The 56,118-nt window shown below is 42.9% G+C and overlaps 4 protein-coding genes across 5 annotated transcripts in view; 2 read left to right on the top strand and 2 right to left on the bottom strand.

Annotated features, from left to right (window-relative positions):
- LOC143122389 (putative flavin-containing monoamine oxidase A) overlaps nucleotides 1–8,677 on the bottom strand; it is a 59,994-nt gene extending 51,317 nt beyond the window's left edge. Inside the window, exons 1-5 of the mRNA XM_076283196.1 lie at nucleotides 8,370–8,677; nucleotides 8,174–8,261; nucleotides 7,248–7,428; nucleotides 4,954–5,068; nucleotides 157–314 (exon numbers count right to left, since the gene is read on the bottom strand). Coding sequence (XP_076139311.1) covers nucleotides 157–314; nucleotides 4,954–5,068; nucleotides 7,248–7,428; nucleotides 8,174–8,261; nucleotides 8,370–8,475 — 648 coding nt within the window. The 5' untranslated portion in view covers nucleotides 8,476–8,677. The remainder of the gene's footprint in view (nucleotides 1–156; nucleotides 315–4,953; nucleotides 5,069–7,247; nucleotides 7,429–8,173; nucleotides 8,262–8,369) is intronic.
- A 3,013-nt stretch (nucleotides 8,678–11,690) lies between these two features.
- ess2 (ess-2 spliceosome associated protein) lies at nucleotides 11,691–20,515 on the top strand. Its single transcript, XM_076283848.1, has 10 exons — nucleotides 11,691–12,012; nucleotides 12,464–12,632; nucleotides 12,887–12,985; nucleotides 13,452–13,624; nucleotides 15,400–15,517; nucleotides 15,807–15,940; nucleotides 16,222–16,324; nucleotides 16,551–16,663; nucleotides 19,127–19,242; nucleotides 19,627–20,515. Exons 1-10 carry the CDS (start codon nucleotides 11,887–11,889, stop codon nucleotides 19,895–19,897), a joined length of 1,422 nt encoding a protein of 473 aa, XP_076139963.1. The 5' UTR covers nucleotides 11,691–11,886; the 3' UTR covers nucleotides 19,898–20,515.
- A 47-nt stretch (nucleotides 20,516–20,562) lies between these two features.
- On the bottom strand, nucleotides 20,563–21,558 carry LOC143123515 (testis-specific serine/threonine-protein kinase 1-like). Its single transcript, XM_076284968.1, has one exon. It carries the CDS (start codon nucleotides 21,556–21,558, stop codon nucleotides 20,563–20,565), a length of 996 nt encoding a protein of 331 aa, XP_076141083.1.
- A 10,372-nt stretch (nucleotides 21,559–31,930) lies between these two features.
- On the top strand, nucleotides 31,931–51,879 carry dgcr2 (DiGeorge syndrome critical region gene 2). Of its 2 annotated transcripts, XM_076283846.1 has the most exons (11): nucleotides 31,931–32,256; nucleotides 35,510–35,542; nucleotides 37,860–37,982; nucleotides 40,924–41,010; nucleotides 42,922–43,132; nucleotides 43,408–43,484; nucleotides 44,070–44,255; nucleotides 45,447–45,650; nucleotides 46,929–47,081; nucleotides 47,198–47,434; nucleotides 48,447–51,879. In XM_076283846.1, exons 1-11 carry the CDS (start codon nucleotides 32,172–32,174, stop codon nucleotides 48,674–48,676), a joined length of 1,626 nt encoding a protein of 541 aa, XP_076139961.1. In that variant the 5' UTR covers nucleotides 31,931–32,171; the 3' UTR covers nucleotides 48,677–51,879. The 2 variants fall into 2 exon arrangements, with proteins under 2 accessions (XP_076139961.1, XP_076139962.1); XM_076283847.1 differs by lacking the exon at nucleotides 35,510–35,542.
- The last annotated feature ends 4,239 nt before the right edge of the window (nucleotides 51,880–56,118 follow it).

The raw sequence follows: 56,118 nt of genomic DNA, 5'->3' as shown, positions 1-56,118 counted from the left end.
TGTGTGTGTGTGTGTGTGTGTCTGTGTGTGTGTGTGTGTGTGTGTGTCTGTGTGTGTGTCTGTGTCTGAGTTTGTGTGAATGTGTGTGTGGTGTGTGTGTCTGTGTGTGTGTGAGTGTGTGTGTGTCTGTGTAAGTGTGTGTGTGTGTGTGGTCACCTTGACCCTAAACTCCTGCGCGGCCCCAGGTGTGGTCTCCAGGAGCCTCATGACGCCCCCTGCGGCGGCCGAGTACATCAGGAAGAACAGCAGGCTCATCTGGGACGGCTCCACTCCAAACACCGTGCGACTGCACAAGGCCATCTCCTCCTTCAACTCTGCACACACACACACACACACACACACACACAACACACACGGTCATAAACACACACACACACACACACACACACACACACACACACACACACAACACACACACAGGCACACGGTCATAAATACACACACACACGACACACACACAACACACGCAGTCATAAAAACACACACAGGCACACGGTCATAAACACACACACACACACACACACACACACACACAGGCACACAGGCACACGGGCACAGACACACACACACTCAACACACAGGCACACGGTCACAGACACACACACACACACATACAGGCACACACACACACACAGGCACACAGGCACAGACACACACACACACAGATACACAGACAGACACACACACACACACACACACACACACAAAGGACATTAAAATACCATACAAAACTTTACGCAATACAGTAACAGACTGATAATCAGTTTATCTATTCATTCTACTCATTAAGGGGGCAGTCGTGGCCTACTGGTTAGGGCTTCGGCCTTGTAACTGAAGGGTTACCGGTTTGATCCCCGACCAGTAGGAAAAATGGGGGGGGGGAACAATCAGTTTTACCTAACTCAAGCAGTTAAAGCAGCCGGACATGTTTGTGAGCCCCCATGTTCATGCCCCCAGAGCATACATGGGCAACATACGGCCCGCGGGCCACATCCGGCCCGTGGGCTTTCCCTGACCGGCCCGCGTAAGGTCCGTGAAAGAACAATAGTCAAGAGCCTAGCATAGAGATAATGCATGCAAATCAATATCGTTGTTTTTATTTTGAAAGCGACTGCTATTTGTACGCCCATACATTTGTGCGTGGACGCGGCGACGTAAAAACCTTCACTGATGTGCTGGTGAATAGAAAAATGCTTCTGCGTCGACACAATGCAGTTGCCTTTACGTCGGCGTAAACCTTTCAAAGTTTTGTGTCTCTTATGTCTGCGTCGCTCACCACCGCAAAGGTTGTTAGAACGAACTCCTACTGCTGCTCGTTGGCGATACGAAGTGTTCATTTCAAAACGTTACTGGCAGATAGACAGTTTACAATCGGAAAACCCCGTAATTGCAAAGCTTATGTTAGCGAACTAGTATGATGCTACTACCCACAGGTTGCTTGAAGCAGCCGGCTCAACACACAGAGCGAGTTCACCAATCACAGTTATGTGCATAAAGTTAAAGCAAAAACATAGCCTACATTTTTAAAATAGTTTTCTTTGTGCATGTTGATTAACTAATGACAGCCTACTCTTGTCTGCTCCACATTTTCGTAGTCTAATTCTGCATAGAGTTAATTTAATGATGGTAATGATTTAATGATGAAATATTGCTGAGTGTTGATGAAATGGTGGCACGGCCTATCGGTTGTACTGACTCCTTCACATTTTCATGACCTAGCCTAATTATATAGATATTGTAGTACTTTTTTATATCAGTCTTTGAAAACTGAAAAAAATGTCAATGTCAAAAAATCATTTTGAGGAATGAGGATTAAATACTGGACATAGATTAAATAGGCCTATTGCTGTTTTTCCTTTGTCTCCCTCACATTTTCATCTGTTCTTACGACTAGTAAACAAAACCATATGATTTACTTAATGTTATACAAGAACAGAATAGAATTGAACAGAATTGAGTTCAGACTTGAGTTCGGTATTTTGAGTCCGGCCCTCCTCAACAGTCCCAGTTTGTCATGTGGCCCCTGGGGAAATTAGTTGCCCACCCCTGCCCCAGAGTGTAGCACTGTAGCAGCCTAGCAGCTGTAGTGGCTGGCTGCAGCAACTCGTCTTTGTAAAGTGAAGAGTTTTGGAAAAAGTGAACACTCAAATGTAAAAAAATGATGTGTGTATAATATCGATTTGGACTCCACATACTCACACACAAAAAGACTGCAATATTTCAGGCCTACTGTTATTCAAAAATCAATTTTTAATGCATCTCCCACACTTACGTTTCCTCTACCTCTTTTCAGAGAATAAGTGCACACTAGCTAAAGAGAAAAAAGAAAATTGGGAGTGCTTTAATGCCGATGTGTCGCAATAATTATGAGAGAGATGAAGACGCTGCCTTTTAAAGTACAGTAAATCATAAGGAAACTGCCTTCTCCTGGAACATTGATGAGAAAAAGCCTTTTCGTTGGACAGGAGAAATTGCTGGTTTAGTACAAAAGAAGAAAAAGAAGAAAAATAAAAAAAGAGATCTATTTCTGTGAGCTGAGACAAAAGCAGAGGCTTCAGTACCTAGTGCTGGTGTGTGTGTGTGGGGTGTGTGTGTGTGTGCCGTGTGTCTGTGTGTGTGTGAGTGTGTCTGTGTGTGTAAGTGTCTGTGTGTGTGAGTGTGTCTGTGTGTGTGAGTGTGTGTGTCTGTGTGTGTAGCCCACAGATACAACGGACATGTCAGGTCAGTTTAATTACTGCACCGCCCAAGGCCTTTTCACATGTATGACCAGCAGTAGGCTTTTCATCTGGCTCAAGCATCACATTTCACATTTCCTGCCTCAGCGTTAAAGGAGAATTACGGCGAATTCTCCTTTAAGGCTGTACAATTAATCGATTTTTAATCAAACTCGCAATCTGAACTAAATGCAAAAGCTGCAATTACTCATGCAGTTTGCAACTCTGTCCAAATAACATATGAATTTTATATTCATACCATCCTCCATGTGTGACAGGCCTCACCAATCAGAAGTGGCTCAACTTAAAGCAACATTTGGAATATTGAACTGAAGCCTGACTTTCAAATATTACATCGCAAATCAAATCACCAAATCCCAATTGGACGTTTTCCCCAAATTGTACAGCCCTACTCTGGGTCACGTTATGGCTGTGTGGCCAGTTGATTTTAATTTTGGCCGACCATTTCAACAGGTTAGAGCCTTTACAATGCCTACATGAGACGTACGTCTCTTTTATTTAGAGTTTCCATGTGGAGCCTATTTTTCATTTGTGAGAAAAGCGGTATGTCAGTGGGTCAAACATTGCAATATAAAGGCTGGGCAGAGGTACAGTAGTGCCGCAGCAGTGATGCTGGCCATGAGAATACACACACACACACACACACACGCACAATGCAGCCATCACACACACATGTACCAAACACTTAGTGGCCTAGTAGGTGTACGCTAGGTGCTCTACCACTTCAGTAAGATATAGAGGGTGGTGCAGTTATGCAGTAAACAAATTCTTTAGGCTGATTCTCAGGCTAATCTGTTATGTAGTAAACTAATTCTTTAGACTGCTTTCTCGGGTTAATCTCGTGTAGTGAAATTCTTTAGGCTGCTTCTCAGGCTAAGGTCTTTAACAGTACAAGCTACCAGCAATGGTCACTGCATTTCGTACTGTATGTGTGCCCAGCAAAGTAATCCTCCTGTAACATGTCGCAGGACTGAATGGAGAGCCATCAGGCCTCCTGGGGTTCCTCATGGGGGTGACGGGAGTTGACGACCATTAGTCCAAAAGTGCCACAATGCATCACCCCCATCCAGGGATGTAGTGGTAAAATAAGAGGTGGGTAAACTATGATTTCTGTGATCACGGTGAAGTGGACTGCGCCATGCGGTATCAGATTTTTTAAAAAGGCACTCAGAACATGTTTGATGATGGTGGAAGTTATTGTCCAATGTTTATAACAATACCAATGATATTAAATGGTTCCAAGAGTGTTGATTAGTGTACATATTGTGGATGTGGATGATACAGTGTGATTAGTGAATGTTAAAAGTTGCAATTGGAGAATAAAATCTTTTGACAGGTGGATAAACTCTAATAAGAGGTGGATAAACTCTATTTATGAAATTTCAGAGGTGGATAAACTGCATTTACTCGCGTTTAGCCTCCACTACATCCCTGCTGAGGTGTGTGTGTGTGTGTGTGTGTGTGTGTGTGTGTGTGTGTGTGTGTGTGTGTGTTTACTTGCGTTTAGCCTCAACTACATCCCTGACCCCGTCACCACCATCCTTTCAAAGAGCGAGAAGAGCTTTACTTATGCCTCCTCAGTTAGACCTTCAATTCTCTGAATGGCTTTTGATAATAGCCAGCACCCCCCCATCTATGCTGAGGTAAATCAATATGATTTCCCCCCCCCCCCCTGATGGAGCCCCTCTCCTCCCCTCGCATAGCCCACATGAGGCTGCACAGTCGTTGAGCGTCCCCACTGCCAGCCAGCAGCTCCTCGGGCAGCCTGACGTGACATGCTTAATGGCACCAAGTGTTCTGCAGTGGGCACTGTTCACAGAGCACGGTCGTGAATCATCGGGCCAGTTCTATGCAAATATCCACTTTTTTTTATGCCACATCCATAACGCCAGGCTATGTGTAGTAGTTTGATATGTAAATTAATGACTAGGACTTTTGAAGATTTGTCAGCGAGAGGTTACAGCAGACGGTTGCCATCTGACATTCCTTCACAGCCCCCAGACAAACACAGCAATATATCCTGCTGAGGAGGGCTCATAGTACACACACAGCCATATATCCTGCTGAGGAGGGCTCATAGTACACACGCAGCCATATATCCTGCTGAGGAGGGCTCATAGTACACACGCAGCCATATATCCTGCTGAGGAGGGCTCATAGTACACACGCAGCCATATATCCTGCTGAGGAGGGCACGTAAAACACACTTGCTCCGTACCTGTGGTCCACACGTGCTGCTCAATGTAGGTGGAGAGGGTCATGGCGTCACAGCGAAGGGCGTCGGGGGTCCTCCAAGGCTCCTGCACATCCACCGACTTGCACAGCCTGCCAATCTGACATCATATCCTGTCACTCAGACATCAGCCCTTTCAATCAATTTGACACCAAAATCTGTCAATCTGACATCACATCCTGTCACTCCAATATCAAAGCCTGTTAATCTCACAATGTGGTCAGTTCAATCTGATATTACACATCCTTTCAATCTAACACCATGTCCTGTCTAATACCATGCCCTATCTAATACCATGACCTGTCTAATACCATATCCACACAATTAAGTCTTCTTACAAATGTAAGATGCTTAGAACAGCTCCAAGATAAAGTCTGCACATTACAGGCTATCACCTGTATGTATTTGTGAAATATAGAAAGGGAGTAGGAGAAAATAAGGGAGAAATGGGAGAGGACGCAAGCAAGCGAGTACGGAATGATTAAACAATTATGGGAAAATCTTTTGTGCACCACTGCTCATCAAATAAGGCCTTGGGCTATGTTTCAAAGGCTGAAACCCTTTTATATTTGTGTTGCCTGCTGTGACTCCATCTCTTCACCCAAATTGCGATAAACAAAAAGAGATATGGCTCAATCAAACATAAGTGGAACTGTGCTCGGCTGACAGCTATTCATTCTGATAGCTATCCTTCATTTTAATGAATGTTCAGAAATATATAACGTATATATTTTTGCATTCCTGAAACTGCAGTTGGGTCATTTTGATGTGATTTATTTGATAAAAACAACCCACTTGCTGTGTCACTGACATTAGCCTACCTGGAATACACAATCTAACAGACATGATTCATGAATATTCATTCAAAATGTACAATCTGTGTTTGTGTCTGCATATGTAATTGCATCTGAACATTTACTGTGTTACTATTCCTGTCTTAATCGATTAGTAAATATGTATGTCATCATACAGTGTACATCATTACAGTACAAATATGTCTAACATTTGAGTATAGATCCTTTCAAGTACAGTACATGAACAAAGTGTGTTAAGGCATGTCCATTGGCACAGAAAAAAAACAATGAGTTAACAGTAGCTCAAGGATAAACAAAAATGAGAGAGAAAAAAATCACATTTTTTAGAGCACTACACTAACGTCCAAAACATTTTTATTACAACTTATCTGCATTGATTTTTAACGTTTAAACTGTAAACATTCTGGGAACAGAAAGTGTCTACGGGATAGGTATTCTCTATATTCTGAGTTTGAGCACATTGTCTACTTTATTGAGATAACTATTCCCTTTGAAGATTTGATGGTGGAAGCCTTTGAAGACACAAGAATGGAGATAGGTGTTAGAGGCTAGGAAGGTCAGCCGTAACACTTCTGTTAGATTTTGGTTTTCGGGGACGGTAAGTGAAAAGAGTTGTGAGGACTTGTCTGAGGCTGCTGAAATGGCAAGAAAATAGCTACGGCTGAGGTGCTTACAGAATACTTGGGCCACTGTTTAGCCTTCTGGAGGTGTTGTGGGCCTAATTCAACGAAACACAAAAACAAAGAAGTGCCTACTTGAAAACCCCCCGTGAAATGCTCATGAAGGCTGCTGTGGTGGTGATATTGATTATGTTTATGTTTATGTTTATTCCTGCTTTGGTTCCTTCTCTGACCAATTAGGCTACTGGTTTTGAGAGTCCGCATCAATGAGGGATACGCCCTTACTGCACAAAGCAGTCTGTTTTATTAATGATTTTGTGTTTACTTGTTGGTTTGTAGTCCATTTAGTTGTTGTTGTTGTTGTTGTATCCCACATCACGTTATGTAATGTTAATTAGGGTTAGCTGTTGATTGGACACTGTGGAAAATCCCCTGTCTAAGGATCCTGACACCTCTTCTGTGTACCGTATATCTGAAATTACACACAGAGCTATTTCATAGTCATCTCAGGCCCAGGGTGTGGAATGCATTACACTAATTCAGTCGTGTAGGTGGCCTAACTAATGTATTAAAAGGAAAGAAATGAAAACATATGACTGATTCTCGGAAGAGATTGTTAGATAGCGCTAGAAAGTTAGATAGCAAGGTAAGTAAGTAAGCTTTACTTTACTTTAATAAGGTTTTTTTTACATAGCCTGGCACATTTCTCATGCGCAAGCTTGTTATTTTACTGATTTCTGAGAGGCACAGCACCTACTGTAAGATTAATCACTGTTCATTTGTTATTTTCATTCACAGATCTGGTCCAGATGTGCTGCGTTAGCAGGGGTGTCTGTACACCTACCTTCCATATGAACTGCAGGAAGTCTAACAGGACCAGGGGTGAATATGATGGGATGCTGGTCGTGTAGGTGCTGATCCTAGCATTGGGACCCCCCATATGATGCACCTTCTTGCCTTCGGTGTATTGTGGATATACCACCAAACCAAGTTCCTCTATGAGTTGCATTACATGGGTCTGAGAACTGGAGATGGAGGAAGTCTTTCAAGCTGAGTGCAAATATTTCAGAAATCATATGGAGATAAGGATAATGGAGATATTGCTGTCTTATCTAGCTTATGTCACAGTTATTGCCTGTGTCTAAGACAAGCCTGGGCCCTCTACCCGAACTCCTACCCGCATACACACACAACATTTTTTATTACAACTTATCTGCATTGATTTTTAAAGTTTAAACTGTAAACTCTCTGGGAACAGATAGTGTCTACGGGATAATAAAGTGATTAATTACAAACTTATAAGTTCAGAGGTCAGGGGTAATAAATAGCTACATGAATTTAAATGTGGAACAAAAATATTTTTTAATTTGGATTATACAGAATTTTGATTATCCAATTGGGTGTGTTATTGGGATTGTATACATTTAATGTGCGCAAAAATAATTTTGGTAACCTTACAACCTCAGCCCAGGCAACATTGTGCGGACCCCTGCAATCTCTGGCGACCCCTAGTGGGGTCCGCGGACCCCGGATTGGGACTTATCCCATAGGCCTACGGTAGGCTACTCTTATCTTCCAATGGAATTCTAAATGTTTTAAGAGACATCTTCTAAAACGGTAGGCCTAGCCAACCATTCTAGCTGCCTATGACTGCTTTTGATTCCTGATACACTGTAGACTACCATGTTATCAGACACTTCTTTCCTGACAGACAGCCTGTTGGGTGTAAATGCGAGTCGGCCTGACAACAGAACATGCTATGTAGCTTACCTGGCTACCCACTGTCCTCCAAGATCCCAGCGATCAAGTCCACCAGCAGCCGGCACGTCCTGTGTGACAGTGCGCCCTCCTACCCTATCTACGATCAAAAAACAAATGTATCAAATGCAGACCTATTATATCAATACGAGAAAAAAAATGGCACCTAGGCTACGGGACCACAACAACAAAACAACAAATAACCAACCTTTTCCTTCCAAGATCAAAAGTTTTAACTTTGCCTCTCTCTGAAGTAAGAGATGTGCTGCGCTTAATCCAGACAGCCCAGCACCGACAATAACAATGTCATACATGTTTGAACAGCTTTAAAATCTTCAAATAATGGCTACTGTACTAACACGCAGGTTAGTTACAGAGTCAGGTAAACAACTTCGACTACAATAGACAACGATAGGCCTACACCAATGATAATTTATCTGGCACGTATCGGACTTTGGAGTATCGCGTAAGGGGGACCCGGAAGAGTCGGAAAGTGGGATGTGAACAGTGAACTGAACTCTCCACTCCACTACACGACTGCCCATTTGGGTCACGGACGGACGAAGTGTAATGTTATACAAGTGTTATGTAGGCCTAAGGTGCGGCTAATGGGTGATTCTCCAACTACAGGCACTTTTGTGTCCTTGTGGTTGTTTTTGTGGAAAAATATAATATTTTGATTTCAATCATGTCAATTTGCAAAGGCCAGATCACCAGCATCCTATAAAAAATTAATCATGCCTATATATTCTGATTTACTGCTCTTAGAGGGGCTTTTATCAGTGGATTTGGCTGTTTTGAGCTTGTCCCCAACCCAGACTTGTAACCTTTAACTGTTAAAATACACTAAAAACAAATTAAACCTATATGATGTTGTACCATGTTTGTTGCAAGAAAGAGTTAAATAAACACATACCATACCATAATTTCTAATGCAAATAATATATTTATACTATTTTTTAGGGAAAACGTCAGTGTCCCCAGGTTTTCCGTCATTTCCACCACACAACCTATTTCCAGTAATATATACTTTTTTACCTAAAAATGTTTATTTGTTTACCAGGGCAAAACATAGTGTTACTAAAGAGGAAGGTTGATGGCAAATATCAGAGACATATGGTGATCAGAAACTGAAGAAAAATCATTGTAACCATCACTTGCAGTAGTACTTTTACTTGCAAGAGTATTTTTATTCGACATAATTTCCACCACAGCTGTAACTTTGTCAAAATATGCTAAATAAGTGGGGGAAAAAGCATAGTTGTGTGTATTCTGGATACATTGTGCCCTATCTCCAAAAGTATCTGGGTATGCCAATGGAATGTGATTATATATGGCTGAAAACTGTGAGAATGTCATTTCCATCACAGTCATTTCCACCACAAATTGAGGTCATTTCCACCACAAAGTCAGCAAGACAGTGATGCAATGTCATTTCCACCACAGTCCCCACAGTCATTTCCACCACAAAATGACCATCACAACATATGTTTTAAGGGAAAAAAACATAATTCCAGGTGGCATAGACTTATACTATTTTCAGAAACTATAATCCATACTTCATTATTAATAGAATGAAAAACATAATTCATTGTACCGAGCAACTTCAAGCAATATACATTTAGTTCACAAAGTCTTAGGATTTGTTATGTGGTATGATTAGGTAGTCATAGACATGGTAACTGATATATAATGTAACATAATGAATTATATTGTATAATCTGCAAATAAAGGACATAATTTGAGGTGTGGTGGAAATTACATTTTTCCCTTACGCTTTAGAAAACTGATAAAAAAAATAACAATATTCCATGTCATGCAATTGTGCCCAGTATCACACTTTGTTTGAAGACATATTAATGAGTGTATCAATGATTTTGAATGTGTGTTTGAAGATAATTAATTTTCTAAAAGTTGAAAGGCCAAAAGTGCCTGTAGTTGGAGAATCACCCATTGTGTGCAGTATTGACCTGTGACTATGGAGAGCATAGGCTGAACTTTTGCGTGACACATAAACTTTTATTTTATTTAATTATATTTTATTTGTTTTAATAATGTTGTTGTGCCACTTCATGTTGATTAAATTATTTTATTTGCATTTTTTCTCAAATCCATATTTGATCAGCCTTTAATATTCTAGACCTTAAGGCTATTATTGTAATTCAAATATGTTTTTCCTTTTACATAGGCTATTTTTTAGATATAATGATTTATTTCTTCATTCGACCATATTTATTTCTTCATTCGACCACATAATCAAGCCCATTCAAAGGAGGGCCTAATTGGACTTGGTGCGCTGCTTTAAATGGCAACTGTTATTGAAAAGAGGTTGTTGTTACATAGCATGCCTTTTCCTCAAATGAAGACAGACATCAGAACAGTAAGGAGAAAAAGTGAAGGCCGGCTATTGGCAGAACTACACGGCATGCGCATACAGAAGTAGTGTTCTAGCTTCTTCTATTTGCTCTAATCAGCCTGTGCATGGGTGAATGCATTAGACCAGGTTTACATTGGCCTTGAGTGTGAATTCCCCTTGAACGAACCTCACAAAATAAAGATGAAAAAAGTGAGAGAGATCGTCCTCATATAGCTGCGTAGTCCTCTACAGGTATGAGTCTTTTCACAGGTTCTGCCAAAGAACAAAGACTGAGTTGTTTGTATTAGCAATGCAGCTTGTAATTCAGTGTGAGCTTTGAAGACTATGGAATGAAACTCAACATATTCAAGGCGAGGGGAGCCAATCATTGCAGTATGTCATATGCAATCAATGGCTTTCTTCAAATATTATTTTGCATAGTCGTTAAATTGTTGCAGAGAGAGAGAGAGAACGATGCAGAGAAGGATAAATAGCCTATTGTGATTCTCCTGTGTAGTGCATTGACTTTTAGATCAATCATGTAGAAAGAGAGAAAATAGAGTGTGTGTGTGTGTGTGTGTAAGAGAGAGAGGGAGAGAGAGAGAGAGAGAATGCATGTGTGTGTGTGTTGTGAGTGTGTGTGGGGGGGGCAGTCAAAGGTATGACAAATATATGTTTCACATATACTGTGAAAATAGCTAAATAGACCTCAGAATTAGGTCTGTTTGTGTGAAACATATGTGTTCAGCTGCCCTCCATCCAGCTTTGCTTTTGAAACTGAAATTGAATTATGCCTAAAGGTCACATCCAACACAGAATATAATAATGATGATGCAAGTAACACATTTTAATCAAGATTAATTTAATCTCTGTTATGATTTCTGTTATTTGGTGCAACTTGTTATATGCAGGTATTCATTGTTTAAGTTGTTGTTAAGCTTCGAGATTTTCTATATGATTTTAAAGTAGACTTGTCCATTAAACTACCTACCCTAAACGTACATTTGTTACAAGCATACAGTGTATGTGATAGCAGAATAAATTTGAGGTTGTGGTTCTTGTTGAATGTACACCAACTTCGCCGCTAGGTGGCGGTAAAAGATTTCTCCTGCTTTTCAGTCTTCCAGGTTCTCTGGGACTGTTCGTCATTCCGGATATGACGATTGTTATTTCACCATGAGTTGTTGTGCTAGTTAACGTTTGGTACGATTTGCGCTTGGCAGGTTATTAAACTTGTATATTAAATAGAGAAAGACCATTTTACCATTTATCAGAATAACAAACACGCGGAACGACTGCAAAAACAGTCACCCTTAACAGATATAATTAAGTTCAACTGTAGCGTAGTGTTCGCATAATAAGTGGGACAATGCAAGGAAGCCTTGAGAGGGCATACAAGTCCGACTCGCTAATTACAACTCTCGCAGTCAGAAAACCCACAGAGGAAGTAAAGAAAAGCAAAAGGAAGGTTCTTGATGAAGAGGAGTACATTGAGGTAACGATAATGATTAGTACGAGGCGTTTTTTCGACGAGCTGCTAGCTGTGATAGGATAATATGTCGTTAGCTAGATAACGTTAGCTAACTTCGACAGTCAATGTTAATTTAATTTCACTAACTTAAACGTTAGTTTGATTGTTGTAGAGGATTATTTTGGCAAGTGTGCGATTGAGGTATATTGGTAAAGTTGGATTATTTAACACTGTTCAGAGATCAGACCTATGATCTTCGTGAATTGTCTTGGGACTATGCTAAGGGAGGTTACGCAAGCAGCGTAAACTAAACGCAAGTGCTCAGTACTCTGACTCTAACATTAGGCTCTTTCGCTTGATGTAGAATCAGGTTGATATTCTGGATTGTTACACTGCTTCAGTCAAACGTAGCTTACTATCTGTCTTTGGACTTAACAGGAATAGAGTTCATTTGATCTTTATTTCTGACTCACAGGGTTTAGAGAAGATCATTCAGAGAGACTTCTTCCCAGATGTCACTAAGCTGCAGGCTCAGAAAGACTACCTGCAGGCTGAGGAAAATGGGGACTTGGAGAAGATGCGAGAAATCGCCATTAAATTCGGATCAGCTTCGAACAGGTCTACTCCCCGTGTCAATATGCCATGTAAGTGTTGTTGTTCAATTTTTAAATGATCATTTTAAGTTTTAATCCTCTGTGTACACCAATGAGCAAGAGATAAAAGAAAACGCATACACCACAGGGTTCGATTTATTTCCTGGTTAGAAGAATGCTTGAACACTTCCACATCAGCTGTGTAAAGCTGACCTTGTCTCATTCAGTGCCGCTTGATGAGTTCTGCGGGTGTGGGTCAGATCTTTCATTTTTCAGTGTTGGTTGATGAGTATGGCTTGTTTCAGATGTGACGCCGAATTCATTTGAGACTCCTGAGGGCCGGCCTGCCTCTCCCTCGTCCTCTCATGGCAAACCCCGGTCTGGAATGAAAGGAACAGAATATGGTAAGATATGACTACAGCAGATAAGGATGTTATATAGCAAACTATAGCCCAGATAAGGATGCTGCATAGCAAACTATAGCTCAGATGAGGATGCTGCATAGCAAACTATAGCTCAGATAAGTATGCTGCATAGCAAACTATAGCTCAGATGAGGATGCTGCACAGCAAACTATAGCTCAGATGAGGATGCTGCATAGCAAACTATAGCTCAGATGAGGATGCTGAATAGCAAACTATAGCTTAGATAAGGATGCTAATAGATGAGGATGCTGCATAGCAAACTATAGCTTAGATAAGGATGCTAACAGATGAGGATGCTGCATAGCAAACTATAGCTTAGATAAGGATGCTAACAGATAAGGATGCTGCATAGCAAACTATAGCTTAGATAAGGATGCTAACAGATGAGGATGCTGCATAGCAAGCTATAGCTCAGGTGTTTATTACACCACTGGCATCTTTACAGGAGGGAAGGATGGTGAAAAGGAGGAGGAGAAGGAGCTCCCATGTCTGGATAGGTTCCTGGCGAAGAACACCAGTGAGGACAATGCCTCCTTCGAGCAGATTATGGAGCTGGCAGACGACAAGGAGAAGCTGAGGCACTCATGGCTGTATGAGGCCGAGGAAGAGTTCAGACAGGTGAGGCATGCATGGCTCTATGAGCCCCAGGAAGAGTAACCGGAGGGTTGCCGGTTCGAACTCCGACCTAGGCACGGCTGAAGTGCCCTTGAGCAAGGCACCTAACCCCTCACTGCTCCCTAAGCGCCGCTGTTGTTGCAGGCAGCTCACTGCGCCGGGATTAGTGTGTGCTTCACCTCACTGTGTGTTCACTGTGTGCTGAGTGTGTTTCACTAATTCACGGATTGGGATAAATGCAGAGACCAAATTTCCCTCATGGGATCAAAAGAGTATATATACTTATACTTATACTTAGGGATGCACGATATATCGGCGGCCGATATATTATTAGCCGATAAGTGAAAAAATGAAAATATTATTATCAGTCCGATAACAGAATTCTGGCCGATAATTTGCACCGATATTTTTTTACCGTCTGGCTACACTGAGCTATACTTGAGCTTGATTGGCTATACTTTTTCCTCAATATAATGGTCAGCGGTGTGAATGTATTTCACCACTCTAACAAAATCTATGGATATGCGTTCATTTGGGAATCTGTCCATCTCAAAATCCTCTCGTGAATGATCCGCCATTTAACCTTAACAGAGCGGAGCTCAGTCCTATCTAGAGCCGTCTAGGCCTACTTATGTACATGACGAGTACATAAGTAGGCCTAGTTCTAAGTGTTTTAGTATTATATTTGCATTACTTTAGCTTGGGTTTTGTATTATTACCTAGAAATATGCTAACCATTCGTGCTTCAGTTCCAGACAGGTCATCATAATAAGTTATTAAAACATTCGGGGCTAACGCCTTTAATTTCTGCTGCAGCAGGTTGTGCGCAACAGAGTAGACGGACATAAGATACAGTCTGAGGAGTTGCAGCTTTATTCAGTTATCCGCAGTTGAAACTAAACCTAAGTTTCCCTCACAAACTCTGATTTGGTCGCTATACTGTAGTTTATTCCAAGCTGAGCCGTTTATGAGCGTTTAGTCCTAAATGAAAACGATTCAAACTCTCTAGCCACTCACTCGCAATTCACTGACGTCAGGTTCACTTAAAGGAGCCACACATACTGTAGGGCTAGGCTACGGTTATGTTGTTGACTGCCATACTATTGAGGACTATTATGAGTTCTGTCCATCATTTGGTGGTAGGTAAAATTACTGCAATAAAATTATGAATTAATTATTAAATGCTTAGTATTAAATGCTTTCCCCAAATAACTTTTCACAATTTTTTTTTCAAGAGTAATATTATCGGTTATCGTATCCGTATCGGCCACAACAAACCAATAAATATCGGTTATCGTTATCGGCCCTAAAATTCCATATCGGTGCATCTCTACTTATACTTACTTATACTAGGAAGAGTCCAGACAGGTACTCAGTCCACACTCCATACTATATCAGGCACTCTTCATTACAGTGACTGCACGTGTTGTTGTATCATTGTTAGTATACGCATATATTTTGTCATACTGTTAATTATGCAGGCAGATATAGGCCTACATCAGGCTTCATAGCACCACATACTGTATCTAGATGTTATACCACATATCATGCCATGGCTTATCATACCACACCATTCTGTGCTCCATATCAGTTATGTCATGTCATCGCACTAAATACCAGCACCAGATACTCACTCCATACCAACCAATATGGTAGTTAGCTACTTACACACCAATGAATATAGAACTGACAGGTTTGTGTGCGAGTTCTGAGTTCTATAGACCAGTGAATTTGGTTTCAGAACCAGCCTTCATCTGTATGGTTCCTCTCCCCCAAAGCGCCACGAGGAGAACCTGGCCCTGCCGTCCTCAGAGAAGCAGGCCCTCGAGTGCACCAAGGCTGGGGTGGAGACGTGGGAGTACAAAGCCAAAAACGCCCTCATGTATTATCCTGAAGGTAAGGACTAAGGAGATCTGGGCTTCAATTTCTCAGGCCGGAATTCAGGTGTGGACTAGGCCGTTTAAGACATGATATTGGCAGGAATTCAGGTGTGGACTAGGCCGTTTAAGACGGAAAAATGGATGATTATATAATGGCGTTAAATATTTCTGATTACTTCAGGCAGACATTTTGTCTCTCTTTGTTCATGGAAAAAGAAAAAAAAAGCCATTGGCCCTGTATGAAAGGAAGTCTTTTGACCTCTGTCTTTTGACCTCTGTCGTTTGACCTCTCTGATGGCTTGAAGGAGTGAAAGATGACGACGCTATATTTAAGAGGCCTCGTGAGGTCATCCACAAGAACACGCGCTTTCTGGGAGACCCCTTCAGCAAAGCCCTGAACAAGACTCAGATCAAGGAGGCCGCCGCTCTGAATGCACAGGTACTTCAGTGACCCAACCCATCGTCTGCTAAACCAAGACATGGAAATGTGGCGGTGGTAGCTTAGTGGTTAAAGAGCTGGGCTAGCATGCAGTAGTCTGAAAAGTTGTGGGTTCAATTCCCGGCTTCCACTGTTGTGCCCTTGAGGCACTTAACCCTGAGTTGCTCTGGGGCCAATGGTCCTTCAATATAATTGTCATGTAAGTTGCTTTGGATAGAATGCTAAATGAATAAATCATATTCCATATTCCAAAGTCATATTCCTCTCTGTGTTTTCCCCAGTATAAACAAGGCAAGGTGGGCCCTGACGGGAAGGACCTGCTTCCACATGAGTCCCCTAAAGTGAATGGCTATGGCTATATTGGAGCTCCATCACCTGCACCTGGTAAGTATGATGAACTGAATGACCCTCCAGTCCAGTCTTCCTCTACACCTCAACACTACATTACACTGCAACACTGATCCTTATGAGTAAAATGGTGTGTTGCAATGCAATGTTTTGTGAAACTTGCCATTTGTCGGTGTCATTTGACCAGTGACATACCAGTGTAGACAAACCCTTGTGATGCATGTTGCCATGACTACTTCTGACCTCTGTCTGTTTCCCTAAGGTGTGGCCGACTCGCCCCTAATGACCTGGGGAGAGATCGAGAGCACCCCGTTCCGCCTGGAAGGTGCTGAGTCTCCATACGTAGAGAGAAATAATCACGGCCCTTCTTTTAAGGTCAGTCAGTGGTCAAAAGTTAACAATGCTTTTGTCTTCGAGGAGCTAATCAGATCATGTTTCATTATGTCCAAACAGTTTAATTCTAATCAGCATGCATCAATATATACACAGGTCTGGAAATGAAGAGACCACTGCAAATTTGAATATAAGGTTAACTCATTCGAAAGTCACTCAGCAAAAATGTGCAGTGGTCTCTTAACATTTTCCAGAGCTGTATACAGCTAGGAACAAAACTATTCATACCCCTGGCAAATATTGATTTAATGTTGATTTCTCTTGACCAATATGTTTGTTCTGACTGACAATGACACTGCCACATGGCTAAAGTTTGTAAGACGATGTGGTAGAAACATGGAATCAAAAAAAGAAGCGTTAGGGGTGTGAATCTCTCATGTAAAAGACGATACGATTCACATCTAGATACATGGGCACGATTCGATACAAGAAAAGATACATGTTCATAAAAAACGATTCAGTACGATTCGATGCGATTCGATGCAGTTCGATGCAGTTGAAGAATGGAAAGCATTCTGAAAGATTTTTTATCATTTGCTTAAGGTGCAAATTAATTTTATATTATAAATTATCATGGTCATGTCAATTAGGCAAAAACAAATGTGTGAATATGATTATCTAAACTGAGGTTTGTATCATATATTGTATTGAAATGAAAAAAGAATAGTCTACATTTCAGCCAAACAAAGCAGCCAGAAACAACATAAAAATACATTTTTATAGACTTTATAGATTTTATAGAGTTATATCTGATTGTTTTCAAGGAGCTGTAGCCTATTGTTGAGGTAAGACAATACCGAAATAAAATAAAACGGTGCTTAAGACAATCTTGGCCTTTTCTCATAGCTAGAACAACATAGGCCTACATATCAATGAACTGGGCCTATTTTGTTCCAAGTCTGAGTGAATATGAACAAAATAATAATAATTTGTACATCGTTTTAGCAGCAAGGGCCAAATTATTCTTTAACATTAAGGAAATCCCTTCATCAAACGTAAGGCTACTCTACAGACTATCGTTGCCGTTTAGGAATGCTATAGTAAGTGTTTAATTTCGCGCTGGATTTTGACAAACAAAAGAGTAAAATCTGTCAAACAACGACAGAGTGCGAGTTGTATCGTGCTTAAGTTGCAGTAGATGTATGGGTAATGAAGTCCTTTGTCTACTTTGGGCAATGAGTATAGCCCAAAACGAACTTCATTACCCACAAATCCGTGCCACGTGTAGTTTCAAAACAGGAAGTGGGATGAACGCGCTGCTTGCAACGTAAATCAGAGTCTGAGCGAGCAGAAAAGGTTATGAACCGATTTGTAACAAGTAAATCGATATAACGACCGGTTCATTTCGGTTTTATTCCGATACAGGGCTTCACATATCGATGTAGCCGTATCTTACACGTTAAAAACGGATACCGATACGTATCGGTTAATCTTTACACCCCTAGTTCTCATCTTTTAACATTTTTATGAAAAATGGCATTTTCAAAATTATTCATGCCCTTTTTAAATAATCAGTGATAACATCTTTATTTGCATTTACAGCTCTCAAGATGGTTCTTATAATACCTACCAAACCTCTCCATGTCTCCACAATGATTCTAGACCACACCTTTTTAACAGCAATCTAGGAACGATTATTTGACATCACTCTGGCCTTGTGCTCACTCTTTTGACGGATTGAGGTCTGGAGTCTGGCTGGGCCAGTCTAAAATGTTGATATTGTTCTCGTTTAACCATTTCTTGCCTTGTTTGGCTGTATGTTTTGGATCATTGTGTGGTTTAATGGTCGGTGTGCCGAGAGACCTGGCCCAATAGGCGGCATTGGACCATTAAAACACACAATGATCCCAAACATACAGCCAAACAAGACAGGAAATGGTTAACAGAGAACATTGTCAACATTTTAGAGTGGCAAGCCAGAGTCCAGACCTTAATCTGTCAAAAAAGTGTGCACAAGGCCAGAGTAATGGCAAAAAATCGTTACTGCCTTAAAACCCAGATTGCTGCTGAAAAGGTGTGGTCTAGAATCATTGTGGAGACATGGAGAGGCTTGGTAGGTATTATAAGAACCATTTTGAGAGCTGTGAATGCAAATAAAGATGTTTTCATTGATTATTTAAAAAGGGTATGAATAATTTTGGAAATTAAATTTTTCATAAAAATGTTAAAAGATGAGAACGCTTCTTTTTTTGATTCCATGTTTCTATCACATTGTCTTACAACCTTTAGCCATGTGGCAGTGTCATTTTCAGTCATAACAAACATATTGGTCAAGAGAAAATTTACATTAAATCAATATTTGCCAGGGATATGAATAGTTTTGTTCCTAACTGTATATATGGTGTGGGTTACAGATCCAGTCTAATCTGTGATACTTTGCAAAGCTCACTGCCTGCACTGCAGGACTCAGGTCAGTTTGTTAACCAATCTCTCTCTGACTTGCAGATCCCTGAACCTGGGAGAAGAGAGCGGCTTGGTTTGAAAATGGCCAACGAGGCTGCGGCCAAAAACAGAGCCAAGAAGCAGGAGGCGCTGCGCAAAGTCACCGAAAACCTAGCTAGGTGAGGGGAACACACCCTGGTGCACGCGTTCACCTACTCAACCCCCACCACACACACACACACACACACACACACACACACACACACAGCATGTACAGTTGGTACAGTAGCAAATGGTTAAAAAGTGGGATGGTTGTATGGCTGGGCGAGGCTGAATATGCAACTGAGAGGAACGTTTGTGAAGCCTGTGCTGCAACAATATGCTTCTAGAATCAAAACTAAAATCAGTGGAACTGGTTGTGCTAGTGCTCTGTGGACAGTCCTCTGTCTTTGCACAAGATTTGAGCCATGTGACTGTTCCCCTTGTGTTTTGTGTCTCCTCTGTAGCCCCAGCCTCACGGATGTGCCTGTTCTCACTTCTCTGATTGTGTTGCCTCCTTACAGCCTCACGCCCAAGGGCTTGACGCCAGCTGCTCTGTCACCTGCTCTCCAGAGGATGGTCAACCGCTCGTCCAGCAAGTACACAGACAAAGCCCTGCGTGCCAGCTACACGCCCTCCCCCTCGCACCGGGTGCCCACGCCACAGGGGCCGCTCACGCCACACGGCACACCCACGCCCAGCAAGGCTGGGACCCCGGCATCACAAGATCCCGCGTCCATCACCGACGACCTCCTGCAGCTTCCCAAGAGGAGGAAGGCCGCTGACTTCTTCTAATGAGCGGAGTGTGTGTGTGTGTGTGTCTGTGTGTGTGTGTGTCTGTGTGTGTCTGTGTCTATTTCTGGCCTGGGAGGACTACAGCCAGATCTGGACTCAAAAGCGGTCAGTCTAAAATATACCCTAATAGGGAAATTATGCCCATATTTGACCTTAACAAAAAGGTGATTCCACGGAGTGCAGCAAAGTTTTGAACAGAACTGTTTGAATGAGGAGGCTCTGCTAAGAACCGCATTCTTAAAACAGAATTGCTTGAGTAAACAGACTCAAACAATTTCATCCTTTTGAACTTTGTAAGGATACTTGTCTGGCTTACTAAGTGGAAAGTGATATGCATATGACTATGTGCATATTCTTTTGTACATGGATAATGTTAGAGGATATTCACAACAAATGTCACACTGAAAAAAGAGAATTTTGTATAGTGCGTACAGAGGTATTTAAATATCGTTATATTTTGTAGCTTTTAATTTCAAAACGACTTTGTGTTACGATTCATGATGTCATTGTTGACAAGAACCTGTTTTCTACTGCGAGTTAAAATGGTTGTCTTACAGTCACTGTAAATGACGCCCTTACAATAGAATGACCAATTATTCATTAAATGGTTGAATGTCACTAATGGTGTGTGTTTTGATTGAGTAAAGTTTCTAGTGTGTCTACCATCAAGTCACAGAGGCTGGGTCTCTGGATGAGGAGCCTCCAGCCAGGTCCTCTTTGCCAGGGTCCAGAGGGACATCTGCGTCCACTTTTGCGTGTTTCTTGTCGTCTTTGCTGCTGGAGGCTGCTTTAGACGTGGACGGCTCGTCATGGTGTCTGCGGTTGACTTCCCCTGTCTTTCCTTGCAGCCACTGATGGTCAAGGATGGAGCCAATGTCAAGTCGTCTCTTGACATCTGGGTGGAGCATCTTGTAGATGATGTCTTTGCATTCTCCTGGGACTTGTTTGGAGTGAGGGAAGTCCACTCGATGCTCCTTCTGTATCCGGAGCATTCTTTTGATATTTGAGTCATCATAAGGCATAGCTCCGCACATCATAACAAACAAAATCACGCCCATGCTCCACACGTCATACATTTTGGGGTTGTACGGTATGCCCTGCAAAACCTCAGGTGCTGCATAAGCGGCAGAGCCACAGAACGTTTTGCTCAGTTCCATTTTGCCGGTGTCATCATAAATAATCCGTCGCGTGAATCCAAAGTCTGACACTTTCAAATTGAAGTCTTTGTCCAGGAGTAGATTCTCGCACTTCAAATCCCGATGGACGATGTCTTGGGCGTGAATGAATTTAATTGCCACCGACAACTGCCGAAAAAGTTTTCTAGCGAAATCTTCTGCCAATGCGCCCCGGCTTTTGACGTACTCCAGTAGATCACCTCGTACGCCGAGCTCCATGACGATGAATACTTTTCCATCTGACGTTTCGAAAATTTTGAAGATTTTCACGACATTTGGATGGCACAAACTTGCTTGGATTTCCAGTTCTCGTGGCAAGAATTTTTCCAAAAAATCAGCGGCTGCCTTTTTTCTATTAATAATTTTGACCGCTACGTTTGATTTTAGGCTTTCAGAATAGGCGGACTTGACTTTCCCATATGATCCGTCCCCTAACGTATTTCCTAATATGTAGCCGCACTTCTTCAGAACCAAAGACTCATCCATTATAGAGCCCCTGCGTTGATACTGGATCGATTCTGTCAGCCAGCCATTATGCGCACTCTATTAGCAGACAACATTTGTTGTTGGTGGTATAGTTACATGTTTGTAACTACTTTCATTAATTCTTTCACAAATCAAGTTGTAATATGACGTCGAAAGCAGGGTAAATTACTCCGCTCGACGTCATAATAAATGAATTCTTAGCGTCATAAATCGTAGTCAACAATTAGATTTAGAATAATATTGCAGGCTGTAACGGTGTCTTTGTTTTCAAAAACGGAAAATAGATATAGATCGGAAGATGAACTGTGTGTTCTCCAGAGGCGGACAGTAACGGAGTAGGCCTACATTTACTTGAGTACAGTTTTGAGGGATCTGTAGCCTACTTTACTCGAGTATCATTTTTGGGGAGTAGGCCTACATGACTTTACTCAAGTAGGCTACATTTGAGAGGCAAATATTATACTCTTTACTCCACTACATTTCTATCCATAACCGTGAGTACCCGTTACTTCTAAAAAAAGGAAAAAGAAAAATCATGGAAACCCTGAATTTGTTGTTTTCCTCTCAAACGTGATTGGATTGTGCAGGCGCCACTGATTGGGACAGCCTATCAGCAATCACCTTCAGCTTTCCGCCAAAGTCAACTCCATGGTTAGATTTGGATAAGAGACGAAACCATGGACGGAACAATGGATGAAGACGCAGCAGGTCCATCCCGGGAATGTGCCAACCTGTGGCCCCACCTCGCCAGACTATTTCAATTTTCTGAACAAGTTAATGATAGTTTTCGCTTCAAGTGTTTCCATTACAAAATAGTATTTTGTATTTTAAATACTGCCCATCTGGCAACATGGTAAAAAGATGGAAATGACTTAATTTTACTTTCAATTCCTTTTACATTCTCCAAGGTATTAACATTACATTGTTTCATAACTCCATGTAGGATGTTTATGTACATAAATGTAAGCACTGTGACAGTAGTAATGCAATATTTAGAAAATGTACTCTTGATACTCAAGTACTTTTAAAAACAAGTACTTTAGTACTTTTACTTAAGTAGACATCTGACTGTTGTACTTTTACTTGTACTTGAGTAAAATTTAGCAAAGGGTATCTGTACTTTTACTCAAGTAATGAAGCTGTGTACTCTGTCCGCCTCTGGTTTTGTCAGTGATATATGAACAGTTTAATCTATAGGCTACACGTGGGTCTCTTGTGGGTTTTAATTCGCTTTACTGTATAGGCCTAGGTCTGTTTTTCCAAACAAGCCATTTAGTATTGGCATTAATGTCATACACTAGTAGTCCCATAGACATATAAGAAACTGCTATTCAGTCAATGTGTAGGCCTAGTGACTATTTGACTAGTCAAAAATATTAAACCCTTTTTAAGTTGACCCATGTCATGTGTGAAAGAATTTTTAGCTTAAAGATGTATAAATACTGAGAGTCTGAAATAAGGTTTGTCTTTCTCGTTAGTAGTTTATTAATCTCTGCGCAGAGAGGTCTCATAAGCATCAGGCTAACAGGAGAGACAAAGTCTGTGCACCCAAGAGACCAACAGTTGTTTTCTCACACACACATTTATACCTCGCACAGTATCATAATCTCATTGTATCATTGTATCATTACACCCTCTCTGCACACACATGACTTGGTCAATACAATGGGTTATTTAAGAATCAAGGACATTAAGAACGTTTCTAACGTCATACAACACATGGTTTGCCATCGGACCATTAGTTATTGAAACAGAAGTATCAAATAATAAGAACTTTAAGAACTAGATTAGTGTCAAACAGAAAGAGTGAATTCACACTGCATTAGAAGTAGCCTATCAATTATACGGAACATCACAAGCAAGCTAGGCTAAACACAGAAGAGACCATTTTCCCCTCACATTCCCCCCTTTTTATTATTTGTATAACCATCACATCAGAAACAATCCGTCTACACATAAGCTTTAGGCTTGAGTCGTAAAGGGTGGTAGCCATTCTTCTTCCTCGTCATCCATCGCTAAAGCAGTATACCGAACCATTTGTAGTCCCACAGAGCGTTCAACCAGGCGCATAATCGAGGCTCTAACACAAGGTACACAACAAACCACAAACGCTAACAGAATAAACACTATCATCACAGGGGCTAAAAATCTTACAACCCAGCCTTTGAGTCCTGGGACCAAACTAGGAAGCCAATCCTCCCATCCGCCTTCTGCCGCTCTTGTAGATCGTGTGCCAGTCTTGTCACGTCCTCTAGACCTTCTTGACCTCTCAAACAGGTGCAATTCACTCCTCTACACAGAAGAGCTAATGCCGTTACAAAACAGATGAGTAACAATAGTCCTAGTTCCCACAGTTTCACACTTTTCTCTTCTCGCACAACCCTTCTTTCCAACTCAAACAGCTGTAGCCTCTCCATGGTGTCTTCAAGGGCCTCACCACCCAGATATCAGCTCTTTCTTGACTGTTGCGGGCTTGGAGTGCGGCACACCCGAGCTTTCAACATGTGGTGGATTTTGATGAATATGTGTCATGCACCCACTTGGCTCTTTCTGCTACCTTGACAGCTGTTTGAGTGGTAAGAAGCACCAGATATGGCCTGTTCCACCTTTTCGACTTCCAGTGTTTCCTTCTAAAGTCTTTGATTAGCACATAGTCCCAAGGTTTGTAATTGTGTAATGGTCCTTGTGATGGTGTTGGGAACCTTGACTTGCCTAGATATCTGAGATAAAAACAGAAGACATGCTTGCAGAATACTTGAGCATTTGATCATGACAATATCCAGTGGAAATGCTATCTTTCCCTATCTGTCCATACTCCATATTGACTGGTTATTTCAAACAAGCTGACCATTCAAATGGTCTACCATTATCAAGTGTAATGACGTCACTCGTCAGGACCAATGAGGGAACTGGGAGCATAGACAGTCGTCGACTCCGTCGTTTTCAATGGGAGGGCACTGAGTCAAATAGAACGATTTTTCAGTTGGTCCCCCCAGTACTGCGCAGACTCACACTTAACTTCGTGACGTTAGCCATCGAACTGAATCTTGTAACTCATATGATAGATACACAGAAATTCTTCTCACACTTCCTTCGCCTTCAAAGTCATCAAAGATAAACATTTATTTATGTATTATCATCCTCACCAAGTCGAGTTAATGTTGAAGCTACCATACATGATCATCTTCAAAAACAGTCATGCTAAAACAAAACAAAGTTATAGCCTTGACGCTAATCTTCTTTCCACTTTTCCGACCTACGGTCAATCCATCGAAAACCTCTGAAATGATTAGTGCCCTTTTTAAAAAAATTATGTTTACTTTTTTATTATTATTAGGTTCCCTCTGTGTAATGCTTTACCTTAACATACGGTCGTATATGCTAGGTTTTGCTTATGAGTTACCATCATAGACAGAGAGATTACGTCAAAGCTAGCTTCCCTCCAACCGAACAAGCTAAACGTTCTTCTTACGGGTAACCAACGTTACGGACGAGGTAGTGGAGTCTGTTTTGCCTTTGTAGTGTTTATGTGGATTACACAGAAGCTACAATATCGGCACAGGATATATGTTTTATGAAGTTATGGTATTTCAAAAAAATCCTACAATTAATGGACTTCTATGGGAGTTAGCAGAGAGGTGGTCCCCATAGATATATACACTAGATGTCGCCTTCTGCTTCTCAGCATGCGTCAACACCGCCGCCATCTTTGTACAGGGATCTGAAGCGCTAAACTAGTTCTCCTGTATTGTCAGCGTTACCTATTTAGCGACGTTTGGCCATCCCCAGCGATAGAAAACCTTTTTAGCGATTAGCGACAAATTTAGGAACTTCTCACAATGATGGCAGATCGGCTTCTTTGTTGTTGAAACGTAAGAAAATCACCTTTCTTATGGCTTTGTCATTTATGAATTCAGCTACATCTCGTTTGCCCATGGCACTGACCCATGATTATAAAAGTAACGACTGGCGTAGCCTATGTAGTAGCAGAGGTAAATGTTCTACAGATCTAGAGCAACTTCTGGTGAGATTACAATTTACATGAGTAAACGAGACGAGGGGTATGTGGCCTCAACCAGAGCCTGTCTAGAAGAGCCTGTTTACTTTCATTGTATCGAACCTGGTTGCAGTTTACTCATTGTTCCTCTAGGGGCCGCCGCTAGCTAGTGCAGAATGAATGGGAGTCTATGGGGCTAGACGGGTAAAATGTATCGTTATTATCGTCTTAAGCTTAGTTTTCTCTAGACTCAACCATAAATACATGCCTGTCAGTTGGAACAACCCAAAAAACTAGATAATTGCTTGAGATTTTGACGATTTATGGTGATTTTATTTTCGCTAGATCTTTGCCCAGATTGACACTAATGCATTATAGAGGAGTGGATCACTGAAGCAAGATGGCGTCTCGATTGACGCATTCGTTCCAATGAACAGCAGTAGTCAAGGCGACATCTAGTGTATATGTCTATGGGTGGTCCCTCCAGCGATTCTTCTACTTCCGGGAATTCGCCTGCCCCCTTGACTGGGAGTGGTCGAAGGAAATCGTGAAGCTGTCCGCGCGCTGTTGGAAATAACAATTGATTATAGAACCCCTGTTAACCTAATGATTCTGACCCCGCTAGATATGGAGAAGTTTCAGTCAAAGTAATATTACTATCCATAGTAGGACGATGTAGGCCTAATCACGATACTGTTACAAGAATGCCTTCTAGCTATTTAAGTAGACTCAACTTCCCCAAGAATAGTGTCCTCGGCCGACTAATTCGGGAGGCACCTTTTACTGAGTAATGATCCTAGTGTGAAAGTCGGTCAGAGGCTATAGTGCTGGCCTGGACCACTATGCTCATCTGGACAGAACATCTTACCAAAGCTACAGAGGGTTCAGGGTGTGCTAAGGTTAGCTGTCTAATTCCAGACTACTAATAAAATCAGTGACCCACCACAGTACAATACGATGGCCAGTTCTCCTGATAGCGTGCCTATACTTTCACTGATTTAGCCCCACGGCCCTAGGGGCTAGCTAATCCTAGCCGTTCCCCCTGGCACATCTTAAACTTTGAGGGATATCTAAAGAAACTCTAGAAAACTATGCGGGTCAAAGCATAACAATTTATTTGTCAGGTACAAGCTATTCATCCAATACATTATAGAAGGTACATCTAAGGGACCGTTCGTTATTTATAAACGGGGTCACCGGAGGAAAATAGGGGAGGGTCATGTCTTTTTATTCTTTGTTGAGGGGAGGGTCACCTAACTTTTTTTTGTCTAGGAGGGGGGGGTCACCCATCTTTTGTATTTAATGAAAACAGCAAAAAATCAAAGTGGCTTGTTTGATTGTTGATTTCTGTCGTCATATAACGTTCTCTTTCGTTCCATAGCTCTGTCAACATTGAACAATGAATATACGGGTTTCTCACGCAAAATACGGAAAATGTCCACATCCGTCCCCATTAACGTTGGAAGGGTTGGAGCAACAAAGTAGCCTACTTTATTCACGCCTAACAGCCTATATCCATTTGGTCAACTTTATCCAGCCCTAAAAAAGCTAACTTTGGTTTACTTGTAGGCTAGTTTACGTGTAGCCTAGCCTAACTTTAAACAGTGTGCATGCTTATAAAGCATAATTGTGCTTCATTCATCCACACATCCAGCTCCTAACGTTTTGACAAGCATTTTTATACCAATTGACCTTGTTCCTGCCCATCTTTAACTTTGCTGTCTCCATCCTTTCTGTTTTTGTTGTTTGCAAAAAAATATATAGTAGCCTAGGCCCTATTTATTGGTAACCAGCAACAAGTGCAATTTGTTAATCGCTGTCATTCTCTCTCCTGCCAACAAAAATGTGTTACGTTCCAAGTAGCAGTGCGTAATTCTGCTTCATAAAGCAGAATACAGAATACAAATACATTGGTCATATAAATAGCCAGTTTATGGTCTACAGTGTAGGCTAGAGTTGGTAAGTTATGGTAGGCCAACTTGGAGTGAATATACAGGGGGATTTCTTTGGCTCTTAGTCTGGCAGGTCCGCGCGTAGACATAGCCTACGGCCGAACACTGCAAGCGAATCGTGCTCACGACAACCACGTCGTTAACTTAAATAGGCCTACTGTAGGTTAACATCACTCTGAGTTCGCATTCAAGCAAGCAAAACGATGATTTGAATACATTCGTTTCTCTGGAAGGGCAAGGGGTAACAACAGGACAACACAGAGACAGGCCAGAATGCAGGACTAATGTTATGAGAGTATTACAGTAATATGGGATATTCTACGGGAAAATATTAAAACGGCAAGACAGCGGGGAAAAGTTAAAATGATATGCCTAAACCCAGAAAAAGTTGGCATGTTAGGTGTTTTTCGGTCCCTGTGATTATTTGTGAAATTGTGCAAACGGCTTTTCAAGTCATTTGAGAAGGGGTCAGGGGAAGGAGTGTAGCAAGCTCCCAAATTGACGCTCGTCTGAGAAATTGAGTTTTGGATAATGTTCAGCTTCGGCAGCTTTACAATGACTGAGGAAGCCTAGAGACGAGTCCATAGCAACAAGTTCATGTGTTGAATTTGTTATTACCCAGTGTGCTTTGTTTAATGGTCTCAATGTTTTATTGTTTTATTTCATGTGAATACTTACTAGAGGAGTAAATTATTTCAAGTAGGCTAATGCAGTTGCAGGAAGTGTGCATTTAGTTTCCATGCTTATTGTGTTTCCACAACAATGTTAGTGAGTAAATCTACTGAAATGGCCACCATCTTGGTGAAGTGTGATGTGTAAGATCAGAAAGCAGAGGGTGAGTTATGAACGATTGCTTAAGTCGATGTGTTTTCATAGCGCTCTATAGCATGGGCGGAATTATCGGCATTTGGCCGGGGAGGATCATGTCTTTTTAGAAATGACAGCTGGAGGGTCGTTGAAAATTTTCTTGCAGGCAGTGGAGGGTCATGCAACTTTTGATTTAAGCACTCAAAATCCCTCCGGTGACCCCGTTTATAAATAACGAACGGTCCCTAAATGAATAATGTGAAAATTACGAAAACAGGTAAAAGGAACATTTAGGTAACCATATGACGCAATCAGAGAATGAACATACCAGCTCAGAGGATGATGACTACACACCTTAGTGGTGCGGGAGATTCTGACTACAGAATGGCTCCTAGAACAACGTGTTAACCTCCCTTAAATAGGCTACCCAGTTTGTGATTGGTTACATTGATATGGATCACATGGTTGGAGGTCAGCTGATTTGGGGGTCACATGAGGAGTACTTTGATGAGACTTGAGACCATAGACCTCTGAAGTTCGCCTACAAAAAAGATCCAAAACGGCCATCTTTGTCCATATAAGGAGATCCGGTTGTTAATTGAAGCTAACTACCTATGGCAAATTGCATTGCAAGTTAGCTCTGGAGTAGCAAAAATCTAAGTGTGCCGCCTTCACTTACCGGAGATCACAGTATCCACTCAAAGGCAGAGGACAAAAGTGTGTTCAGGAAAACGTCTGCATTTCAGACTTTTTCATCCCCACGAGACTTTAACAGGTGCGATTATTCAAAATCCCTATGTTATTTTCCCATAGGAAAAATTGCCAGATACCGGATGTAAAAGATGGCAGCTTTTTTGTAGGCGAACTTCAGAGGTCTATTGTTGTAGTGAGAGTGAATCAATCAAGACATGACAAGGTATACATATGATTACATTTCCTGTCCCTATAGTTAACTGTTCCTGTGGACATGTGACAGTAGGCCCACAATAGGCCCACACTTAGTAGTTGATCAAGAGTCCATATATGATTGAGAGGATTATCATCAGCCTGGTAATTAGGATCCTTACACAAGCAATATTTAGTTTTTTCTTCACTGTGTTAATTCAATAAAATCCATCATTACATGATCAAAAGGTTTTTTCAAGTGGTTGGTGGGCTGCCAGTGGTTGAGGTCATCCTTTTTCCCTACATTATGAGTCATGCAAATCAGACATTTTTGACGGTATTCTTGGGCATATGCAGTAAAATCGTTTGTAAACCAATTTTTATTTATTATCTCAAACATCCCTCCTTTTGACGCATGGTCCAACCCATGCGTTAATTTAGCAAAATGTGTAAAGTAGTGATGTGCTTTCAAACCCCATTTGAAATGATACAGCCATTACGGCGCCAGGCGTCTCGTTCACCTTGAGAGGCAAACGTTTGCAAAGCAAGTAAGTCTTGTGGGAGAGAAGAGGTTAAAACAGGACAAGTTGCAGTCACATTGAGGGTCAGGGCAACTTTGGCCTTCGCAGCAGCATCCGCCCTCGCATTACCCAAAGACAGAGGATCAGTGCCATTAGTGTGGGAGAAGCATATCGAGAATCAGTTAGAATAGTCACAGTTTTATCCTCAGCTAATTTACAGGCTTCAGTGAGTGCAACCATTTCTGCAGCCTGGGCAGAATAGTGTTGTGGCAAAGGGCCAGATTGGAGTGTGGCATGGGTCGACACTACCGCATAACCTACTGCATTTTTGCCTGTGGCTGGATCCCTGGAAGCAGAGCCATCAACAAACAGTTCCAGTTCAGCATTTGGCAGTGGTATATCAGCAAGATCAACTCTGGGGGAGCACACATGATTAAGTTCGGCCACACAGTCATGTGGCTCACCATCATCAGCTGTGGGAAGAAGAGTAGCAGGGTTAAGAACTGTGCACATCTGCATTGTGATATTAGGCATGTCTAACAACACTGTGTGATAACGGAGATATCGTGCTGCAAAGAGGTGAGAGGTGCGTTGTTCAAGGAGTATGAGAGATACAGCTTGAGGAACCAACAGTGTGAGAGGTGAATAAGCAACAATGTCTCTAGAGGCTAGCACAGCCTTTTCAGTTGCTGCCAGCGCTCTGAGACACGAGGGCAGCCCTGCCGCCACAGGATCAAGTTTAGCAGAAAAAGAAGCAACAGGGCGCTGTCTCCCTCCACGGTCCTGTAAAAGAACAGAGGTCATGTGTCCCCCCTTTTCATCAATAGTAAAAGGCTTGTCAGGATTGGGAAGGTCCAAAGTTGGGGTGGTCGGAAGGGTTGGCACGGCCTACAGTCAGATTTGGGGGTGATCACCTCTGGTTTATCGTCTTTAATTAACCCAACGTCATACCGGTATTTGAGTTTTGCCCACAGAGTCTTAGGGACCTCCTTTAGTGCTGGAATGGCTGCAGCATCAGTCTCAGTCGACATGATAGTTATGATAGTCAGTGTCAGTAGAAAGTGAAAACAGTCTCACAGTTCGCTGCGCATGTGTTACCACACCAAAATATGGTTTTTCATTGTCAGACTCTTACTAAATCACAAACAAATTTGTATCCAATCACTCACACGTTTACAGTCATCTGCCAAGCGCCCCAAGTCCTCCCACCCATCTGATTCCCTTTTTGCAAGCAAGACATGTGGAAGAGCATGGGAAACATTTTCTGAAAACAATGTCTGAAACATTGTCTGTCAGTTTCTGTTTTATTGTAGGCCTACGCAAGAATGCTCATCAATGTAGTGACATAAAATAGAGGAAATGCATAGGCCTATACAGAAAATGCAATCTTTAAAACGTTAATGAATATTAGGTCTGTAGCATACAATTCAAACATTATTCAATATTCTGCAACTATTATATAAATGGCCTGTTCCATGATACGTTTTCAAAGCGAACATAGGTAAGATTTTTACTAGAATTGGGCTAAAACAACCATTAATACATGATTTTTTTGTGGATGTTGTTGCTTTTTTGTACATATATTCTGCGGATACATTTCTGCCTATTATTACTGCTCTCAGTACCTCAGAGTCGCCCAAAAAATAAAGGTGGCCGTGATTTTTCAGTATAGCTGGGCCCAAGTTGTGGAACAACCTGCCTTTTCACATTAGATCCACCAACTATTGGTGCTTTTAAAGCCAAGTTAAAAGAATATATGCTATCAATGGCTTTTAAATTAAGTGTGGAATGTAATTATATAGGCTATATATGTACATATTATTTTAGTTTTATTTTCCTGTTGTGATTTTTTTGTCTTTATTCATTTTGTCTTCTAGCTCAAATAAATAAATAAATAAATACATTAATTAATTAATTAATAGATCATTTATTTATTTATTTATTTATTTATTTATTTATTTGAGCACTTTGGTCAGCCACTGGTTGTTTTAAATTGTGCTATATAAATAAACTTGACTATGACTATAATACACTACGCGGACGGCTACAATGTATATGGTAAATAGTAGGCTAGCCAAAATGTAAAAGGTATCAGAATCCAGCAAAATGTTACACTAAGAATATTAAACCCCGCCCCTGTCTGTAAACTGATTGGTTACCCAGCGTGTTTGGGATTGTTGTGATGGGGAAACGGAGCCATCTTGTTTTATTTCTGTACTGGGTATGTTGTTGGTAGTCTCAAAGTAGGTGCGCGGGGATCAAATTATGTAGTATATCGTTTGTGCTATATGTTTTTATAGTAGTAGTTACACTATGGGCCACGTTTTTTTCGATTATAAAATAATGAATAGCTAGATCGGATTTGGTTGCACGTTCTTGGCGAGGGTGTGCTAGTTCATATTCTCGGTTATTTTCTTTCTGTGTGGGTGAACTACTATGAATGGAGGATAAATGTTGCCGAAGGCTGACAGCAGCAGTTTCGTCCTTGTCTTGTCTCTCCTGTTTGTTCTGACTCTGACGGATCCACCACGGACAGGTAAGTGCTTGTGGCTGTAACACATTTTGGCTGTTGATTGCTAACAGGAGCAGTGTAGCCAGCCAGTCAACTACTAACAGCTTACTAGGCTAACGTTACCATGCTAGATAGCCAGTTTAGGGGTAGCAGCTAGCTGGTAACGTTAAAACGTTATACGATTATTTGGCATTTTGTGGTTTATGTTCATATATTTCATGTATGATAATGTACTAGTAATTATCATTTGTAAATCAGCATTTTAGCAAGCCAAGTAGCTGGACATTGGACAAGTTGTAAACTAACGTTTACGTTTGTGTTCACTTACTTAGGCCTTGAATTGGACTTGGCCTGTTCTTACTAGAATACTGCCTCGGCTGAGATTTATACATGTAGTATGCGTTCCTAATGTAGAGACGAAAGCCTACGAAGCGAAATCATACTTGTTTCACATCGATGGTCGGTATTTACATCATCTATTTCAGCTGCGGTATTTATACACGACTCCGTAAAAGCAAGCTACCGCTAGCTGGATATTTAGCCATTTGGTTTTTAATCCGCTCTTTGCCTGCGCACAAAGGCACTTGCAGAGATCGTGTGTCAACAGTTAAGTAGAAAGGAGTAATATGTAGGCTAAGCTTTTGCACATGCAAGGGTGTTTTAGATTATTAGCCCTAAATATAGATGCAGACAAATTGAAGCTACTTGTTTTAGTTATTGTAATCAAGGCTATTGATTTAGTACGCTTTAGGTGATCACAGATGCTGCACTGCGTGTTAAATTGGATCCCTCTGTGTCCTTTAATGTACGCTAACTGACCTAATACGACGGGTGAATGCCCAATAGGTAGATATTTTACAGATATGGATTTCTGGTGGCATTTCTAAGGACGCAACATTTAGTTTACTGAGATGTGTCGGCTGTCAGACTCCTCCGACAGTCTAACTTAGACCAGTCCTTCGACTGGCAGGTGGTTGCATGTCAAAAGGTTAGTCTGTGTGGATTTAACGTCTGCACCAGTTAAGGGAGTTAAACAAGCATGGGTAATCTGAATGCTACAGTGCTAATTTTAAACCTTGGAGGATGCTGTCGTTGGGTAGCTGCTCTGTGTTCGGTGTCAGGGTGGCTGCCCCCCTCTGACTGACTGTTTAGGCCAGATATCTAGCCACACTTAGGCCACTTAGGCCACCTACGTTGCTCCTGAAGACATCTGTGCTGCGCTTTACAATGCAGAAATTCATGTTTTAAATGTCAAATGTTAAGAGTTAGTTTCATCCAAGACTAACAACCATGTAGGCATAATTCCAAATGTTATACTGGCTCTGGTTGTGATTTTGCAATTAAAAGGGAGAAAACATATGTGTTAATATACATATAGGCCTATATCTTTTTTTTTTTTTTTTTTTTTAAAGGACTCAACAGTAGTTAACAACAGTTTGAGGTTGTGCCTGACTTAACTAACACACTATCCCACGGGCTCTTGGTGTTAGACATATCCAAACCAACACACTTGTAGTCTGTTGTGCTAGCCTTGTCGGGCTCAAAGTGTGGTTTTGTGCCAAGTCAAATCAAAGCCACAAGACATGACGTCCGTGACCAGTGACCAGGCCCAGCTGCAGAAGCAGTGTTAGTATTTTTGAGCAGGGCCACCTTGGCCTTCGCTGGTCTGTTTGCTTCGCTGGTCTATGCTGCAGGCAGCATCATGTGAGGTTTATGAATGAAACAGGGGAGACGATAGTGCTGCCTAGTGATGGCGAGATGAAGCTTCTTGAACCCTTGAAGCTTTCCAGCCAAATGTGTTGAAAAGTGGTTCATTTCTCGAGGCTTCGAATGCACCCTAGGACACCTACTGGTCAATAAAAATACAACACATCAAAATTCCACACACAAGAGCAATACAAAAAGCGCCATTTGGTCTGCAAATGCTTGATACATTCATAAGTACAGGCACTGGGGAATACAACCGATTCCCATGTTGAAATATTTCCTCTCTTTGTAGCCTAACAATTAAAGTAGTAGCTATAGGCGATCTGTGAAAATTCATGAAAATCGAGACAAGGATCGAACCCAAGTTGCAAGATCCCTAACCTAACGCCTTGCCCAGTGTCCCAAAGAGTGACTTCATTGTAATGAAATATTTTCTCTTTTTGTAACAAATGAAGTAGAAGGTGATCCGCGAAAATATATAATCTCGAGGAAGGATTGAACCCAGGACGCGTGATTGCTAGTCCAACGTCTTACCCAGTGTCCTATCCTACAATCAGCCTTCTTCCAGAGAAAAAAATCTATATTAAATTGTAAGCTGACTGTTGGCTGTTGGGTAAAATGACACAGAAGAGAGCAAAGTGCTTTTGTAACTGAGTATGTTTGAAGAACAGAGGCCAGTGAAAGTGCTTTGGTAACTGGGTAGTATTTTAAATGAACAGAGAGCAGTGAAATTTAGGCCTACAACCAACCAACGACTGACAACTACCCGCGAGTAGGCTACGTATCCGAGTATGGGTCATCTTAATAGTCGAACCGTCCTGCCTAAAGTGAACCACAACTCGAAGCAGTGGAGCCAAACGAGGCCTCGAACGTCACCGTGGGTGTTTGGTTCAGCCTCTCACAAGTTCCCAGAGCAGCTTCAGAGTCGAGCTTAGTGCTGCCACTTAATGCTTCACCCTCCACCTGCCACAGAAATGCTGAAACAGGTTAGCTTGACGCTGAGCGTTTTCCGCCAGCTTGACTTGTGAGATGAGGCCGAGACTGTGGGTGGTCTCCGATGTGATGTATTTTATGATGAGATGGCCGTGGACAGGTGGCCTGGATGGGGGGGCCATGTCCTGACCCCCCCCCCCCCCCCCCACGTACAACCACGGGCAAATGGAACACCGAGATAAATACCCTCACCTAATTAACAACTCCCTAGGTGGCCATAGACTCCCTGCAAGATGATGGCTACATTCCATTACTCAGTCGTGTGTGTGTGTGTGTGTGTGTGTGTGTGTGTGTGTGTGTGTGTGTGTGTGTGTGTGTGTGTGTGTGTGTGTGTGTGTGTGTGTGTGTGTGTGTGTGTGTGTGTGTGTGTGTGTGTGTGTGTGTGTGTGTGTGTGTGTGTGTGTGTGTGTGTGTGTGTGTGCGCGTGCGCGTGCGCGTGCGTGCGTGTGCGCGCACCTACCTATCTGTCTTTGCATTGTGTTTTGATGTGTGTTTCTTCTCTCAGAGCTGGTCTTCTCTCACTCTGCTGTTGTGAACTGGTCAGTTAAGACTTTACCTGTTGTGTGTTTTGTTGCAGGCCCTCGACTAGCGTTGGCCAGGCTACTGTCAGGTAAGACGGAAAATCCCTGTCCTCCCCACTCCTGAATGTTGTAGTGGTCTTTCCCGCATGTCCTGATGGTTGCCTGCCACATTATCAATGACTGAAATCAGAATTGTCTGGCAGGCGCTTTAAGTTAGCCTAGTGTTTTGTAATGCACACTTACAGTCTTCCTGCTGTGCTTTTTGCATAGAGAATGTGAATGTTGTTATTAATGCCATGGTGAGAGAGAGACAACATGTGATGTTTGTCAAGTAGGATCCAGAAGAGGGAGTGGTGAAAGTCTCCATTCTGCATGCAGATTCGTCAGTTCACGCTGGAACTCCCGAATACCCTTACGCAGAGCCATATGCCCTTACGTATCTAAACAGGGGAACATTTTCTGCTTGTTGAGAGACTGGACTGGCATTTTCATTATTGAGTAGTAGAGGATCATGAAGTATCAGGTTGAATGGGGAGACATTTTTGGCTTCATTGGCGCATGGTGTAATTGCAGCCATAAATTCCGATGAATGTCACAGTGCCCCTCTCCTGAGAGAAGGGCGAGTGGTCCTAGAGCAGTCTGCTGTGGCGTGAGAACTCGTGACGTAGGCCTAGATCAGAGCTTTCACTGATGTTCACCAGGGAGCCTGTGTACTCATACTCGTGTATATGTTGGAGGGTAATACAGGGTTTCTGCAGGGTCGTAAAAGGTCTTTAAAATGTCTAAAATGTAATAATATTAATCTAAATTCATATCTGAATGAATCCAACCATACAAAGTCTATACAATAAAATATAACACAGCACAGCAGGTGTTAAATATGTTTAGGTAGGTCTTGGTTATGCTCATTTAACGTTTCTTCAGCAGTGGTCAGTTAATTTTTTTGCAGCATAGATTGAAGTTGTTTGACATTGTAGGGCTTTCTCTCAACATAAATAGGCCTACAGTATCATAATATATATGTAATATTGTGAATGTAAAATATGTAATTATAACTTGACAAGACTCCCTTTAACAATAACCTTGTAACTTGCGTAGAAGTTCAGAGAACAAAATGATTTATTTTGCTTGCTGACAGTTCTGAGATTTTCCTTTGCCATTGTCTTGTTGAAACCTGCAGAATCCCTGTAAGCTATGCATGTACTCTGTCCTTATGAAGTTGATCACATTGGGTGACGCGACCAAGGAAAAATGTCTGTGCCTGAAAATATCTGTTTTCAAATCTTAAACGACCTGGCCCATGCCTGAGTTTAGGCACAGAGTCTGAGAACTTTAATTCCTTCATGAGGTGGACCAAGCCCCCATGGTTCCTAACCCAGTACTCTGTCCTTACGAAATGGGTCACATTAGGCAGACAGACCCAAAACCGAAAGGGACAGTCTCAGCTTTCTTCTGGATGAGTGAATCTGTCAGTGGAGTCTAGCTGGTGCTTCACAAATCATTCTACACTCTGACTATTATTCATCAAAGCAGAGAAGTCCAGTCACGGCTATTTCAGCTGAGCTTTGCACTTTTCTGTGCTTGTTAGCACAGTAGTGTGTCCTTTTGGTGGCGGGTCAAGCTAGCTAGCACAGTAGTGTGTCCTTATGGTGGTGGGTCATGCTAGGTAGACAACTGCCCTGTGACTCACAGCTATGTCAAGTCAAGTCAACTTATTTATATAGCGCATTTGCTACACAGAGGGAATTCAATGTGCTTTAAACAAAAGCAAACAGGAATAGCTAATAAAAGCATAGAAGGGCAATAGTTAAAAAAATAGTTTTAAAAGTAAAGAATAACAAAAGAAATGTCAAGGCTGCTGAGAAGTAGCCTACCTACCCATTGGGAATGATTTGGGGTGTGTGTAAAAGAACATCACGGCCTGTAACTTTGTTTAACAAAGACAAATATACACCCACTAACCCACTGTGGGCAGCCGTTAGCGCTTCGGACTTGTAACTGGAGGGTTGCTGCTTCGAACCCCGACCAGTAGGCACGGCTGAAGTGCCCTTGAGCAAGGCACCTAACCCCTCACTGCTCCCCGAGCGCCGCTGTTGAGACCAAATTTCCCTCACAGGATCAAAAGAGTATACTTATACTTAACCAAAACTGACCTCCTCTGTTGTCTTCTGGGTGAGTGTATGTGTTAGGGGAGCTGGTGCTTTAGAAAACAGTCTCCCCAATGACTGCTCTTCAGTTGATAATCTATGCATGCATTCTCATTAATCATATCGCCTCAATTTGCTAACAAGCTTGACTTTGACTCTCTCTCTCTCTCTCTCTCTCTCTCTCTCTCTCTCTCTCTCTCTCTCTCTCTCTCTCTCTCTCTCTCTCTCTCTCTCTCTCTCTCTATGTGCGCGCGTACAGAGCAGCGTTGCAGCCCTGGCCAGTTTGCCTGTCGCAGTGGGAAGGTGCAGTGTATCCCTTTGGACTGGCAGTGTGATGGCTGGAATGCCTGTGATGACAAGAGCGATGAGATGGACTGCCCTCGTAAGTATCAACACGAAACTCACACACACACACTCATGTTGTGTGTGTGCATATATATGTGTGTGTGTGATGGACTGCACCCGTAACTACCAACATGAAACTCACACACGCATGTATGCATGTGTTCCAAGTCCCAAATATGGGACTGCCGTAACAAAAATAAAAATAACCTGAAAGACAGGTAAAATAAAAGGAGAGTTAGACACAGCAGCTTTTCATGTTTTCTCCCAAATTGCATCTGGTTTATTTATTCAGAATAAATCACAAAATATCTGTGCATTAATCGTTTTGTTCAAGAGTCAGCGTGGTGTACAATATACATATAAAGTATATAATATATAAATATATAATAGTAGATAGCAATCTTATCCCCAATGCATACATAAACAATTCATACAAAACATTGCCATATTGCCATCTCCCGAAATAACACAATATCACATATCATATACCCTATATTCACACTCCAACATATCAGTTATCCAAGGCCACTGTGGCTGCATAGAGTACTTTAACATGGCTACATTGTAATTAAAGTTGTAGCTGCATATAGCTGCCTAGCGAATACTGGACTAAAACATTCAAACTGCATTTGATTACTGACAAAGGCTACAACACATAAGAATCACTTTAAATCACTTAAACTAAACAGCAATGACCATTTACAAAACCATTTGTAAACCCTGTGTGTGTGGACTAATTCATACTTGTTCAAGTTGGCAAAATAACAGTTTCTAAAACCAGTGTGTACTTATTTATTCTCATTAAAGTTGGCAAAATAATCGTTTCTAAAACCAGTGTGTATACTTATTCATTTTCACCCGTGTGTATTTGCTTAATGATTCTCATTAAACTTGTCAACATAATCGCTTCTAACAAACAGAGTGCCGGAGCTCAAAATGCTATGTTACATGAACATGGACCAAGAGACGGCAGCTAGCCGTCTGCAATACCGTTATTCCAGTTTGCTGCCACAGCTTGTTCGCGAGACGGTAGCTGCTGGCTAACTGTTTACAGTAGCCTACCTCAGCTAGCTGCCTTGATCAATGGCAAACTTTCTATTTACACTTTTATTGTTAGATTATAAACAACACTACAATCAGTTATCAAACAGACATTAAGAAAAAGGGTGATACCCCAACAAGTAAAGATGGGTAGTTTACCCATTACTGACCTGAAAGACAGGTGAAACAAAAGGAGAATGACAGTGTATATACATATACATAGAGATCATATTTATTTACTAATAAACATATGACCAATGTGGTCACCTGTTTTGGGTGCGCCACACATGCACGCACACACACACACACCCAGTCACACGTATATGTGCACACACACACAGGGGAAAGAGCAATGGACTGCACTCGCAAGTACCAACAAGAAACTAATACACACACACACACACACACACACACACCGTGATGTGAGCAATGAGGTGGACTGCACATGTATGCCAAGAATTGTTAAACACTATACAGACTATTTCATAGCAACTCTCATTCTCCCCAAACACAGGGGACTAATACACACACACACACAGAGGGAAGCAAGCCCTTTAAAAGAGAAGTAGGTAACCTCATACAACATTCTGACATGCACAAACCTATCCACAAATACACCAAAAATACATTCTGCAAATGTTGGAAGGAACCTCAGACACAGAACATAACTATGCACGCAAGCACACACACAGACACACACACTCACACACATGCACACACATGCACTACCCCACTATGATCAGATAAAAAAAAAAAAATGGTTTGTTTAAAAAGCAGAAATGGTTTGTTGTCATTCAGATTGACAAATGATGACTGTAATTTCTTCTGGGCCAAGAGAACTCTGAAAACCAAAACAATCTTTTCTCTGGAAAAAAACAGCAGGTTTCCAACAAAAGGAACCCAAAACAGAAACCAAAAACATAATATTGTGAGTCTTAAGTAGGCAGTGTGTGGCTTCCCCTTTCATAGCATTCTGGGCTGTAAACTGTTTATGAGTCTTTGAGTGTGGCCTGTGTTGTGGCTAAAACACTTGCTAGCGACAGATATGTTGGCGACGAGGCTAAAACACTTGCTAGCAACAGTTATGTTGGCAACGAGGCTAAAACACTTGCTAGTGGTCCAGACACTAGAGAGACAAGAAAGAGACAGAGAAGAAGGTGGAGGGAATGAAAGAGGGATGTGGTAAATATCGAGATGGAGACAGAAAGTCAGGCAGAGAAAGACACACACACACACACAGACACACACACATGCTCCTCGTCTGATCCCGGCCTTAGTAAGAGCCCTTATTAGGCCGAGGGGGTTGAGAGGGCAGATTTGTTCACCATGTGACCTTTGTTGTCTTGTAGTTAACTTGTGACTGAGCTTACACACACACACACACACACACACACACACACACACACACACACACACACAAACACCCACTGTTCAGATGCCACCAAACGAGGTCAGACACTAACTGTATAATGCTGTTAGAGAGAATGGCTGTTTGCCAGTGTCGCTGTACTAGATTAGCTAGGACTCTTGGGCTTAGTAGAAACCCAACGGGATGTTCCATGTTTCTCTGTCTGTGCCTGTCAGTATCTATCTACATTGTGCACGCAACACCTTCTCAAGCAGGACGTAAGCACTTGATGCTGTAATGGGGAAACTTTGACTGAGTAGCAGTTGGAGTGTTTGGACAGCCAGCTCAGCTGACACGCTTTGATCTTACCCTGTTTTACATCCGTTGTTTTTCTTTTGGAGGTCTGTCGCTGTCTTTGCCAAGTATTGATGTTCGAAAAACACGTCATCATTAAAGCAGCCTTTGAATGTTTTCACATATCGCTGCATGTCGCTTCAGTACCTCATCTAGAAAGCTGCTAAGGTTATGAGCCACTCACACACTCATTCACTCACTCCTTACCTGTGAACCTGTGTTTCTCTCCTTGCAGACATAAAGGAGGAGCGGAATCGCTACGGCAACAGCTACGACCAGGTGGAAGATGTGATGGGTGTGGCCCAGCCTGTGCGCTTCAACAGTAAGTACCCCCCCCCCCCCCAGGAAGTGCAGACCCTTAATGTGGCGTTGGCACCGCTGAGGAAGTGCAGACCCTTAACGTGGCGTTGGCACCACCAGGGCTCGAAATGAACTTTTTTTCCTCAGTGTCCCGCAGCTGTCCCGAATTCTACTTGCCACTGTCCCGGACTTAAACACCAGTGTCCCAAATTCAAGTTCTTGTTTTTTCCCATTCTACATAATAAACAGCATAATAATAAGTAACTTGCATCACTTAATTAACTCATTCTGGTCCACCATGTCAGTTCTGAACAATTTATTAAACACCATTTTATTATTAATCATCTGCTGTTTCACACAACACTCATTTTTAGAGATTGCTCATTGTCCATCGTTTTGACGGACAGGGTTGTAAAACATTCCGTCAATAATCTATTTTCACGTGTCTTTATTTTTAAGTTTGGTTTGGTGTGATGTCATGGCCACATATCTCAGTGAAAACAATAAGTAGGGTGGGAAATTACCACAAAGCTGACAGATAGGCTACTCTCCTGCCGCGCTCTCACCCTCTTGTGCACACTCAAATGCGTTCCCAATTAAATTAAGTAGCAAAACATAGTTAGATCTGCTGCAACTATGTATCTCGATGTAACAAGCTGTTTTGACATTGTAAACGTTCTCTAAGAAGAGTGAAAAGCAGTTTGCAGTAGCCTAAAGTTAACCACAACGTCGTCTATTGCTGGAAACTATGATATCCTTATTAAATGCTCGGCAGGCCAGATTAAAGTGCGTGGCGGGACGGATCTATGATAAACTAATAACTGCTCGGCGGGCCAGATTAAAGTGCGTGGTGGGCCGCAGTTTGGACACCCCTAGCCTTAGAACTGCCACAGCGAAAATGTCAAATGCTAACTTAAATAACTGTTTTCATTGTTATAGGCTACCTTGCAACACTATCGTTTTGTCAAATCACAGTTGCAGTAGGCTATTTAGCTCAGCATGATATTGGTGACGTTTGTCTGTCACTGACAGAAAACACGCAGGGTTTTAGTCAGAGAGGACTGTCATCTCGTTTTTTTAGAACACCAGTGTAACTTTAGGCCTACACTATCAGTCAAAAATGTTCACAATGTCATGAAAACAAATGCCATTTACCTGCCTGCTAGTTAGGTAAGTTAACCTCTATATCGGAAAGTGACCCATTAGGCATACCGCCCGTGCCCTATTTTTGTGTCGGCCTATGAGTCACTTAATATTAATTTAACCAATACCGCAGATTCCTAAAGAAATACAAGCACCCAGCCCATTTGGGTATCTTACTATATTTGTACCAAAAATAACATTGTAGCCTACAGTGATTTGAAGAGCAGTAGCCTAAACAGTGTTGTAAGGTTGCGTGTTCAGAACCGCTTCTTTACAGATCAGCTGGCTAACGCTGCTTTTGCCAGCTACCCGTTACGCCAGGTCAAATTTTGTATTATTATTTTATGAAAAAAGTACCTATTTTGAAATTTGCTTTGCCATTTTTCTACTGTCCCAGAGTTGTCCCAGACATCATTCTATTGTGTCCCGGAAGCATTGTTTATGGTCCCCGGGACGTCGGCACATCGTTAATTACTAGACCTGGGCACCACTGAGGGAAATGACTTGGCTCCAGGCATGGTCTACTTGTAGCTGCGTTCCCACCAGCAAGCGCCAGTAGCCCAGTTTAGCTCTTCACTCACGTGTGGCACAGATCGGATATGTGTAACGGCAATTATGCTGCTGGGCTGTTCCAGCCAGGCAGTCTGGTCAGTTGTGTCTGCTGGTGGGGTGCAGGGTCTGGAGGGGTGACCTCTCTATCTCTGCGCTATAAGGGGTGAGTGTATCCTGGCTGGTGCCCATGTTTACCCCTTTCATTACTCGACCTCTGACCTTTTTGTTTTGCCCACAGAGAAGTGCCCGACTGGCTGGCACCACTACGAGAGGACGGCCAGCTGTTACAAGGTGTACCTGCGCAGCGAGAACTACTGGCAGGCGGTGGACACCTGTCAGAAAGTCAACGGGTCGCTGGCCACCTTCGTCACCAACGAGGAGCTGCAGTTCATCTTGAAGATCGAGGAGGACTTCGACGAAAAGGTCTGCGAGAGGAAGGACCAGTGCAAGTGAGTGACTCGCGGTGACATCTCCTACTGAGCAGGATTAGCATTGCAACATCACATTGTCGTGTGTGTCTGTGTGTGTCTGTGTGTGTGTGTGTGTGTGTGTGTGTGTGTGTGTGTGTGTGTGTGTGTGTGTGTGTGTGTGTGTGTGTGTGTGTGTGTGTGTGTACAAGCATTTGGATAAAGCATTTGGATATTAAAAGGTAGCTACAAAGGTGCACATCTGATTTTTCTTCTGTTTGGTTATAAAACTTTGTGTGTGTGTGTTACGTCTCCAGGTTCTGGGTGGGCTACCAGTATGTGGTCACTTATCAGAACCACTCGTTCGAGGGACGCTGGGAGGTGGCCTACAAAGGTGAGTCCCTGGCCCTCTCATTGGCTGTGCCAATGATGACATTTAATGTACATGATCTATCTTGTGTCTAAGCATTAGACATCATGACTGATAGAAAGCCAACGATGGCATGTAAAGGTTTAGGGATCCCTTCCCAATGCAGATATGGATATTGTATTGAAAATATAAGTGCAATGCTTAAAGGGACACCAGGCAACGTTTTCGTGTTAATTACTCATCTTCGTAAGTCGGTATATGGTTAAATGACTAATTACAGGGCGAATGAAGACTCTCTCGCCCGCCCCTACTGCCTGTAGGAAGAATATTCCGCTTGCAAGTTCAGTGTATCGTACCCGCCGACCGAAGCAGGATCAGTTTACATCCTGCATCCACAGCACAGAGGCAGGCTAACGAAACGCTAGCGGTTCTTGCAAACGTGTGCATAATGGCAGAGCCGGCGAAGAAGCAGCGAAAACCCTTGACTGAAGATGCAAAGAAAAGGAAAAGAGCTTTAGACCGTGCGAGGGGGAGTTTCGTAGAGAAAAAGCATCAGGCTTGCCTGGTGTCCCTTTAATGTCTATTGTCAATGCTGTGTTTAATGTCCAGGCCCGATGGAGGTGATCCTGCCCCCAGAGGGTCTGACCAGCTTGTTGCGTGAGGCGGCACCCCCACAGGACAACGTCTTCTGCGGTCAGCTGCAGCGCTTCCAGATGCGGAGCATGAACGAGCACGGGCTGCACAGCTGGCACGCAGAGAACTGCTACAAGAAGTTCCCCTTCCTCTGCAAGAGGAGTACGTGACCCTTCCTCTCCTCTCCTCTTCTCTCCCCTCCTCTCCTCTTCTCTCCTCTCCTCTCCTCAGTTCCCCTTCCTCTGCAAGAGGAGTACGTGACCCTTCCTCTCCCCTCCTCTCCTCTTCTCTCCTCTCCTCTCCTCTCAGTTCCCCTTCCTCTGCAAGAGGAGTACGTGACCCTTCCTCTCCCCTCCTCTCCTCTCCTCTCCTCTCAGTTCCCCTTCCTCTGCAAGAGGAATACGTGATCCTTCCTCTCCTCTCCTCTCCCCTCCTCTCCTCTCCTCTCTTAACTTCTCTCAGTTCCGCTTCCTCTTCTCTTCGGTCATCCCATCTATTCACTCACCTGCCTTCCTCGCGCGTCCTCCTCTCCTCATTTCTCTCTCTTCTTTTCTCTTCTCTTCTCCTCTCACGTGTCCTCCTCTCCTCTCCTCATTTCTCTCTCTTCTCCTCTCCTCCACTCCTTTCCTCTTCTCTTCTCCTCCTCTCACTTGTCCTCCTCTCCTCATTTCGCTCTCTTCTCCTCCACTCCTTTCCTCTTCTCTTCTCCTCCTCTCACTTGTCCTCCTATCCTCTCCTCATTTCTCTCTCTTCTCCTCTCCTCCTCTCCTCCACTCCTTTTCTTTCCTCTTCTCTTCTCCTCCTCTCACGTGTCCTCCTCTCCTCATTTCTCTATTCTATTCTCCTCTCCTCTCAGCATGAATTTGGTTTGATGTGTACCAGGGCACGTGGGCCTTGAGAAGTGCTGCTGCTGTGGTGAAGCCTGGAGTGGGAGGAGGTTTGATCACTGCAGTGAGAGGTGTGTGTGTGTGTGTGTGTGTGTGTGTGTGTGTGTGTGTGTGTGTGTGTGTGTGTGTGTGTGTGTGTGTGTGTGTGTGTGTGTGTGTGTGTGTGTGTGTGTGTGTGTGTGTGTGTGTGTGTGTGTGTGTGTGTGTGTGTGTGTGTGTGTGTGTGTGTGTGTGTGTGTGTGTGTGTGTGTGCCTGCGCTGCTCCCACCACAGCAATAAACCACTTCCTCACCCACTTCAGGTAGAGAAGGTGCGCGCGCGTGTGTGTGTGCGGGGTAGATGGAGTGCATGACTTGTACTCATACACTTCAGTTGTACGAGTGTGTGTGAGAGGGAGACAGAGAGGTGTTCTATTGTGCTTTGGGTGTTTAGTATTACTGATCCTGTGCATCCTCCTCCTCCTCAGGACAGACTTGCGTGGACATCAAGGACAACGTGGTGAACGAGGGCTACTACTTCACGCCCAAGGGCGATGACCCATGCCTGAGCTGCACGTGCCACGACGGCGAGCCCGAGATGTGTGTGGCCGCGCTGTGTGAGCGCCCGCAGGGGTGCCAGCACTTCCGCAAGGACCCCAAAGAGTGCTGCAAGTTCACCTGCCTGGATCCAGGTACCCGCACACACACGCACACATATATGTATTAACACACATATACACACATACCAGGGGCCCGTTGCACAAAAGCAGAATTAAGACATCCGGGATAAGTTACTGAGCTGCGCTCAATGAATCCAAAACAAGAGCGTACAGGCTTAATTTGTTGCACAACGAGCAAGCCAGGATGAGCAGACACGGATTCATCAAGCCAGGTGAAACCTATCCTGGATAAGTGCGCGCTCACGGCTCCCTCAAATAGACCCCGCTACCGATCACAGATTCACTGATTCACCATGGCAACTAGAGCGGCTTCATTGCTTCTTCTACGGTGTAAAGTAGGTAGCGATAGCCTTTTCACAACAGCAACAAACAGCAACACCTCTGTTTAGGAGAATATTGCAATTAGTGTCGCGACCACCACGCGCACAATTCTTATGGCGCTCCCGTGACGTCATATTGTCGCATGACAGGTCGGGAATTGCAAGTATGTAAAAGTTAATTAATGATCAAAAAAGTTTAAATAATGACAGTGGGTTTAGGTATATGTGATAAAAATGTGTAGTGGGCAGTGAAATAACTATTGGTTTCCGTTTGTGGTGACTGCTGACTGAGATAAGGGATGAGATTAAATAGATCCTGGAATTTAGCCTGGTCTGGAGCAGGCTAGCTCCACAGAATAAATCGCCATGGTGACTTATACCATAACATATCCTGCTGCCCCCTATCCCGCTTTTGTGCAACTGGATCACAGATAAATTGAGCCAGGATAACCAAGATATCCTGGCTTAATCCCTTATCCTAGTTTTGTGCAATAGGCCCCAGGACAGAAACTTGTGCACACATATTCCATATATTCATACAGTTATTTCACACACACACACACACACACACACACACACACACACATTTATAAACACACATATACACACATACCAGGACAGAGACTTGTGCCCACATATTCATACAGTTATTTCACACTCACACACACACACACACACACACACACTCATACTTACATACATAAACAAATAATCTTATTGGTTTTGCTAGAACGTAACCTAACCACTACCTAAGTAAATGTTTAATATGTGTGTTGTACCATTGTTGTAAATGCATCTCTTTCCCCTTTCTATCATGCATTCTGTTTTTTGCTCTCTCTTCTTTCGTTCTTTCCTTTTTTCTTTTCTTTCACACACATCTATCTTTATTTTGTCTCTTATCAATAATTCTATTTCTCTCCTGTCTCTTCCCCGTTCTCTCCCTCTGTGTGTGTGTCCTCCTGGCCTGCAGATGGCAGTAGTCTGTTTGACTCCATGGCCAGTGGCATGCGTCTGATAGTCAGCTGCATCTCCTCCTTCCTCATCCTCTCACTGCTCCTCTTCATGGTCCACCGCCTCCGACAGAGACGCCGCGAACGCATCGAGACCCTCATCGGGGGCAACCGTAAGAACACACACACACACACACACACACACACACACTCACATTTGATATTTTTGTTGTCATTTGTAAGCTCAGAAGGGGTGTGTGTGTGTTGACCTGTTTCTTGTCCCCTCCAGTTCATCACTTCAACCTGGGCCGGCGAGTGCCGGGTTTTGACTACGGGCCGGACGCCTTCGGGACGGGCCTGACTCCCCTGCACCTGTCAGATGACGGTGAGGGCGGGGCTTTCCACTTCCAGGAGCCGCCCCCACCCTACGCGGCCTATAAGTACCCCGACATCCAACACCCCGATGACCCCCCGCCCCCCTACGAGGCCTCCATCAACCCTGACAGTCTCCTCTACGTGGACCTGGGTATGCTCTCTTTGGGTTACACTAGTGTGTGTGTGTGTGTGTGTGTGTGTGTGTGTGTGTGTGTGTGTGTGTGTGTGTGTGTGTGTGTGTGTGTGTGTGTCAGTCATTCCCACTTACATTGTTTGTTGATTTTTTTTCTGTTTATATGCTGTGTTGGGCCTCATGTGGGTATAAGAACCTATGTTATTAAATTGGTAAAGTTGTACTGTCATACTTGGTGACACCTAGTTACAGTGACGGAAATCAATCAAGTGGCATTGGGAGCAGTAACATTCCCGTCTTTAACAATCTCTTAGGCTCAGTAGTACCGATCCCTAATATCAGTCTATTAGGCTCAGTAGTACCGATCCCTAATATCAGTCTCTTAGGCTCAGTAGTGATATATTCCTAATAATCCCTAATATCAATCTCTTAGGCTCAGTAGTGATATATTCCTAATAATCCCTAATATCAATCTCTTAGGCTCAGTAGTACTGATCCCTAATATCAATCTCTTAGGCTCAGTAGTGATATATTCCTAATAATCCCTAATATCAATCTCTTAGGCTCAGTAGTGATATATTCCTAATAATCCCTAGTATCAATCTCTTAGGCTCAGTAGTGATATATTCCTAATAATCACTAATATCAATCTCTTAGGCTCAATAGTGATATATCCCTAATAATCCCCAATATCAATCTCTTAGGCTCAGTAGTGATCTGTCCCTAATATCAAGTTAAATGTGGATTATATCTATGACTTCTTGTTGGCACAGTTTTGCATTTCATATGTGGAAAAAGTATTTGAGAGTGCTACTGCATTAGTAGAAGTAGCACTATCCATGTTAACGTGTGTGTGTGTGCGCATGTGTGGTGTGTGTGCACGTGTGTGTGTGTGCGCGTGTGCAACAAATAGAGAGGTAAGGGAGGTGATAACAGATGTGTCCTCTAATGCCTTATTCTTGTGCTTTCTGTGTGTGTGTGTGTGTGTGTGTGTGTGTGTGTGTGTGTGTGTGTGTGTGTCTCTCCTCAGCGAGGAACGGTATGCCGGTGAGCATGGGTCAGATGAGCATGGTGGACGCGGGCGTTGCAGGTGAGGGTTCGGTTCTGCCTCCGCCCCCCGCGCCTCAGGAGCGCGAAGACTCCATCGACAGCAGCACCTTCCTGGTGGCCCCTGACACCCCCACCGAGAGCAGGGGCCCTGGGGGGCCACAGGAGCCCTCAGACTGCAGCAGCGCCCCCTCTCTCAGCACAGTGGTATAGACCTGCAGCAGGACAGAGAGGGAGAGATGGAGAGATGAACAGACCGAGAGAGGGGGGGAGAGAAGGGGGCTGGAGGAAGAGGAGGAGGAGGAGGAGGAGGAGGTGGAGATACTTCAGTGAAATGAGATCAAAAGGAAGGAGATGAGAAGCTCTACGCTCTTTTCATCCAAGAGACGAGAGATGGCGGCTAAACTCGTGGAGACACTAAAGAGACAGAAACGAGAGCCCACAGAACCGCGAAGGAGGTGCTCTTCACTTGGGCACACACGAATGAACTGGGCCTGTGTGCCTGTGTGTGTGTGTGTGCCTGTGTGTGTGTGTGTGTGTGTGTGTGTGTGTGTGTGTGTGTGCGCGCGCGCCTATGTGTGTTTACACGACGTGACGGGTGCGTTTCTGTACAGAACTGAGATCTTGTGAGATTTCCCCGAGATCGGACACTACTGAGGCTGACCGTTGGTTTTGCTTTGTGGTGATTTCTTTTTTTTTGTTTTGTTTTTAAGCAGACGAAGCAGCTTGTACGTGCCGTTTGGTTGTGGTAGGTCCCCTCAGCGTCCTCCTCCCGCGCACGCACTCCTGTACATATGGGCCCTGGCCCCCTCGCCTGGCTCCTACGGCTCGCTCGCTTTTATTTCGTGTTGTTGTTTATTGTTTGTGGTTTTTTTGTTTTTCCGATTTCTCCTCCCTGTCCCATAGTCCTCCACCTGTTGCCCACGGAGACCGGATGGGCACACCCGCATCACAAAGACTCACGGGTAGTCACGGCAACGTCGGCCACAGAACCGGATGGACGGACTTGTTGCTGCGGCAGGCGTGACCTTTTGACCTATGCCCTTTTGAGTCGTGCTGGCCTTGCAGGACCCGGTCAGATTCCCGAGGTCAGTAGGCAGCCGCGGTGAGGATGGCGGGAACTTGGGGCTGGCCACGTGACGCGTGTGCCGCAGCACGGTAGCTTCCTATTGGCCTCGCGCCCAGCGTTAGTGGTACGGACGTGTGTGTGTGTGTGTGTGTGTGTGTCGCAGCACGGTAGCGTCCCGTTGGCCTCGCACCCAGCGTTAGTGGTACGGACGACACCAGACAGACCACCCTCCGCCGCCAGTGTCCTCGAGACTTTCTGTCTGGGTCGTCGTTCCTTCCTGTTTTGTTTCTATTGTCTCTTGTTTCTTCCAGACTCTCTTGTGGTACTATAAGCACACTCGTGTGTGTGTGAGTGTGTGTGAGTGTGTTTGTCTGTCTGGTTACTGAGTTGTAGTGATAATGATGGATCATGATCATTAGGTTCTCTTGGAACTGTGCCTCAGGACATACACCGAAAACACACTCTCACACACATATACTGACTACAGTAATAAAACTGCAGTGGAGACTCCACTGTTCATGCGAACCAGCCAATAGGAGCTCAGCAGTGTGAAGCGGCTTGTGTGATTGGCTGGCCCTGAAGAGCTGTGTGTGGTGGTAACAACAGCTCCATCTGGTGGATGAGTGCTGCCATCAGCTCACACTAAGGTGTGTGAATGAGCGAGCCTGTGTGTTTGTGTGCGTTTGGTTGTTATTGCTTATTTTGTTGTTTACTTTTGTTTTCTTTTCAATTGTACTTTTTTCAAACGTATGCCATGCAGACTATGACCTCTTCACTAGTCTTTTGCTTTGACTGTATGTATTTGACACAGCATGTGTAGCGAACATGAAAAGGCTATTGACTTTTTTTTCTCAGTATTTTGCACATGACTCTCTTACTATGCTGTTTCTTTATTTGTTTTGACTGGTCAGTCCTGCAGGCAACCATTAAAGACTTCAGGGGTCAGAGGGCTGAGGTCAGGGCTTCTTTAACACCATAGGTTCAGGACTTTTGCGATCGTTTGACCATAATCTGCATGTTTGTTCATTTAAGCTGGTTGACTGATGACCCCCCCCCCCCCCCCCCTCATTCCCATCCGTCGGTAGGGCCACCTGAGTTGTTTGCCCCAATGCTAGAGAGCGTTAGGGATGCCCAAAGCTTCACGAGAGAGGCCGTGTAACTAACGTTACATGGCCCTAGAATTGGACATGACAATCATTTCAGGTTCATAGAACAGACAACTGGCCTTCCATCAGTAAGGTAGGGGGAAAATACTAGTTTGACTGGGCTGTTTTTATTTATTTATTTTAGTTAACTATTTAACTGTAGAGTGTCATGCGGGGCAACACTGACAGAGAGAGAGGAAGAGAGAGAGAGAGTGTGTGTGTGTGTGTGTGTGAGAGAGAGAGAGGTGAACGCTGGACGAAGGTTTACAATTGAACCACCATTAAACAATTTGCAATGTTTATACACAAGTATGTGGAAGAAAACATGTTTGCCACGAACGCCTGCCACTGTTAAAAGAATTTGAACTGCGTGCGTGTGTGTGTGTGTGCGTGCACTGTATGGTGAGATGAGGCTAATGCAGTGTCTACAGAGACACACAAGCTTTGTAGGATATTGAGCTGAAATCAAGCACCAGCGCTACCCTGTTGTCTTTGATGAACTGTCTGCAAAGCTCTCCACGGCATCGACGTCATATATGAAATGTCTGACTTTTTAGTTTCTTTAGTTCTATTTGCGTTGGCACAGACAATCCTCTGTGAAGGATCAGTGAACTCTAATGTTAAAAAGAGATTTTTTTTTCTGTGTATGTAAAGAGGTAGGAATTCAAGGCAAGTATGTTAATGATTTGAGTGTGAACATGTGTTTGTTTTTATTTGTTGTTTTTTGTTGATTTTTGTTTTGTTTTTGCTTTTCCTTTCCCTTCCCCCTCGTTTGGACCTGAGGTGCATGTTGTAGTGTTTTTGGGCATGCTCAGATCGTCTGTTTGTTTGTTTGTTTGTTTGTTTGTTTGTTTGTTGTTTTGTTTGTTTGTTTTTTAACCCACTCCATGCTGAAGCTCATGTCTGTCTGGGCCCCCCCCCCCCTGCCAACACAGCCCACACAGGCATGGCTCTGGACTGGGTTGCAGTTGGACCTGTTCCAGATCGGGTCAGGATTAGAGCCAGATCAGGGCCTGGTCAGAAGCGGATCAACTTCTGACCGGGCAGTTGTGTCATGTCGGATCCAAATCAGAGAGGCTTAAAGCCAGAGGTGTGTTCAGATGTTGGCGACGGCTCTGTTGCTCGCCATTTTTGTTTACAGTTTAAAGCCAATAATTTGAGAAATGTTCACACAGAAAAAGATACATTGACCTTTTTGCCAAACTCTACAGGATACACAAGCCCAGATCGGGATAGTTGGCTTCGTGTTGGCTTAGATCTGACACCTGAAGCCAGTGGGGTGTACTACGAATCTCGATTAGTGGGTTAGCGAGGTATGTTGCGCTCAAAGCCGGGCTATGCTGTGACACGAAAGTGGATCTGTTTTAGTGTCGCTATATCACCATGGTATCTTATGCTGTCAACCAAACCTGGTCGGGAGGAGGTTATGTGCTAAGTTATAGCTCAAATCGTGTAATCTACTGCACACTGACCAATCAATTGTCTTAAAAACGAAGTTATCTCACGTGTAGGATTCTGTCATATATCTTACAGGTGGAGCTCCGCCTCTACTAACATTTTGGATCTTGAATGCGCTTTAATAGTGCTGTGCGTGCAAATATCCCACTATGGACGTGCATACCATACAACAACTGATGACAATTGATTTATTTGATGTTATAGGTTAGAATCAAAAAATGACCGCAGTGTAGATTAAGCTATCGTTCATGAATGCGGAAGTAATTGTTTTTAAATAGAGGCGGTCTTGTGCGTCTCCACGTTACACGATTGGCCAAAGTCATCCCAACACCGAGAACGCGCACAGATCTGAGCTGAAAGCCTAGTTTCACAAATATGTCACATAACTGCAATCGTAGTATCACTTAACATATACCCCTGAGTCAAGGCTTTGTCAAACCTCGATATGTCTACATAGCCTAGATATGTCTAACATGCTTCGTAGTATACCCCACAGGTGTGTGTTCAAATTTGGGAAACAGAGTTGGATGTTTAAGCCCCAACTACAACTACAAACAGAGTTGGACGTTTGTAGCCCCCCATCTGGACTAGGGATAGTCCGAGTTCTAGTCCGATTCCAGACCCAGTCCAGAACCTGCCACTAAATGGACTCCAATTCTGCCCCCTTTGGCTCCAATTACGCCCCCTTTGGCTGCGTCTTCAAAGACATTATGAGTACCGGTAGTTGATTTTTCATTTGTTATAGATTTCAGACTGAGGAGGTGCAACAAGATTTTGAGGGGAGGGGGGGAAAAAAATGTTTTAATGTAGAATGCAAGCAGTCGATGACTTTTAAATGTTGATTTTACTTTAGGCTTTATATTTTTTAATAGTAGATTTTTTTTTATTATTATTTTTATTTTGTAGGGGGCCTTTTTAAGTTTTATTTTGAAGTAGATGTACATCTAATCAAATGCCAAATAAATTGTATCATAAAAAAGTATGTTGTGGGTGATGTGATTTGTATTTCAGAAACACTTGCGCATCATGAGCTTCTAGACAGTGAGGGTCTGGTTGGTCCTGACATTTTTTTTTGCATACCTTAATTCATGTTCTGAGTTTATATCCTTTAGCATGGATTATAACGACACAAAGCTGAGTTTTTTAGATTTGTGGATCATCCGAGAGGGGGAGAAATTATATACGGATCTCTACACGAAGCCTACAGCGAGAAACTCCCTCTTAAGGGCTGACTCTGACCATCCCTTGCCACTAAAAAACAGTCTACCTTTCAGCCAATTTTGTCGTTTAAAACGTATCTGTAAAAAACCTGAAGACCTGACTAAGAATATGACAACCATGAAAAATAACTTTAGAAAGAGGGGCTACAAAAACTCTGTTTTGAATGAAGCAGCGAATAAAATCAATAATATACCAAGAACTGATTTATTAAAAAAAAAAAAAAAAAAGAAATCTAATAAACGGGTGATATTAACCACAGAGTATTGCAGAAATTTTGGACAGTTAAAGAATATAATCATGAAACACTGGCATATTTTGGAATCAGATGATCATTTAAAAAATGTCTTTAATGAACGACCACTTGTCTACAAAAGAGGTCGAAATTTAAGAGATCAACTTGTTCATTCATATCTGTCCCCTGACCCTATTGTGTCTCAAACCACCCTAGCACCGATCCCTGATGGGAATAGGCGCTGTGGCAACTGTACCCAATGCGTACCCAAATGTACCCAAGGTGTAACAGTTTCAAAAACCCACATACGGGGAAGGAAATTAAGATCAAAGGTAAAATTTCTTGTAGTACGTTTGTGATATATTTAATAACCTGTCCATGTGGTAAATCTTAAGTTGGCAAAACGAGTAGATCTTTGAAGACACGTATAGCTGAGCATCGAAGCACTATTAGATGCAAACATTTGAATTATCCTGTTGCTGCTCATTTCGTTGAATTCAATCATCCAATTTCATCCTTTAAATACATTGGTATTGAGAAGATGTCATTGCCCCCTAGAGGGGGTGATTTAGACAATTTACTCTCCAGAAGGGAACACTACTGGATATACCATTTAAAAACCTTAACACCCTATGGTTTAAATGTTGAATATGACCTTAAATGTTTTCTCTGAAGGGTTACCTGCAAAAATGTGTTGTTTATGATTTCAGATTGTATTATTTATGATGTTTTAACTGAACTGATGTTTTAATTTCAATCTGTAAACATGTGTAAATAGATGTAAATACTCTGGGTTACACCTAATTAAGACTGATTTGCCAATGAGTGAGCCTTGTGCTCAGAGGCATTTAGGGTGATCAACCTATGGATGAGCTCTATGCACTAGGGGACCAGGTGTTCACTAATTGGGATGAATATAAAGACACTTTGGATGTTGGTGTTGTATAAGTTTGAAGAAGGCCAAAAGGCCGAAACGTCACTTCAACATTAAAACATGGAGCAGAGTGTGCGGCATTCTCTTTATTTTCTTTAACAATTATATGCACAAGAAGCCAGCACCTCAGGAAAGACTTTATTGGTGTGCGATACCTCTTTTTTTTCTAAGTGGTCCTGAAACATGATATCATGAAACAGAACACAAAAACATGAAAAAAGGTGGATAAAAAAGTGTGTTAGAGGCACTAAACGAAGAGGAAAACACATACCGCTGGGAAGTCATACGGCACACAAACGTTTGACAGAAATAAGGAACAACAGCTGTGTTGAAGGCTCTCTCTTGTAAATGAGGGTTTTAAATGCAGTCTGGCATGTTCTTAATTCCAGAGAACCCGTCTGTGTCTAACACTGGTGCCATCAGCATAGCCAGTGATGGCCTCTTCTGGCATCATATGAAGCTGGCTGCCTACCCCACCGTAAGTGATTGGTTCCTGGATTTTTGGTGATTCAGAATTTGGCTTGAATGGAAGCGATGCCAGACGGACCTGTTGAGCAAAATCAGATGCGTTCACAGGTTTGTCTGGGTTCACCCAGTTGCATCCAAAGTCCACAGAGAAGATGCGTTACAGCTGTGTGCGTTTTCTGTGGTCAACAGAGGGCGCTAAATCAGTGGTGGTTATCAGTCGCAGGTTCATTCAGTACACAAGTGTTAATAGCGTGGGCGCCCTGATTGGGTTTGTGGTCACTATGCTGAAACATTATCTCTGTGTCTCAGTATCCGCACTGTCTTAAAGTGAATTGTATTATGAGGGCAGTCTTTCACCGGTAACAAAATGTCAGTGTCCTAATCCATCAGGGGGAAACCCTTCGCAGCAAATGCAGAAGGTCAGCCGCCTGATAGTCCTGAACAGGGCTCGAATGATCTTTTTGTCTTTAAGGGGGTCTCTCTATCTCATAAAAAGTTGGCACACCCCGCGCATAGCCAAAAAAGGCGATACAATGAAATAGCCTAGGCGCAAGTGGCGCTTTTGCGCAGTACAGTATATGCGCACGGTAGGCCTAGGCTTTACCTTGACACACGCACACAACAGACATAGATTTCTGTCTAGGGTGACTTCTTCAGATTTGCTAGTGCTGTCAAATCGATACGGTTTGCTCATATAGTCTAGTGGTGTGGTGGTGAAGTGTCATGCTGCGTTCAAGAGCGGTCATACGGACCGCGGGCCACATCCGGCCCGTGGGCTTTCCCTGACCGGCCCGCGTAAAGTCCGTGAAAGAACAATAGTCAAGAGCCTAGCATAGAGATAATGCACGCAAATCAATATCGTTGCTTTTATTTTGAAAGCGACTGCTATTTGTACGCCCATACATTTGTTCATGGATGCGATGTAAAAACCTTCACTGATGTGCTGGTGAATAGAATTTATGCTTCTGCGTCGACACAATGCAGTTGCCTTTAAGTCGGCGTAAACCTTTCAAAGTTTTGTGTCTCTTATGTCTGCGTCGCTCACCACCGCAAAGGTTGTCAGAACGAACTCCTGCTGTTTGTTGGCGATACGAAGTGTTAATTACAGTGCATGAAAATGCACTGTTC

The sequence above is a fragment of the Alosa pseudoharengus genome, unplaced genomic scaffold, assembly GCF_046254945.1.
Source record: "Alosa pseudoharengus isolate Yale_2024_CS ecotype anadromous, Long Island Sound unplaced genomic scaffold, YU_APseudo_1.1 YU_APseudo_1.1_scf_14, whole genome shotgun sequence".
NCBI classification, from domain to species: Eukaryota; Metazoa; Chordata; class Actinopteri; order Clupeiformes; family Clupeidae; genus Alosa; species Alosa pseudoharengus.
Note: the sequence above shows the minus strand (reverse complement) of the source record. Positions and strands in the feature narration are given on the sequence as shown.

Bases quoted from the DNA above. Each gene is read 5' to 3' on its own strand.
- ess2 (XM_076283848.1), top strand. From the start codon at position 11,887: ATGCAAGGAAGCCTTGAGAGGGCATACAAGTCCGACTCGCTAATTACA. The intron at 15,941-16,221 runs GTACTTCAGTGA...TGTTTTCCCCAG, and splicing joins CCGCCGCTCTGAATGCACAG to TATAAACAAGGCAAGGTGGG. The intron at 19,243-19,626 runs GTGAGGGGAACA...GCCTCCTTACAG, and splicing joins GTCACCGAAAACCTAGCTAG to CCTCACGCCCAAGGGCTTGA.
- LOC143123515 (XM_076284968.1), bottom strand. From the start codon at position 21,558: ATGGATGAGTCTTTGGTTCTGAAGAAGTGCGGCTACATATTAGGAAAT.
- dgcr2 (XM_076283846.1), top strand. From the start codon at position 32,172: ATGTTGCCGAAGGCTGACAGCAGCAGTTTCGTCCTTGTCTTGTCTCTC. The intron at 41,011-42,921 runs GTAAGTACCCCC...TTTTGCCCACAG, and splicing joins CCAGCCTGTGCGCTTCAACA to AGAAGTGCCCGACTGGCTGG. The intron at 47,435-48,446 runs GTATGCTCTCTT...GTCTCTCCTCAG, and splicing joins TCTCCTCTACGTGGACCTGG to CGAGGAACGGTATGCCGGTG.